This window comes from Pseudorasbora parva, chromosome 24 (assembly GCF_024679245.1).
Source record: "Pseudorasbora parva isolate DD20220531a chromosome 24, ASM2467924v1, whole genome shotgun sequence".
Classification (NCBI taxonomy): domain Eukaryota; kingdom Metazoa; phylum Chordata; class Actinopteri; order Cypriniformes; family Gobionidae; genus Pseudorasbora; species Pseudorasbora parva.
Genome location: NC_090195.1, coordinates 8,097,800 through 8,169,888, shown reverse-complemented (window position 1 = coordinate 8,169,888; position 72,089 = coordinate 8,097,800). Strand labels below are relative to the sequence as shown.

Here is a 72,089-nt window from a genome sequence, read left to right as displayed (position 1 = left end):
TCAAATTCAAGATGCTTACACTCAGACAGATTGTAGCGCAGGTCAAATCGGAGGATTGGTTTGTCACCATAGACCTCAAAGATGCGTATTTTCATGTCTCCATCCTTCCACATCACAGGAAGTTCCTGAGGTTTGCCTTCGGGGGAGAGGCATACCAATATCGGGTACTTCCCTTCGGTCTAGCACTGTCACCCCGCACGTTCACCAAGTGTGTGGATGCAGCTCTGGCGCCGCTGCGTCTTCAGGGCATCCGCATACTGAACTATATCGACGACTGGCTGATTCTAGCGAATACAGAACAGATGGCGGTTCAGCATCGAGATGCTGTTCTCGCCCACATGTCGAAGCTGGGGTTGAGGCTGAACGCCAAGAAGAGTGTGCTTTCTCCGGCTCAGAGAACCACTTTTCTGGGTGTGAACTGGGATTCGGTAATTATGCGGGCGCAATTATCGCCAACACGCATAGCATCGATCCTGGCAGCCGCCAAAGAACAGAAGCTAGGCCGAGCCGTCACTGTGAAACAGTTCCAGAAACTGTTAGGTCTCATGGCAGCAGCGTCCAACGTGATACCTTTTGGCCTACTGTACATGAGGCCACTGCAGTGGTGGCTCAAAACAAAAGGGTTCTCCCCGAGGGGAAATCCGCTCCGCACGATCAAAGTCACGCGGCGATGCCTACGTGCTCTGGTCATGTGGAAAAACCCGGGGTTTCTATCTCAGGCTCCCGTGTTGGGGGCTCATGTTCGTCGCGTAATGCTAACGACAGACGCCTCTCTCACGGGCTGGGGGGCGACCATGAGTGGTCGCTCGTCCCAGGGTCTATGGCAGGAACATCAGCGGCACTGGCACATAAATCGGCTAGAGATGCTCGCAGTGTTTCTTGCATTGAAACAGTTCCTGCCCGACCTCAGGGGCCACCATGTACTAGTCAGAACAGACAACACGTCCGTGGTGGCCTATATAAATCACCAGGGGGGTCTGAGGTCTCGTCCGTTGGACAAATTGGCACATCGGATCCTCCTGTGGGCCCAAGGGAAATTGCTGTCAATCAGGGCAGTATATATCCCGGGGGCCCTGAATCAGGAAGCAGACAGCCTGTCGAGACAGGGGCCGAGGCCCGGGGAATGGAGACTCCACCCAGAGGTGGTGGAGCTCCTTTGGAAGGTTTATGGGAAAGCAGAAATAGACCTGTTCGCTTCGGCGGAGAATTCTCACTGCCCGCAGTGGTTTTCTCTGACCCATCCGGCCCCGCTGGGGCTGGATGCCATGGTACAGGAGTGGCCGAGGCTGCCTCTGTACGCCTTCCCCCCGATTGTCTTGCTTCCAGGAGTTCTGGAGAGGGTACGCCGGGACGGGGCCCAGGTACTTCTAGTGGCTCCGAACTGGCCGACCCGAGTATGGTTTTCGGACCTGATATCTCTCCTGGAAGGCTCTCCGATGGAGATTCCGACCAGGAGGGATCTACTCTCTCAGGCGGGCGGGAGATTCCTGCACCCACGCCCGGAGATGTGGAAACTGTGGGCCTGGCCTCTGAGGGGGCTAGGCTCATAGAGGAAGGTCTCTCGGCCGAGGTCGTAGAGACCATCCTACACTCCAGAGCTCCGTCCACAAGGAAGCTGTACGCTTTGAAATGGAGACTTTTCTCAGCATGGTGCAGAGAACGCCAGTGGGACCCAGTTAACTGCCCGGTTGGTACAGTGCTGGAGTTCCTGCAGGAGAGGTTCTCTGCAGGGTTGACCCCCTCCACACTTAAGGTGTACGTGGCGGCCTTGGGTGCCTTCCACGTCCCTTGCAGTGGAGTGTCTTTGGGAAGACACCCTCTAATTACACGCTTCCTTCGTGGCACATTAAGGTTGAGGCCAGTTATGCACTCGAGGGTCCCAGCATGGGACTTGGCCATTGTTTTGAGGGGCTTGTCCGGACCTCCGTTCGAACCTCTGGAGGAGGTTTCGGATAAGTTCCTCACCTTAAAAACCATCTTCCTTTTGGCCATTTCATCTCTTAAAAGGATAGGAGATATTCAGTCCCTGTCAGTAGGGCCCTCATGTCTAGAGTTTGCGCCAGGGATGGTGAAGGCATTTCTACATCCCAGGCCGGGTTATGTCCCCAAGGTTCCTACGAGCCCACGGGGCCCCATCACTCTACAAGCCTTCTGTCCTCCTCCATTTATGACGTCAGACCAGGAAAGGTTAAATCTGCTGTGTCCTGTGAGGGCACTGGATACTTATGTCCACAGAGCTGCCCTGTGGAGGAATCTGAACAATTGTTTGTTTGCTTTGGACCCCCTAAGAAGGGGGCCCCAGTATCCAAGCAGAGGATGAGCAAGTGGGTGGTCGAGGCCATCTCACTTGCTTATGAAGCTACCGGGCAGCCATCTCCACTGGCTGTCCGGGCGCACTCAACCAGGGGTATGGCTGCTTCTAAAGCACTCTTGTCGGGGGCTTCCCTCCACGATATCTGCAACGCGGCCGGATGGTCGTCTCCTTCTACCTTCGTCAGGTTCTACGAACTAGACCTGGCATCTACAGTAGGGGCACAGGTACTCTCGTAACCGTGTGCGCTTCGGCTTCACACATACGAGACACTTGGTCCTATGGCGATGTGGGTATAAGCGTTCTCACAGCGTTTCGACGCAGCTCGAGTTCCCCGAAAGGGAACGTCTCAGGTTACGTATGTAACCCTAGTTCCCTGAGGGAACGAGACGCTGCGTCGCTCTGCCATACTCCCGGCGTGTCCGTGATCACTTACTTCAGGCTTTATCAGAAGTTAGTTCCTGTTTGTTTTCACGGACGTTTTATAGCTTCCGGTCGATGACGTCATCACGCCGACGATCGATCTTTTTTTTTTTTCCGATGGAATGGTTCTACAGGCGCTTCACGACGCATTAACGCAGAGGCGTTCTCACAGCGTTTCGACGCAGCGTCTCGTTCCCTCAGGGAACTAGGGTTACATACGTAACCTGAGACGCTTCCTCCAGACCGGCTTCCATATTCAACTTATGAAAAAAGCGTAGCTGACATGATGTATCACTAGAACATAGCGTGTTTTCAACTGCGAGAAGTGTTACACTTTCTTCGTAAGTTGAATACGGAAGGCGGTCAGGCGGTAGCTAGATATTTTACTTTAAAGGGGTGATGAATGGAGAAATCAACTTTCCCTTGAGCTTTTGATACATAAAAGGTAATGGTAATATAAGAATATCCTGTAATTTTCAGAGCTGAAAACTTCCTTGTTAGTCAAAGAAAAGCTTTTATAGACACCAGGCTCAGCAAACGGTCCTGTGCTTCATACTTACGTCATTGCGCGACGAAACACACACCTCTTCAGCACGTCTAATCTAATAGCCCCGCCCACCGACTCATGGAGGGCTCGTGCTAGCTGGTCAACAACAACAAACATCCCGAGGAAGATTAAGATATTGCGCTATCCCTGGTTGTGGAAGAACACAGTCGCTGCATAAGCTTCCTTCGGATCCTAATATTAGGAATGAGTGGTTGAACTTTATTTTTAATGAAGTTCCAGCTCACGTGGGGCAGACATTCATTTCATTGCGGAATCGTTTGTAAACAATTCTCCAGTCGATGCTGGATTTGGATCCGACGGGAATGGTGCAACACACCGATGTGAGTAAAACGTGTTTTTATATGTAATAGTACTGCATTGTTATAGATCATTTTATTTATGTGTGCGTTTCTAACAGAACATACATTTAGTACGCTGGACTCAGACACTTATGGGCCAGGGCTCGCAAAGCCCGGCAGGCCGATGAATCTCATTATATTCCGTTCTTGTTCTGCTATTCTCTCTCTCTCTCGCTCTCTCAGCACACGTGTATGTGTGTGCGTGTGGTTCGCGCTTATATCATCCAATAATGCGAGCTATGTGTAATATAAAAATAATAGTCCAATCAAATGCGGGTCGATGAGAAATAAATCATTGTGTTTGTTTGATAAAGACGTTTACGAGCCCTGCGATCGAGAAAATCATTCTGGTTGCCCCTTCTCCCTCAATCTCTCCTCTCTCATGTGAACTGGCAGGGGAGCTTAAGCTCATTAAATATGCAAATCTTCTCCAATCCTAGCCGCGGGCATTTACCTACAAGTCTCCAGTGCATCACGCCCATCAGAACCCAGCGTTCAGAAGACAGCCTCAAAACCAGTGTAGAAAATAGCCTATTACTTATGATGCTTTTGAATGTAAAAACCACATAAACTTCATTAGTTGACCTCAGACAACAGTATTAAAAAATAAAAAGCCAATTCATGACACCTTTAAAAAGTTTTAGATATGGATATTTTTGGCCATTATATGGGCTTGAGGGTTAGTAAATCATGGGGTAATTTTCATTTTAAAGTGAACTACTTCTTTAAGATTATAAGGGCACATGAATTAAAATAATACATTTTATTCCCATTTGTCACAGGATTTGTCCATTTTGATTTCATGGTGACTTTAAAATAATGATCAAGTAAGCTTCTCTGTCGCTCTCCTCATAAGTGGCTTCACCGTGGACGTGTTTACCCAGAGGATTGCTTTGTCTGTGCTAATAGATGCCGTGTTATAAGTAGATGACCAGCTCAGTGTGTCGTGTCCTACTGGCTGCCCATGAGCTTTCTAATCCAGGGAAATGTGGGGGTCTGGCCTGATCTCTATTCAACGTGGCACACCAAAGGTCGCTTTCGTACAAACCGCCTGTGTGAGCTTTCAGAAACAGCTTACGACGCTTCGGAAAGGAAATTGAAAAAGTGCTGTAATCCTCCCGCCCCTCTGTGCCCAAACACACTTACACCGGCATACACGCTTATGACGGCAAAAAAAAACAATACACACACCTCTCAAACACACAGCTAAGAGCTGGATTATACAAGGGTCTAATCCCTCCCAAATGTCCACCCTGCTGTCACCTTTGGAGTCTGAAGTTTTAGATTGTTCGGAGATCTCTCGCTGGTCGCCACCTGCGCTCCAGGAGGGTGTACTTCCTGTTTACCACTTCCCAATCCTCTGTTTCCTTTGTCTTTCTCTCTGTTTGATAATCAGTAGACTGTACTCCAGACAGCCTGTTGGTGGTTGATGCCAGCTCATGCTCGCCAGGCCCATGGTACCGTCTCAAACGCTAATCCATGTGGATGTACCTATTTACCCCCTCCTCAGCGAGCAAAGCCTCCCCACCTGCCATAATAAACACTGACAAATTACATTTGTTAAGAATTCAAACAGCTCATTCCACCCCGGTGACGGGTTGAGCCACGCTTTCGTCTCGCTCTAATGACACCAGACTCCTTTGCAGGGGAACTCGCACTAAAACACAACAAATTACAACGTGACATAAAATCATTTCTAACAGGGCTGTTTTGTTCCACTCTTAAAGGTAAGCATGAGGGTAATAAGATTCATCAAGACACTATCGCTCGATTTCAAAACCTAGAGAGCTGTCTAGTGCCAATATGGAGAGGATGCCTTACCAAGCATTGGCATTGAGAGCGAGTTCAGGTCACCAGGTCGCTGTAGGGTTGCCTGGATGCAGTGCTTCTTTATATACACTATTATTTAGAGGAGAGTGGGGTAAAATAAGCCAGTGGGTAAGTTGACACTCTTTATCTTGGCAACCGTACACTTTTATTTTCCTTTTGGAACCACCATTATTTCTGCCAGACTGTGAAAAGGAGAAACACATATTGGAGTGGAAGGCACCTATTTACTTTAAAAACTGGTTTGGGCTTGTCACAGTAACACTTTAGGATGATGTAATGTCTGTTGCATCAAAGCAAATTTGTACTGGTCTAAAAATGCAAAGCATTTAGCTAAATATTGGTAAATTGGAAATTGGTAAGGTAGCTAGGCTTGTTCAAAATGGCAGCTATGGGGCAATATGAGCCAAATGCTGTGGGGTAAATTGAGCCAGCGTTTTAACTCACCCCACCATGAGGCACGAAAGTTAAATAAGTTAACAAAATAAGTTAATTTCCATGTAATGTTACATAACTGGTTTATTTTGAGTTTCTTTGATATTTGATTTGTTTAGTCTGTTTTTTGGGAAGGTTTTATTTTTTGTGTTCATGTTGTTTTAGAAATGCAAACAGCCAAAATGGTGCAACTTACCCACTGGTATTTGAGCCACATTGACACTTTTTTTTTATAAAAAGACATTTTTAGAATCATTTGTCATAGATGCTTTCTGATCATTTAAAATGACAGGAAACATCCTGAAATTACTTTAGATACTTCCATTGAACCAGATTCTTATATCTTAAGGACACTTTAATGTCTCAAAGTTTCACAAAAATAAGCAACATTTTAAACAAAAGAAGATTTTTTCCCCCCAAAGACTACGTCTTTCAAATCGGATTTGGAACAATTATCAGAACAGAAATCTTTAGTAGATTGCTTCCATCAATGGCCCCAAAGCTTGCACAGTCCTATACCTCTTTGTGAGTTTGATAGTTCATTTAATAACATATAGGCAGTTTTGATTTATATGCTGTTTAATGTTGATGATTCTGTTAGTTTACATGTGCGTAAACTTCTATCGCTTGTTTCTGCTGCTTCTTCACCTGTGTTTTGATCCTGAGATTTTGTCCTCTTTCAGAAGATAATAGCGCCCCCCTACAGTATAACAGTGAAAACATAGATTGCTTGAAGCGTCTCACTGCAGTCTCCGGTGGACATCCAACCCATCCCACATCCAAGTGTGATGTCAGAAGCCACACCCATGTCCAAATATGTCAAATTCTCATTAATGTAATTTTAGAGGAAAGAGATTGTATTGGTTATGTCAAGCCGAGTAATAACCCTAACCAATGACATTAGCTGTAGGGCGGGATTTCCAGTGAAGTGGTTTGGACACTTTAACTTTGAAATGGGAAGAAGCATCAATAAGACATAACCCTCACATCCAATTATTTTTCATTTACTTCTTATATTTCTCTTTTTATGAGAGACCACACTGATACCCACTCAGAACCTACCCGCATGCCTAAAAAACATGCCCTTTTGGGTTTTCTGGAACCTACATACTGAAGCCCACCTCAAACCCACTCAAAACATAGCCTTACGCCTGAAACCCACTCAAAACCTACCCTCACACCTGAAAACCAAGTGGTACCCTTTCAATCGGAAACCTAGATACGACAAATCAAATTCCCGGGGTGGAACAGATGGGGGAATGGGGGAATTGCAAGGTGACGTATTGGCGTATGTGTGCGTGGCTTCTTGGATGTGGTCAGAGTTGGATGCCCAAAGTGGGATGCAGCAAGCCCTTTACTTGGAAAATTCAAGTTTGAGGTCTCTGCAGAAAAAAAAGTGTTAAATTAAAAACAAAACAAAAAAAAATTTAATTCGCTTTTAAATTTGTGGGCGTTTTCAAATGTGTGGCTCTTTCTATAATCATGCAATGAAAATGATGCCCTAAACACAATCATCACAGGGAAAGGGTTAATGAAAATTAGCTAAAGTTAGTTAACGTTAATAACACTATAGGTGGACTGCATATCTTGCCGCAGATTTGGATATCTTCTCAAAAATACATTGCCAGTACAAATAAGATTAGAGAATGAGCTTCCTTGCTGCTAAAAAAAAATATTGATAGACATGCCATTAAAACAAGATACATTTACTAGAAGCTAGACTGCATGAGATATTGATATTCTTTGAAGGTCTCCAAGACCTTTGTATTTTGTGTAGTGTCTGCATTCACAGATTTTTTTTTCACTCATTATAATTATAAAAAAAAGAATAAAACATTGCTTTGTGGAATGAACAAGATGAAATTTAAGTTGTAATTCAATGTTAATCTCACTCACACATATTAAAATGATCAAATGATTCTCTAATAATGCTGCCTTTGTGTTCCATCCAGAGTCATGTGAGATGTTTCAAAACCATAACTTCAAACTATAAAGGTCTTCCATAGCCTGACAATCTATCATGACATCTATGGAACCAAAATGGGAATGTTAGCTTTGCAGGTGTTGGATTTTTCGGAAAGAAGTCTCCTAGAAACTAAATTACAGGATAAACAATGCTATTGTATGTGATGCTAGCATTTGTTCTGCAGGTGTATGATTATCAATCATTTACTGTGCTTTACACACCTGTAGTGTTATAGCACCTTTCCAAGTGGGAAGTTAGAAAATCCAACTTTTTTTTACGGTAAATAGATGAAAATGCACTACTGTTAAAATGTTTGTCTGATTATGAATTTATTTTACTTGAAATTAATTCAGGAAGGATATATTAAATTGATCAAAAGTGACAGTAAAGAGATTTATAATATTAAAAACATTTCAAATAAAAGCTGTTCTTTTGACATTTCTATTCATCAAAAAAAGTCACAAGAATAAATCACATTTTAAAATGAAATTAAAAAAAGTTATTTTAATTTGCAATAATATTAGCAAATTACTGTTTTACTGATCAAATAAATGCAGCCTTAGTGAGAAAGAATGCATTCTTTCAAAAACCATATTTCGACAACCTCAAAATTTTGAACAATTGTTTATTTATGAAGGAATATAATGAATTTATATAATATATTTATAATCAGTATTTTTGCATTTGGCTAAGAAAATAATATGCTACCTTAATGTTTCTTGTAGTATCTTCGAAGACAGTAAAATCATGCTTCTCACTATACTGTTCACTATCCTATCTCTATACTGTGAAGACTGTTCTAGTCTTCTTGCTTGTGATGCCTTGAAATGGTCTAGCATCACACTAGATTTTAGAACCAGGTTTGGGTTTTTATCTTTTTTATAAATGAATTAGTGTCATTTTGCAATGAAAAAAGAAGGAAGAAAAGCTATACCTTTTCTCTCCATGTTCATCAGCAAAACATTTATGCAAGCACGCACTTTGTGAAATTAATACATAAGCAACATGCGTTACTAAATCTGTTTATATCAGAGTTTGGAGAGGGTTTTTCTTGACTGTATTTTTAAAAGACCAGAAGCCAGATCCAGCAGAGATGAGTTATCCTTTGCACATTAATGATGTGTTCACAAAATAAGCTTGTTACTTAGATTATTTCAGAAGTGTAAAAACTGGCCTGAGAGCTCTGGCAATCTGCTATATGCTTAATCAAGCTCACACATGCTACTACTCTACATTAAAATTTGCCCACTGCATAGGTCATGCAGCAATTCAGAGACCATACCCATACAAAAATAAGTCTATTCAAGTGTGATAGTAGTATCCTTATTTTAAACTAACAATAAGAAAGTATAATTTTAGTGTACTTTTAATGTACTTCTCAGAAATATACTTAACTTATTCTGAGAGAAAAGTCTTTGTACTCAATCTTTTGATATACTTAAGTGTAATTAGGTATTCTAAGTATACTTGGCTTGTAGTTGTGTGTCCTCTTTTGATTGAGAATAGCCTATTACATTTTATGCAAATGTAAAATATTTATGCAAATTGTTCTTATGCAAATGTAAAATAATGTGCTTATCAAACAGCATATAAATCAAAACTGCTTAATGTTATGGAATAAAATGTCGACCCAGGACGGGTTAACGACTGAAGCTTTGGGAGTGTTGATGGACTCGATCTACTTCATCTGTTTGATCATCATTCTGAATCTGATCTGGATGTAGTTTTATACAAAAATACTATTTTTTTTAGCTATTTTATTGTTTAATGTTGCTGGGTTTTTTTTAATGAAAAAGATTTATGCATTACACATTCAAGTGTTGATTGAAAAAAAGTATGCATAAAGCTAAAAATGAAATATTTTTTAAATGGAAAGAGTTAAAGTACAGTTAAGGAACATATTTTAAGGAAAAATGTATGCCTAAATAGGAACATATTAGCATATGTTCACTTAAAGAAAACATACATGTAAACGTGCAGTATAAATCTACTAATCTAGAGAGTATACTTAAAGCTGCAGTCCGTAACTTTTTGCACTAATGGTTAATAAACAGAACTGCATGCGCCTTGCGGAAGAACATTGCAGCCGGAGCTACTTCTCTGTTTATGTCTATGGTGGATCACGCAGGGGCTGTGCTCCTCCGCAGCGGTACCTACCAGTCTGGCCTGAAATAGTCCCATCCAGACCAAACATCTTGATGTGGGTCTGGCTTGTCAGGCTACAAAATGGTCACTTCCTGTCGACTGTAAGAAAGGGGAGGGGTTTCTAAATAATGGAAGAAGTCTGGCATACACCACCAGAGAGAAGGCATTATCAGAAGATCCAGTTAGGATATTTTGATTTAGAATTTTTTTTTTGTGTGTGTGAAAATTACAAGGTAAAAAATGACATTAAGATCACTAACTTGCATTTAGAATATAGATACAGTGATTTTACATGCAATCAAATTTAAGAAGCAGCAGAACTCATTTTTGACAGCTGCTTTTCTGTGGTGGAAATATGTGAAATGGTTCAGCATTAGGCACCTGCATTGGCAACCTGTAAGTGGAAAAGTGGCATTACAGGTTGAGGTTGATACTGTCAGAGAGAGGGGGGGGGGGGGGGGGATTTCTGATTGGTTGAGTTTGCTCATATAGTAAATTGAAGCTGCTCTGATTGGTTTGTCATTGATTGTCTCAGTGGCCTTCTGTCACCTGATGCATGACAGGAGAGCACTGACCCTTCTGACAGACATCATCTATCAGCATTAGCGAGCAAAGGGCAGGATGAACCCAACGAGGAGCTCGATTGAACGACGTTATGTCAAACCAAAGAATTCACACTCCAGAAGGTGCGCGGGACCCTTAATACACATGTTGAATTCTCTCTAATGCTTAAAGGGACATTCAAAACATCCACCCAAAAATGAAAATGCAGTCATCATTAACTCAACCTCATGTCATTCCAAACGTGCATGACTTTCTTTTTTTTTTTCTGTACAACATAAAAGAAGATAGTTTGAAAAATGGTGGGGTACAAACAACATTGGACAACTTTTTCAAAATATATTTAAACATTTTTTTATTTAGAATGAATTATTAAATTATATTATTACTATTATAAAATAATATTCTTTTTTTCACTTGTAAATGTTATTCCATAAATGTTTGTATGTATGTATGAGCTTGGGTCCATTTTACAGCCATTCAAAAGTTTGGGGTCAGTAATATTTCTTTTTAAAGGTCCCATTCTTCGCGTGTTTTCGAAGCTTTGGTTGTGTTTACAGTGTGCAGTATAACATGAGTTCATGTTTCGCGTGTAAAAAAAACTGTATTTTTCACACAATTGACTTCTGTACGCCGCTGTTTTCTCTGTCCTAAAAACGGCCTGATGATTTCCTTGTTCTATTAAGTCCCTCCTTCAGAAACACGTAACGAGTTCTGATTGGGCCAGTGCTTCCCGTGTTGTGATTGGACAGCAGCTTAGCGCACTTTGTCCGGAAAGGTCCCGCCTCTTACCATAACGGGGAGATGCAAGCGCTGAATGCGCGCTCTTCTCCACGTGGGAGAGCAACAAAACCACGCCCCCTATTTTGCGTGTTCTTGTGGGCGGAGGGTTAGTCAACAAACGGTTCTAGTGACGTCATTACATCCCTGCACTTCCTGCTGTAGTCCAAACCGGCCGTTCGCTTTAGGCTTTGAAAGGGAACTTCTGTTAAATAAAATATCTCGCTTGGCATTGAACTTTGAGCTTTATAATTTTAAAGGTTTTATTTATGCTCTAACAGCAACATTACACACTAACTAAAGTTTGAAAGATGGAATCGCGAAGAACGGGACCTTTAAAATAAGTTTCTTGTGCTGACAAAGGCTGCATTGATTTGACCGCCTATAAAACAATACAACACTACCACGCTATATTACTTACCACGCTAACCAGCCAAACCTTTTTTTCATTGACCTTAGTGAGTCCAGCTGGCTCTTTCTCTTTTTCTACATCTCAAAAAAACATTTTTCTGCTCACTTGCACTCTCTCACAGATCTGTTCAGCGCCTCTCCTCCGCTGTCGCCCCTGAGCATGATCTCAGCTGCACGCTCTGGGAATTACAGGGTCAAGATTTCTGGCCTAAATGCAACAGACCCAGGGCTGAGCTTGGCCATGCAAGGGCACGGTGCCAAACAAACAGAGGCCACTGCATGTGTCAGCCAAAGAACAGAGAAAGCGCAACGCAGCGAGAGAAAACACCACAATACAATTCAAGAGCCAAGAAATGTTTGCTGTAGCAAAAGCTGAAAATGCAAAGAACTCTTAAAGGGTTAGTTCACCCACAAATGAATAATCTGTCATCATTTACACACCCTCATGTCGTTCCAAACCCGTAAGATGTTCATTCATCTTCAGAACACAAATGAAGATCTTTTTAATGAAATCTGAGAGCTTTCTGTCTCACCATTGACAGCTACACAACCACCACTTTGACGCTTCAAAAAGTTCATAAAGAGATTGTAAAACTATTAGTGTATTTTTTTGAAGAGACCAAATCGCTTTAATTAATGAACAGATTTAACTTTTAGGCTTTTATTCACATATAAACATTCATCAACTCACACATCAGATGTGGTAAACTGAAGCTTAAAGGGTTACTTCAGCGATTAACATATGGCTTTGTATCAGTAGAAACCCTGGAGTATATTCAAGACGAGAGATTTATGCATTTTATTTCTGGAAAAATTCCTCTCGTGACGCAAATTGACGATATTTGCGTCACGAGAGGAATGTTTGCCCAGAGGCTGAAGACTACAGCCAGCAGAGGGAGCCATTTCCGCATGTTTTCAACTCGTGCATGGGGAATGGAGATCACACTTACAGCACAGCTCAGCTACAGGCATTAATTTAAACGGATGCTAAGCAATGTAAGTGTTTTAACTTCTCAAATTAATTTCTATGAAAGTTAAGCTTCCAAAGGCATGAACTGAAAACGCGTTGTGAATGTATGCCGCGAACGTGGTCGCGATTACCTCAGCTCTCATCACGAGAGCTCATCAACTCATTTATGACGTTAAATGTAATCTGACTCCTAATCTGAGTCTGCTGTGAAACTCACGCGGCAACTCGATCGTTTTATTATACACACGTTCAGTATTTAATTGTACTTTCTGAACTCAGTCTCTGTAATCCAGTAGCGGTGGCTTTGAGAATGGCCTCACAGGGCAGCGACTCATTCTGGGAATTGTAGTCTTTCATCCCCATGAGACAAAAATACATTTTCTGTCTTTTCTCAGTCTAGAAGGCACCAAATTAAAAAATAATTTCACATTTCTACTACATTAATGACCCAGTTTAAATACAGATTCATCTTTCCAGCGCTGAAGTACCCCTTTAAGCATGTTCGCTTGCCGTGTGAGAACCAATGAGGTTCATTCTTGTGTTATGCATCATGTTTGAGCTTCAGCAAGAACCAATGAGGTTCATTCTTCTGTTACGCAGCACGTTTGAGCTTCAGCAAGAACCAACGAGGTTCATGTTTGTGTTACGCATCACGTTTGAGCTTCAGCAAGAACCAATGAGGTTCATTCTTCTATTACGCATCACGTTTGAGCTTCCGCAAGAGCCAATGAGGTTCATTCTTCTGTTAGGCAGCACGTTTGAGCTTCCGCAAGAGCCAATGAGGTTCATTCTTCTATTACGCATCACGTTTGAGCTTCCGCAAGAGCCAATGAGGTTCATTCTTCTGTTAGGCAGCACGTTTGAGCTTCAGCAAGAACCAACGAGGTTCATTCTTCTATTACGCAGCACGTTTGAGCTTCCGCAAGAACCAATGAGATTACTTCTTGTGTTACGCATCACGTTTGAGCTTCCGCAAGAACCAATGAGATTACTTCTTGTGTTACGCATCACGTTTGAGCTTCCGGAAGAACCAATGAGATTCATTCTTCTGTTACGCAGCACGTTTGAGCTTCAGCAAGAACCAATGAGGTTCATTCTTCTATTACGCATCACGTTTGAGCTTCCGCAAGAGCCAATGAGGTTCATTCTTCTGTTAGGCAGCACGTTTGAGCTTCCGGAAGAACCAACGAGGTTCATGTTTGTGTTACGCATCACGTTTGAGCTTCAGCAAGAACCAATGAGGTTTGATCTTGCTAGTTTAGCAGGTTTAGAAAAGCTTGATATTGCTGGTCAATGTTTATGTGAATAAAAGCCTACATTCAATTTGTTCATCATATAAAGCGACCGCGTACTAAACTGCTCGATTCATTTTACAACCTCTTTATCAACTTTTTAAAGTGGTAGTTGCGTGGACTGTCGTCAATGGAGGGACAGAAAGTGCTCAGATTTCATTTAAAAAAAAATCTCTTCATTTGAGAGTGATTAGCCTAAATGATTACAGAATTGTCATGTTTTGGTGAACTATCCCTTTAAATAATCCAAAACACAATCGAATCCCATAAATTAAACCTTTTAAGAAGTTGCAAAGTGTGGTTGATATGAGTACAAATGAGAAGCCAAAGCAAATGAGACAAATAAAGAAACGCGTATCTGAAAAGCTTAATCAAATTGCTAATGACAGCTCGGTTAATTCGCTGACAGAAGATGCCATCACTTCATGCAAGAGTGGAGGTAGGCAGAAATAAACATTTCTACAGGCTCATACACAGTCTGACAGTAAGTGTTATTTAAAGAAGCCCAATTAAGCATAATTCAGTGCATAATGTGTCTATCTTCTCTCATTAATTTGAGTTTATATTTAAAGGGACTTATGATCAGATGTGGCATACATTCACCCACGCAGAGAGAAGGCAGTCACTTTGGTAAAGGGCAACGGTGTCCTCTTGTGGCTGATGAGCAGCACTACAGCGCAAAGAAATGTGTGGCATCCTGCATTCATGAATATGCATTGTAAAAAAAAAAAAAGATTTTTATGTAAAAGTGCAGAGAAGAGCAAAAACGTAATTTTCGAGGATGAAATGCAGTCTGACTATGGCTAATTTGACTATCCTCTATATACCAGAAGATGGTGAATTTGGCAAAATACTAAAGTGTTTGATTGGACACATGACCTTTGACCTCAACAATAAAATACACTGCAGCCCTTTTGAAAATCTTCCAGTATACCCACACTCATTAAGCAAATGCAGGTGTTTGCCTCGTTACAACCTGCTTCAACTGAGTGAATACAAGACATCTGCACACCTTTGATACATTATTCATGCGTGCACGAAGGTGCATGCTAATGAGCTACTGTAATCCGGCTGTTTTTGTAATTAAGAAACCGTGATGATAATTTGACAAGGGCAGGGGACTGACTTGTAAACGCACAAAACTGCAGGACACTGCCAGTATAAAAACACAGAGACTCCAAACTCCACAGAAATACTTTAATACGCTGTCAAGAAATGCCTTTAAAAGAAAATTGTAAACTCTCCAAACTGCACCATAGAAATGTTTTACATGTTTTCACTTATACAATGTTTTTTGATGCATCATTCAGTCTATAATCAGACAGACCCATGCACCATCACCAGGGATGCCAACTTTTATGTTCAGGTTGGAGTGAGAGTTTTATTCCGGGAGGGGGTGGGGGGGTCCTATTTCAAACTTAATTTAGTACATAATAAGGAAAAATAGTTTGTTTTAGCACTATTTGAAACGTTTCTATTTGAAACGGTCAAATTATATGTGCTCGCATTCATTAATATTCACTTATATAAGTCACTCTGCTTATATAAGTATCATTATTCACTAAAAATATAAAAGTATATTAATGTTTTAAAAATTCACATTTAATGAAATCTAGTGTTTGATCTAAATATTTATTCAAATGCAAGACTGTTTTTGAAGAACTAGATTAGATATATGTATAGGCTATTTATTCTAACATTATGTTCAATGATGTTCAACACACATACCTCTGTTAAAATCTCAAAGATTTAGCTGTAGGGTTTCATGACCCTTTAAAGAGCCATAAGGCACCTACTGGGTAATGGCATTACAAATTAACATTATTATTTTTTAAGCAACAAAATGACTCTAATTTACCTCTTTGAATTAGAATTCTCTATTTTAACCTTAATTACTACACAAATCGAAATATAAATAATAAAAATATTAGAAGAAATATATTTTAAGTGGTCATTAATTTACTATAATTATTGCACAAGTAGTATTTAGTAGACTACCAAAAGATCTCTTTAAAATATTAAATAAACATTATTGAGCTAAAATATAGAACACTTATTTAATTGAAAAATAGTTACGGTGTATGGTCATATTTGACCATCAATGAGTATTAGTTTGACCAATTAGTAAGGAATACCTGAGGGCTAAATACAAGATTAAAATTAATGTCAACAATGTTGCATCTCTATCACTCTCCATAATAAAACGATCCTGTGAATATGGCTGACTTAATAATCAATGCACACTAAGCTGTACTGTTTAACAAAACTTGCAGCAAACATCTGTGAAACTGTTCAGTACCTTGTTGTGTGTTAAGCCACTCAAATGCATTGACACCGCGCTAGAAGTATTGAGCGCTCCATGAGCCACGCATGTTGCCACTCCCCTTTTCAACGCCTCTGACTTCAATTAGCGCCAAAACGCTATTTATTGTTTGAATTTCGCATTAAGACTTAATAATAATCATAATAATAATAATAATAATAATAATAATAATAATAAAATCTATAGGCCTAGCTTTGTTTAATATAAAAAGCAGGTTTGGCAATTTGGCGTGAGATTAAGCTGGGCAGCGTGAGAGTGTGACACAGAGTCTGAAAGCGTGTGTGTCACGCCAAATGCGTGAGAGTTGGCAACCTTGCCATCACATTCTCTCTAAAAGCAAATCCGCCTTTTTAAACCATTTTTACGAAATTTTACATTTTTGCTAGCCTGGATGCCAGCCGAACTTAGCCCCGCCCACAACATTTTTAGGTCGGGCAATTCGTTCGAGCAGTCAGTTCATATTCTGATTGAGTATGACCACGTCAGGCTACATTTTTGCTTGTTACTTACTGAATTACAACTCATAGGTCCAAAAGTATTTGCACTAGCTCTGTCAAGTGATTAATTGCGATGAATTGCATCCAAAATAAAGGTTTGTGTTTACATAATGTGCGTGTGTGTAATTATGTATATTTGAATACACAAACATACATTAACTGTTTGACAGCACTAATTTGCACAATTCACAATAGTATAAGCACATTATAAAAACCATTACTAAAATAGTCACTAAAAACTTAACGGGTTAAAACCCGTTGTAAAAATGGGTAAAAGTATTATTTGTTTGCAACAGTGTTATAGTAGTATTATTGAGATTATTATAGTTTTTATTAATTTGTAATTTCTTGTTTTTTCTATATTTATGTTTTTTTTTTGTTTAAGTATAAGTTCAACTAAATTAAACTAAAAAAAGGTTTACTTGGCAACTAGCTGAAATATTTGTTGAAATATTTAATATTTTCAGTTAAAGCCACAATATATACAGTTTCATCGCTAGAGGATGCTTATTCAAAACAAAGGCGTAGCTTGATGATGGCTGGATTTCGCTGAGCTTTTTTTTTTTTTTACCGCAGACGACTGCTTACGCTTTTTCCAGTCATGGTTTTTCCAACATTGAGTTATGTTATAAAGCTTTTGTGCGTTCGCTGGGAGGCTACTAAAACACATTATATTTTTAAAGGGGTGGTTCTGTGGATTTTTTTCTAGGCTTGGTTGTGTTTATGGGGCGCAGTATAACATGTCTTAAATATAGGGCTTTTTAAAAAAAGAAGTATTTTCTTATATTTGACCTTTATTCCACAACGCTGTCTCCACTGTCCTTTGAACGTTTCTATGAAGCCCATCCCTCCGAAAAACGCAATGGTCTTAGATTGGTTAGATTGTCAAATGTAGTTTCATGTATTTTTATTGGCTGAAGTGCCGAGCACAGGTTGCTGGAAACGCCACTCCCCTTACCATTACGGGCAGAAGTCACATCTGCGCTAAGCTGACTAGCAAGGGTTTATGATGTCACCAACCCAGGAAGAAGCTCGTTGTAGTCCAAACCGGCCATTTTTGTAGGCAATAAAGTGCCGTAACTTAAAAAGACAATATCTCCATTTATATTGAACTTTCAGTGCTGTAACTTTGCAGATACTGTTTATGCTCAAGCAGGAACATTACACACAAGGAGAGAGTGTACTATGAGGACATTACCCATGTCCCCACTTTTCAAAAGGCTTGTAAATCATACAAAATGAGTTTTTTTTTTTTTTTGCGAAAGTAAAAATGCAGAATGATTCCTGTAATGGGTAGGTTTAGGGGCAGGGGCAGTGTAGGGGGATAGAAAATACAGTGTGTACAGTATAAAACCATTACGCCTATGGAAATCCCCACATTTCACAAAAACAAATGTGTGTGTGTGAATGTGAAACGTATGAAATTATATATAAAACCCTCCAATAAAGTTAATTTTCCACTCATCTCCACATGACCATATGTCTAATCGCACACATACGTCTTTCTTTCTTTCTTTCTTTCTTTTTCTTTCTTTCTTTCTTTCTTTCTTTCTTTCTTTCTTTCTTTCTTTCTTTCTTTCTTTCTTTCTTTCTTTCTTTCTCTTTCTTTCTAGCTTCCAGCATGTTTTAATTGAATTAATTCTTGATGTTGAATTAAAATGAGCTCTTTTGGGTGTCTGAAGAGCACAGTGGATTAATTATACTCGTCTCATTGTGATGGCCGACCATGGTGCTCCTATCTGGCCATGAGTGGTAATAGCTTTTGATGATGATCTTTTATCCAATTACCTGCAGGTGACCTGTGAGGCTACCTGTGTTTGCGGGCTCAGGTTGGATTCATTAGCGGGATAAATCCGCTCCTGACCTGCTGGATTGCACTGGATTTGGGGGCCACGGGAGGGGACGAGCAGTCTGTGTTTTCTCAGGAAAAGGAAACGTGAGATTGTACGCCTCTCCCCCCACTTCCAGGATATCAGCTTTGCGGCTGTGATAAATGGTAACAGCTGAAGGAACCTCTGACCCTATTCAACAGGGACCCAGTCAGATATACAGAGAGATAGACCTGTGAAGACAAATAGCACAATAGAGAGGAGGAAAGACACTCCTGCTCCCTCAGGTTAGGAGCCCCAGTGGCCCCCGGGAGGAAAGATGTACACATAGCCATTTCCGAGCACCGCTGCTATTATCGCCGCAGGTTTTAAATAATAACAGTGTGTGTGAGAGACACAGGCTGTGGGCAGATTACTGTAATCAGACGATACAGTACATGAACGGACGCCCTGCGGCACGTCAGTAGGTGGGATTCTGGGATGTGCGCTGGATGTTTGTCTTCCCAGAAAGATTTTAAACTCAAAACGAAACCTTTTTCGATAAGGTTCAACTCATTTTCTCAGCTCTAAATTGAAGTAGAATTCTAAACTTTAACTTTACAATGTAGGTTTGTGCTCTTCTCTGTGAAATGACTATAAATGGATGGCCTTTCAGATGGCGAAGGTGGGTTATTAACATGTTTTATTACGTGTTTTTACATGCTGGTGGTGAAAGGCAAGTGATTATGGTCTTGAAAGTTGTATTTTATTTACATCACGTTCACATTCTCTGCTCTCTGCATGGCTTCATTAGTTACATTATTAGCTTTAATCTCATTAAAAACATATAATGAATAAAGTATTTTAAAAAGTTGTGAGAAAAACGAATCATCTGGATTTTTGCAGTAATGGCCTCAAAATATACAGTGACCTCAGAAGAATCTGGACACCTTAAATCACACCTAATATCAATGTCAGTGAATTAGGTAGCAATATATAACATCTACTTACCAACAATGGTTATTATACTGTAAAAAAAAAAAAAAAAAGAAATATAAAAAAGTTACCTGGTTGCCATAAAATTTTGAAGTTAGGTTTGAGTTAATACAATGAACATTTTGAGAATCGACAACCTTTGTTCAAATATTATTAAATTATTTTGTAAGCATATTGGGTAATTGTGTGTGTTTTATTTGTGAAGACAGTGAAACATGCCAAATTGTGCCATTTTCATGATTTATCACATTTTGTATGTGGTTAGATACAATTATATTTTGAGTTTCTATTTATTAAACCAATTCAATGTATCAACTCAAATTGTTTAATTCAATAAACTAATAAAACAGGGTACTTACTTTTTTTTTAAAGTTAAACCAACAGTTTTTTTTTTTTTTTACAGTGCATAGTTATGTAAAGCAATAAAAAAAAGTGTTACTTTAAATAAATGTTAAAAAAGGCGCAATATGTAAGATTTTTGAATTAAAATATCCCAAAACCAATAGAAAAATGTAATATTTTGTTGACTTACTTACATTATCCTAAATGTTTACAAGATTGCTTATACCTGTGTCATACCTATGTCATTATACACATTTGTGTCCTGATATTTCACAAAAACAAGCACACACACACAGTGGGGTCTAAAGTATTAGGCTGAATCCGAAATCGCCCCCTATACCCTCAAATATGGCACTGTTTGAAGGGACAGCCATTTGTAATTGGTATCAGATACCATAGTGGACGATATTGAATGGACTCTCAATCCCACATTGTACCGTGATAACGATTGTACAGCCGATTTACAATCAACGCAACGGATGTCCGAATTCCCTTCACTCGTTTTCATTCACTCCCTCTAGTGGACTAAAACAGAAATAGTGATTGAGGGTTTAGGAAGTGATTTCAAATTCAGTCTTAGAGTACAATAATCTAAATGTATGAGAAAATTTTTTTTAAATGAGGAAGATATATTTAAAAAAAAAGATAAATGTTATATTCTTGACATTTAAGACAATATAAATATCTTTGGTGAGTTTTTGTGAATTAAAGGAAGTGTATGTAAGATTGTGGCCAAAACTGGTAATGCAATCCCTATCCCCTCTCCCCCTCCCCCCGACTCGAGGTTGCCAGATAGGCTGCAGGATCCAGCAGGAACGTTTGTAGCTGCAGCTGTGATGACTAGAACAGATCTGGCAACCCGGATGCTGAAACGCTACTGACTTTGTGATTGGTAGATAGGTGGAGGGCGGAGCTTCAGGCCAAAACACAACATATCAACATGTCATGGCTGCAACAACAACTTTTAAATGACAATATCCTGACCAGACTACTGTTGTCAGTGATATAAGTATTTGATTTCCTAATGTCTAGTGACATATCGGGGCCATTTTATGATTAATTGAAATACATTTCTTACATACAGCTCCTTTAATGATTCTTTTGAATCTTTTCAGTGAATCAGTTCACACAACCTGTCTGAACGATTTGTTCACTAAACGCACCGATTCTACCCTACCCCAAATGACATTAGAGTGAGTAAACAATGACAGAATCTTAATTTATGAGAGAACTATTCCTTTAAGCTCAATGACTGGCAATGCGGAGCGCGATGTCCAAAGGAAAAACTAACATTCACAATCCTTGTCTCAGTTTCAGAAACATTCACTCGCTCAAAACCATGAAGCAGTGGGGCTCCAAAAGCCTGGTTACATTTGATTACTTTAAACAACCAATTTAAGAAATAATTAGCATAGGTGAGGAGTTTGTTTTCGGTCAGATGCTGCTGGTCATGAGCAAAGTCAATCAGACAGGATGAACATCCATCCAATCATGATGAAACAGAAAATGAGGTCACGATGGCGCAAACAATCGAAACAATTATTCTACAGCTGCTGATATTCCGTTTTTCCTCAGCACGATAAGAAAGAAGCCCCACACGAGGGTGAGTTTATTGATCTGGGCGGAGGGTGGGATGTCTGATCATTGCAGTAGTCATTATGCATGGGCTGGTCCCCCCCCCCCCCCCCGCACTTATTAAGCTGCTTCGTTTTCTACCTGTTTTCATCAGAGCTCATTAAAAAACAATGCAGAAGGCCTGCCTATCTCAGCGTGCTGGTTGACTGCACTATAAAAGTCAAGAACTCATCACTTCCAGTGCTGTGATAAGCCCACGGCACAAATTGAAACCGGTTTGATTAGGCCTTGTGGATGGCTCTCTCTCCCTCTCTTTTTCCAGTGGGCTGCATATCAAATCTCCCCCGAGGGTCGTCTGAGATGGATCCATGCCAATCCTTTGGCCACAAACTAGTCGGGTCCTTTCAGAACATGACCTGTGGTGCACACACAAACTAACAGTGTGAGGTCCAGTTGTGGCGCCTAATGTATTCAAAAGCCCTCAGGCGGTGTGCTGTGTGCATAAATTATCTGAGGTGAGGAAGTCAGACTGGATGTTGAATGTTGACGTCTGTGGATTTCTGCAGCCTAAGGGCTGCTCGGACTGACTTGATGTTGTAAACGCCTTAAAGACCTTCCTAACTTTCTTGTGTCAAGGATAAATGTCTCTTTTTTTTACTTCTGGGGTCTTGCTTTTCCTTGTTGCATGGCACTTCACATATATGGCTGGAGGGAATTTACAAATGTTTACATTTACCTATTTGTTTTTGGGCAGACGCAGATGAGATTTTCTTTTTTTTTACAGTGGGAAAACCGTCATAATCACTCCCTCTATATGCAGCATTGTCTTGCTACACACTCCAAATACAAGATGTAATCAGATGAAATAACAGGTATATCCTTAAGGATCCCAAACACTTCCCTCTAAGCTCGCCAATATGCACCTCCTAATTGACATCAACCAATAAGACTGCACATCAAAAATAAAGAATAAAAAGTCAGTAAACACAATCATAAACCATGTATTTTCCCACCAAAGAGATAAAAAAGCACCTTTCTCTGTGTTTATATATTACATGCACATGAACTTTAATGATTCATTCTTAATCCGTAGGGTTTAATATGGAGTTGGCCCATCATTCGCAGCTATAACAGCTTCAACTCTTCTGGGAAGGCTTTCCACAAGCTTAAGTAGTGTGTTTTTTAATTTTTTTACCATTCTACTAGAAGCACATTTGTAAGGTCAGGCACTGATGTTGGACAAGAAGGCCTGGCTCTCAGTCTCCGCTCTAATTCCTCCCAAAAGTGTTCTATCGTGTTAAGGTCAGGACTCCATCCCAGTCCAGTTCCTCCACACCAAACTCACTCCTCCATGTCTTTATAAACCTTGCTTTGTGCACTAATGGACAGTCATGCTGGAATCAGGGGCCTTCCCCAAACTTTTCCCACAAAGTAGGGAGCATGAAATTGTCAGAAATGTCTTGGTATGCTGATGCACCAGTTTCTTTCACTGGAACTAAGGGGGGCCAAGCCCAACCCATGAAAAACAACCCCACAACAAAATCCCCCCTCCACAAACTTTACACTGGGCACAATGCAGTCCGGTAAATACTGTTCTCCTGGCAACCAGCAAACCCAGACTCGTCCATTGAAATACCAGATAGAGAAGCGTGATTCATCAGTTAGTGATGTCAGGCTTGGGTGAAGCTGCTCGGCCATGGAAAATCATTTCATGAAGCTCTCTACGCACTGTTCTTGAGCTAATCTGAAGGCCACACGAAGTTTAGAGGTCTATGGCTATTGAGCTGGCCCAATAATTATATAGGCAATATAGTGTAGATATGTCATTGCAAGTTGCTTTCAGTGAAAACCATTCAAACATGCATTTTTGTCTTAAGGCTTGCCTGTGAATCTGGGAAGTACAAATAAACAGCCAGCATCATAGTAATATGCATGCTAATAAAGCAAGTAGTTAATAGTGAAAATTGGACCCTAAACTAAGGTGTTACATTTTTTTGACTACTGAAACCTTTACTTAGAACTGTAATTTAAAAAAAACCTCATGTATAATATAACTGCAAAACAAAATGAATGGTGCAGAATAAACTCACACTGAGTGTACAGTGTGAGGGGTGGTGGGGTGTCATAAAATTGTCTCCATGGTTACCACATTTTACTTTCAAATAAAACTCTTAAGTGCAGTAAAGCTTCCTGTGGGACTCTTGTCTTCCTGTTCCAGGCCCCAGACTGACAGCCCTTAAACACTCTGCATGCATTCATTTAGTTTTAGCATAATGCTATTTTCTTTATTATTATCATTATCATGTAGCAGAGCATAATTACTTATTCGCGTGTGTGTGTGTGTGTGTGTGTGTGGGTGTGTGTGTGTGTGTGTGTGTGTGTGTGTGTGTGTGTGTGTGTTTTTTTTTTTTTACTGATGTGTGTTTACGGTAAAGTGTGTGGGAGAAGTGGTCTGGATGCAAATCATGCATGGGATTTGCATTTAAAGCAGCTGCTGATAAACAAGCGATTTCACTTAAAATGGGGAGAAGAACACAACATTACATGGATTCACTGCCACAGCTTTTCTCACTCCTCCAGATAGGGCAGATACATATTTTGTATAAATATGCAGTGACCCCAAAAACCAATTTGGACACTTAAAAATGCCACTTAAAAATGTATGAATGTCTGCATTATGAAAGTGTGATTGCACTGTCCTTCCTTCAAAGGAATGCCACTTGGATTTATATCATTCAAAGACATTTATACATTTTTAAAGATTCAATAAATATTGGTTTCGCAGACAAGGCTTAAGCTAGTCCCAGACGAAAATGCATGTTTGAGCTGTTTTAACTAAAAGCAACTATCACTGACATAGTTTCGTAGTTTTGTCTCAAGATACACACCAGTGATGTTTTTTCTAAGGAACATTTATAAAAGCTACTTAAATGTCTTAAATTTGTATTTAAAGATAAATATGGCCTACTCTTGGTTTAATCTAAATGTGAAACCAAGCGATAGAGCTTAATCAACTGCATTTGGGCTTAATGTTGATTATCACACACGCACGCACAAACAAATTAAAATAATAATAGTTTTGACTATACCCTCATTTTCTGAACAGAACATCAAAATGCCATTTATCATCACATTCTCAAAGTAACTGTCCCATATATTGCACAACGCAAAGGAATTCAATGTATGTGTGAAGCCGTGCATTAAACAATAAAAAGATCTCATTTAAAAATGTATTTTGTCTCTGTCACGGTTGTCATATGAATGTAAATGTAAATTTAAGTCAAACATTTAAGAGTTTTTTCTTTCAGCAAATGGTTTGTGAAAGTGCTTTGCCTTTAGAAATGTGTGGAAAGTCCAGACATTATTATAATATTTTTTTTAAAGGTGAAATATTACAATTTATGTAACCGTTTTCTATTTTAATATATTTAAAAATGTAATTTATTCTGTGAGGCAAAGCTGAATTTTCAGCATCCTAACTCCATTCAGAGGCACGATCCTTTAGAAATATCAATTTTGAAAAGAGTTGCAGTGCTATATATTTTTGTGGAAAATGAGAGATCAGTTTTAGTATACCTTAATGAACCGAAAATTCAAAAGAACAGCATAGGCACTTAAAATGGAACCGAATTTTTGGAGGATTTGGAGAAATGTGAAGATTAAACTATAAAACCACTTACATGAATTCTGGTAAATCTTGTGTATTATTTGGGCTATAAATATATTTAAATGTCATTAAATTATCACACTAAAACCAAATAACATGTTGTGGCTATACAATTTAAGCTATTTGCAGATTGATCCCATTCACATCCATTGTAAGTTTCTCACTATAACTTAGATTTCTGCTCTTTTTTTAAAGAAAAGTAGGAACAACTGGAAATTATTTTTTGTGGTAATCAATATTAAGCCTGAAATTATGTCAACTAGGCTTACGGGAGACGTGGATTCATCTTCTAACCGACATTTGGTATAGAATTATAGACACGCTCATCATAACCAAGTCATTAAAATAAGTGGGAGTGAATCTGCAACACTCAAAAGCTTTTCCATAAGCATTTACCGTCAGTACAATAGCAAAAACATCAGCCAACACGGCCATGTCAGGTCAGGACCACCACTGACCCACAAGCTACAAACTTTCCAACTGTTCCTCCTTCCCATAATTAATGTTACAGTTCTGCAATCTAGATAAAGCCTGGTTATTGTACTTGGCACAGCTGGGCATCTTTTGGTATGTAAATGAAACAGACTGGAAGGATTGCAGGGGGTTTGAATCCCCCCGCCAGACTCGACTGCCACGGGCTGTTTGTATATCTGTTCTGTGCACTACAAGGGGCTTTTTTGGTTCCCTGCCAAACAGAAGCCCTGACAAAAAAAACAAATACAAACATACAGTATCTTTGTCGCCTCACATACATTATTCAAACGACCAGGGTGGCCAAACGAACGCAGTGGACCCCAAAATACAGTGTATTCATATTATAAAATCGCTGGACTGCTGAGAGATCAGTAACAGTTAAAACTGTTCTTAAAGCGAAGCTAAATCAGATTCCCAGGATGGAGAGGTGGAAACTTACCCCAGAGGATGAGGTTATTCTGGGCCGTGAGTGAAGATTTCTTTCCCACACCTACTCACAGATACGAGGAACCTCTGCTTCTCTTCTAGGTGCTTCAAAAAGCTCTCACAGGATTGACTTCATCACCTTTAGGGTAAATATACTGTTAAACACCAAGTGACAAGCTGCTGTTTTGTTTTTAATCTGTTTTACTGTGGACAAAGGATTCAAGGAGATCTGAAGGGTGCAAAAGCACCACTAACAATAATAACAGCTAGGAAACAATGTTGTACTCATTGACCTTATTACTATATTCTAAATATGATCATCACATATTCGTTTAAATCCAGTCTTGATTAAAAACCTGTAGCTCTAGAAGACTTTGGCAAATCTAACTACTTTTCTCAGAAATGCTAATTTTAGCATTATGCTAACACCAAGACAATCTTCAAAATGAATGAGTATCATTGAGTATCAAAAAAAGTTAATAAATGTTAATAGTATAGTGATTTGTTCATTGTTAATGTGTTTATATTATTAAAGTGTATTTGTTAATTTATAATAAAAATCCTTAATCTTTTTTTAATTTGTTTTTCAATTGCCAGTTTCTGGGCCACATCTGGCCCGGGGACCCAGCCGACTCTCAGCCAGATCTGTCTTACAGTGGCTGGGCCAGACCTGGGCCACATAAAACAAAATAAAAGTCGTTTTACAGGGTGTGGGGCAGATCTGGGCCAACACAATAAATATGAGTCATTTTACAGGGTGTGGGCCACCTCTGGGCCAAAGGAAATAGTTTGTGTCTGTTTTCAGTGTGAGGGCCAGTTTTGGGCCGGGGACCCAGCCAGAACTGGGCCAGAACTGAAGCATGGGTGAGGCCCAGAGGTGGGCCAGACAAATTTTGCTATGTGGTATCTCTCTATTAGTTAGTATATGAAAAATAGTATGTGACAAAAGAAGTATGTCCAAATTCACAGTACTTATAAAAAAGTAGGCAAAAAGTACCTGGATGACCTACTACTTCTGGGCTGAATCCGAAATCTCCCCTATACCTTCAAATAGGGCATTATTTGAGGGGACAGCCATTTTTAGTGGCGTCCGAAACCATAGTGGATGTTATCGAGTATTCTTTCCCACATTGCACTGCAATAATAAGTGTATTAGTTAAGATAAGTTAAGGTAAGTTAAAATACGCATAGCTTACTATATTATAAGGCAAAAAAACATTAGTACATAAAACCAACTGAATGTAATTTAATTAACAATAATAATAATAGTAATAATAATAATAATAATAATAATAGCCTATTAAGTGAATAATTGAACATCATTCATTTGTTTTATTTATAACTGAATATTTGTACATTTAACACTTAATTTAACACAATTACATAAAAGAGGATTGAAAATATATGGAGGGTAAGTGCAAATGTGTGTATAAACTAAGCTATCAGGCCAATAATTTATCTGTATGCTATGCTAGTATACAAGCTAATTAATACAGACATAAATGGTCATTATAACGTAGTTGAAACAGCATTTATCATAACATGATTTTGCAGGAAATGTAGTCAGACGCTAAAGAGAGAACCTATTAAAAGCTATTTGAACCAATTTGATCACTTGGGATCCTAAAAGAGAACCAATTTGTCACCACACTGACTGCAAGATTCCAAAGTGTGCACATGATTGATGACACTTAAAGGGGGGGTGAAACACTCAGTTTCAGTCAGTGTCATGTCAATCTTGAGTACCTATAGAGTAGCATTGCATCCTGCATATCTCCGAAAAGTCTTTATTTTTTTTATAATTATATAAGAAAGATGCGCTGTTCCGAGTCTTTCCGAAAAAAGCCGAGCGGGTGGGGGCGTGTCGTGTGAGCGGAGCTAAATAATGACGTGTGCAGCAGCGGGCTGCTATTGTGTTGAGTTGAGTCGAGTGCGTCGTAAAGCTGTCATCCCTAACAGCGGGGAAAAAACTTTATTCAAAATAAAAATATGGCTTTTAATCAGATACAGCCATACATCTATGATCCGGAATCAGACCCAGAGGCTGCAGTTGAACAGGAGCAGCAGCAAAAACGACTAGAGCAGGACGTCTCTATGTGGTACAATATACACTAACTATATAATATGCTTAGCGGCTTGTGTTATTTACATATTTATACTTGAATTATATCGTCGTATTTTTGTCTTTGAAGGTGTACATGTGGGAAGTGCAGTTGTGCACGTGTGTTTGTGTGTTTACGCGTGGTTTGTGTAGACAGGTTAAGTTAGTGTTTACATAGAAAGACACGGAATAGTTGCGCATTTGAATGAAGAAGCGTGCTTATTTAGTTCAACATATTTCCCCCCTCTTTGTGTATTGTTGAGTGCTTTTACAATACACAAACATAAAGTTACACATATAGTGGCCAGCTAAACAAATGTACACGCACTACACATCGCATGCTCCATTGATCAATTTCTATATATAGTAATATATATAGTAACTATACGTGATCATGTTTGGGCTACTTGATGAGCATAGACACAGACATTTGAAGCAGTCTAACTCACCGCCTGCGGTTCTAACGTTGGGACCTTTATCGTTGGGACTGCTCCATCCTTCAGCATTAGGCGATTGGAAAATCCGGCGTCAAGCTGGGCCTTGTTTATGAAACAGTCGGCACCGAAATGCAGCGAACAGATATAAACATTCGCGCAACTCAGTTGCTGATCCGGAAAAGCAAATTACAGCCACTGTTGCCTTACCGTGGGGTTTTGGGGGAATCTGTGCAGGACTGTCTTGGTCTGGCAACCAAAAACGCACTTTTTGATGTCATTGTTAATTGTGCACATTACCTGTGCAGCGCAGCCTACGAGCGCTTTGATGGGCATAGCCTGTTGCTTTCGCTCTCTCCCTCTCTCTCTCTCCCTCTCTCTCTCTCACACGCTTCCGGTAGAATTGTCCGTAAGGCCCATACAAGGAAATTCCGCCCCCATTAACGTCAAAGGGGATGCATGATCGCAAAAAACTTGCCGAAACTTATGACTAACCGGAAGTAGTATTTTTGACAAAGAAATACTCCCATCAAACGTCCACCTTAACTTTTGAAACTTTGTCAATGTTTAGTATGGGATTCCATGTCTTTAACAGTGTAAAAAGATCAGTATGCATGAAACAGCATTTCACCCCCCCTTTAACTATCCCATGAGCCCATGGGAGAGGATTTGTGAATGGCAGTGGCTGGTAGGTCAAATGATAAGGACAACATGGCGGATTTAGTCCATTCATACAACACACATTCATACTATGGTATAAAGAACATACTTTTTTAGTGGTCGTGAAGTATTTATTTATTCAAATTAAGTACCTACTCAGGAGATTATGTGATTTTAGACAAAGCCATTGTAATATAAACTGTCAGTGTCCAATAAGCATTGGACTACAGCAAGCAAAAATAAGGGTCCAAAAAGGGCCTGTAATCCAGGTGAACTGCATTCGCCATGTTATTATTATCATGTGACCTACCAGTCACTTGCTTTGCTTCTCTGCCATTCACAAATCCTCTCCCCTTATGATATATATGTGAGTGTCAAAAATACGTGCAGTTCAGAATCTCTTCGAGTTACTTTTTGCCTACACTTCTATAAATATTGTGAATTCCGACATCCTAATTCACCTACTATAGGGCCTACTGTTTTTCGTCAACTATAGTGGGAAGCATTTCAGATGCAGCCTAAATGTTATAGTAGCTTAGCTACAGTATCATTTAAAGATGGACTTAACAAAAATGCATATTATTTAAATCAATATAGTATTATCGAGCGACCCTAGAGTTCAGTCGCACCATGTTATAAAAAAAAAGAAAGAAAGGGTGGGGGGGGGGGGGGGGTAATGTGATTCTTATCAAAATAATGAGTAGCTAATTAAAATGACTTATTGAAGTTTGAGATTCTATCATTTTTTTATTTCAAGTTTTTTATTAAAAAAAAAAAAAATGCTGTAAAAGCCATTGATCACATTGCAAGAAAAATTATGACATGAAAACAGTAGGCTAGTAGGGACTAACGTTACTTTATTCTGGCTAGCGACAGTTGCACCAAGTACATTTTCCACTGTTTAACGTTTTTACTGGCTGAAATGACTTAATCATTTATGCCTGTTGGATTCAAAAATCACACAGAAGCGAATGTTTTCTAATACCTTCTAGAAATAGCTATTCTACAGCCGAAAAATGTCTAAATACAGCGAGTTACTGGTGCAGCACCTTTAAGGGTTATGTACACTCAAACTTTCTGTCATTCCAAACCTGTAAGATCTTCGGAACACAAAGCAAGATATTTTAAATAAAGTTGTTTGTTTTTTGCGCAAAGTATTCTCTTCGCTTCATAAAATTAAGGTTGAATCACTGTGGACACAGGGACTGTTTACACTTTCTGAGCCTTGAAAGCGTTAATTAAATTGCCGTCTATGGAGGGTCAGGATTTCATTAAAAAATCTTAATTTGTGTTCCAAAAATGAACGAAGGTCTTTACATTTGAGGAGACTAACTCTGACACCCTATTTAGTGCGCAAGTGACTGACTAACCAATATTTAAATAAACTCCACAAACAGATTCATGACTATTTCATAGGAAGCTTAAGTAAGTTAAATTTCATCCTTACCTCTTATAAATCATAGGTGACGTTGGAAATGATCACTATTAAATCACCATCACCGATGAACAATAATGAAAGAAAATTATTTTCTGAGGAAAGAGCACCACCTGCTGGAGTGATCTGGAAAGCAGCAAAAGCTGACTGACAAGCAAAACTATTGCAAACGTGTTTTTGAAGACTGTTGATTTACTTGTTGGAATTGTAATTTGGTACAGGTCAGATTTAAAACAGAAGTGGGTTACAAATTTCATTTAACTAATTAGAGATTTTTGTTACAGAAACACTCACTCAAAGACAGCACAGTCAGCAAAACATTAGCATACACACAGACAATAATGAAGCGGTTTGTGCAAAAATAAATAAACCCAAACAGCAGGGTGAGAAACTGCTTCATTTAAAAAACTGAACCTGACAGCTGGATGAATATGGACTAGATGAATACGGGCTTGTAATTAAAAAGCCACATTTATGCTTCATCAGATCAAATACATTCATTATCAAAGACCACCAAACCATTTCGCCAAGTTACAATTGCTAACAGCTGCCAATCGCTCTGCATATGAACTAAAACACTTACTAAACAACCTTTGAAAGAGAAAACAACCGGCAGATGTGTTAACCTCTGAGTAAGATCAGCTAGCAAGCTTTCAATTTAATAACCATCACTCAATAAGTAGAAAGAGAGATGCTTGCCAATGATGAATTCAGAACATCATCAGCAGAAAAAAAACACTATTATTTTGCTCTCAAACAGAGAACAGCAACCTGCAAATTCATCGGTGTGCAATAATTTGCAAAGATTCATGTTAAAGTCAGCAACAGCCAATCCGAGCCCGTAGATTTGTGATTCTAGTATATTGGTATCAATGTCTCAGTGGTGCAGAAATGATAAAACTGAGTTAAGATGGATTCTACGATGTCCAGCGCCACCAGGCCACCCTCATCCGATCCCAGACGGCCCCCATAGAATCGATGGCCGGACGCACGTCCAGGATGGAGAACCTGTACGTGTCTTTATCAATGTCCCCGTCGTAGTAGTCAATGACATAGCGGACTTCCTTTCCGCACCGATCTACGATCCAATCATGTCGGTCGAAAGGCAATTCATATCTACAGAGAAAGTTAGCAGAGAGAAATCAAGCACTTTGCAGTGTTTTAAACACAACATGATCTTTTTTCTTCACTTTTATATCTCACCCCATCCAGTGACGTATTCTGGCTCTGGGTGAAAACTCTTTGGCTTTGCCCCCGAACCTCTTCAGAGATGGACCGCATGGACACTCACTGCCAGAAACAAACGTGTTTGAAACTAACAGTAGTCTACTAGGACGCTATGATCATTCTTGCATACTTGGCAGTTTGTATAAATAAAGCAAGTCACACTGCCAGTGACCATGTAATGACAAACAGAAGGCGACTAACATTATATTATCACCTCGTTTATCTGGAAGCAACGGGGCTGCAGAGGGGATGATGCAGCTTTTGTGTGATTAAAATGTGTTTGGCATCACAAGTTGTTTTACCATTATTTCTGCTAATAATATAAACACTGCAGTGGAACAGTCTGTTATCCTCAACAAGGCTGCATTTATTTGATCAAAAATACAGCAAAAACACTAATGTTAAAATAGCTTATGGTAATTGTGACTTTAAACCTCGCAATCCTGACTTTTTACCTCGCAAATGTTATTTTTTTTACCTCGTAGTTGTAACTTTTTAACCCTCGCAATTCTGACTTCTTTTTTTCCACACCTTTTGTCTCGCAATTCTGACTTTTTTTACCTCGCAAATGTGACTTTTTACCTAGTAATTCTGACTTTTTTTTACACTTTTTACCTCACAATTCTGACTTTTTACCTCGCAACTCAGACTTTTTTCAATTTTTAACCTCGCAATTTAGAATTTTTCTACACTTTTTTACCTCGCAATTCAGACTTTTTAATCTCGTAATTATGACATTTTAAAGACTTTTTACCTCGTAATTCAGACTTTTTAAATCTCGTAATTATGACTTGGGAAATTTATTGTTGGCTATTATTAAATGACCATTGTACACACCCAAATCAAGTCTACAGGAAATTATAGGTCATCAAATGTCTATGTACCTCTGATATGGTTGTGTGTAAAGCTCCTTAATCTAGACAGAAACATTAACCGTTACTTTTCTGAAGAGAAAAGTATCTATAATTTATTCTCAAGCTATATTCTCATCAGTGTCATGGCACAAATTCAGACTTTTTTCCCCACATTTCTGAAATATGCACTTTGAGTAATAAAGTCTGAATTGTGAAACTTGCAATTGCAAGAAAAAAATTTTTTTCTACAGGGTATATGCAGGAATCATGAAGTTAATTTCAATACCCTATCAAAATAGGGGCAAGTTCTAATCAGTAACAAACCTTTAACTAAACAGTTGTAGTAGAATGTAGAATTAAAATCTCTATCCTAAGGCCAATTTTGTATCGTTTATATTGCGATTTATGGAGGACGACGCATCACCTAACCGTGCATGTCGCAAAATACGTGACTTCACCCGTAGACGGCGCGCGTCAGGGATGGAAATTAACTTTTTTGTTAACAGTGAGTGGCTGGTAGATTTTGAAATTCAAAATCTACCAGCCACTCAATGTTTTTTTTACAGCCACTTTCTTGTTTTTAACCGACAATGTGTAACTGCGTGTGAAAATGAATACTACAAGCTCTACAATACTTAAGCAGTTTTTAATCTGAAGTCTCAATGAAATACTGACATTTTCTCTTTCTTTATACACACACCAACCATGAACTGATATACATTTCATTAAATGAGTGCACTCTCTTTTTTTTTTACCTGGATGTGACATTTGAATGATTCGTGGTCTTTTATTTTCCAGTTTTAGGTTTATAGTCCCAACAATGAAACTATTCGTTTTGGCATCTTCTGAAGCGTGTTGGCGACATACCAAACAGAGCATTGTCAGTAGGGATGCACCGAAATAAAAATTCTTGGCCGAAAAAGAGGAAACCAAGGCCGAAAACCGAAACACCGAAACAAATTATGCCAATTATTACTACCATTACATTTATGGCTATGACTGTGTAACTTTACTAAAAATCAAGGCATTGCAATTGCATAAATTAATATTAAAGTTTCAAATAATCAACTATAAATAATGCAAATATTTATTTAGCACATTGCAACAATGCACAGTATTAAATAAAATTCAAACTAAAATGTTTAACTTGACCTCACTCTATATAATAACTCTAAATAATAATGTATAGGCCTACTGGCCTGCAGAAAGGTACATCTATCGAATAAAGTAATCAAATGCAAAATTAGATTAATCCTTATTAAACTTACAAAAGAGAGCAGTGAGTGATGTCTTCATCTTTTGTATGACATTAAACAGACAGCAGTAAAGGCTACTGCCCCTTTAAGACCTAATGCAGGGAAATGCGTCGCCTTTCTCGACTGTATAAAGTCCTCTTAAAGCATATACAGACCATGTCTGCTAGAATACGCATCAAGATGGACATGTTGACATACTTCTTGTGTGAGTTTGTCCGTTTAAGCGCAAGACTTGAAAGAGAACTTAATATTTGCACGCTGAGACGAGAGCGCGCTTTCGGATGATGCACAGAGACAGGTCTTCTCACTGCGGGCGCTACACGCGGCTGATGATGGTGAAAATGACTGGTCATATTCGAAAATACAGCAGCACTCGCATGCATTGAACAAAGTTTACAAAGAGGTGAAACAGTATGCTATTTTTGTTTACCAGCCACGGTGGCCGGCAGGTGAGGCGAGTTTACACAAGCCACTACTCAAAAATCCCCCGCATTTGGCTGGTGGCGGGTGCTAATTTCCATCCCTGGCATGCGCGCCCCGAGCCGATCTCAGACTGAACACCCCCGTTGTTTTTTAATACTTATGGGGATGAAAAATATATTCATGAATACGTTTTGGAGTCAAACTCTTTTGACAAAGCTTGCACAAAATGTAATACCTCATAAAATTGTGATTAAGACTTTGTAATACCTTTTAAGGGTCTTAATTTTCCCAAAATGGATTTATCAACTTGTAATGCTTTTTAAGACCCTGCGGACACCCTCTTCTTTTCTGTGCCACAAACAAGCTTCCATGGTTTTCTATTTTAATATCTTGAAATGTAATTTATTCATGTGATATTTTTTCAAGCTTTTCTGATTAATATAAAAGTTAAAAAGAACAGCATTTATTCATTTAAAACATAAATGTTTGTGTGTCACTTTTGATCAACTGAAGGCATCCTTGATGAATAAAAGTATTACCTTCTTTTATTTAACCCTGCACTGGAACACAGTAAAACAGCATTGCTCTCTGAATCTCACAGTGATTATGAAAGTTGTGTTGCAGTCACCTGAGATGAAGGGCTTCCCACTTCAGGATTTCCTGCCAGGCTTGATCGTTGTTTCGATTGTGGATCTGAATTATATTAGACATGTCTTCGGGAGCAAGACTGTCATCCTTCCAGCGCCACCTTGCAAAACAACAGATAGCAATTAGCTAATTACAGTAATTCATGACAATGGACATTTTTCATTCATAATGTGCATGTCTGCAAAGTATCCAAAAGAAATAGACAGCATTAAGGAATCATAGGCACTCTCCTAACATTAAGTAAGCAAAAAAAGGTCACACACTAGTTTATGGTCCAATTTTTGCCATTAACTAACTATTAACTACGACTTCTGCCTAATTACTGCTTATTAATAGTTAGTAAGGTAGTTGTTAAAGGGGTGGTTGCATGCGATTTCACTTTTTTAACTTTAGTTTGTGTGTAATGTTGCTGCTTGAGCATAAACAGTTTCTGTAAAGTTACAGCGCTAAAAGTTCAATGCAAACGGAGATATTGTCTTTTAAAGTTATGGCAGTTTATTGCCTACAAAAGCTTCTTCCTGGGTTGTGACTTCCGCCCGTAATGGTAAGGGGCGTGACGTTTCCGCCCAACCTGTGCTTGGCACTTCAGCCAATAAAAATACATGAAACAACATTTGGCTAACCAATCTAAGACCATTACGTTTTTCGCAGGGATGGGCCTCAGAGAAGCAGGAAGCAAACAAGCCGTTCAAATGACAGTGGAGACAGCGGTGTGGAATAAAGGTCAGATATAAGAAAAATACAGCTCTTTAAAAAAAAAGAAGAACCATTAAGACACGTTATACTGTGCCCCATAAACACAACCAAGCCTAGAAAAAAAAAAAACACAGAACCACCCCTTTAAGTTCAGGTATTGGGTAGAATTAAGGGGTGTAGAACATGGTCATGCAGAAAAAGACATTAATGTGCTTTATAAATAGGTACTAATAAACAGCCAATATCTAGTAATATGCACACTACTAAGCAATCAGTTAATAATGGGAATTGGACACTAAACTACAGTGTCACCGCAAAAAAAAAAAGAATTTGTTCAAATATAAGGCAGCATCTGATCCTGCGTGGATAAAGCAATCGCCCAGCATAATGGAAACATTTATGTTCATTTACATATATTGTTTTATTTTATTAAAAAACATATTAGTAAATAGGCATGTGCCGATATCAATTTTTCATGCTGCGATTAATTGATGAAGTTTTATCACGATATACGGTATTATCACGATATTGAAATAAGTCGCAAAAAAAAGTGTTGCCATAGCATAACAGCTTTAAGAACTATTTTTGTAAGAACAAAAATAACTGAATGTTTAAATAAAATAATGCACCAAAAATATATACATCACATTTTACTGAACAATAACAAATAATCAGAACACTTCTAATTATTACGGCATGTTGTAGTCCAGGTTAAAGCATAAAACTGTTTAAGTTTGAAAATAAATAGCCTATTAAGTCTTTAAGTATTAAGTATTTGGTGCTGTGATGAACAACATTGAGATTACAAAAACGAATGTCTGTTTTAAAAACTACAAGCAGTTTCTTTTGTTTGCGGGGTTTCCGGGGTAACCGGCTTCATTCTGCTGTTCATCAGCGCCCTCTGCTGTCACTGAGCGGCACTTCAGCAGCGCGGCTCCTTAACCGGTTCAGTCATGTGCAAACGCACCTTGGGCTTGTTTATATCTGAGCGTGTTTCCCTTTGACGCAGAATACAGCGGTGTTGAGCATTTATACGGTTGATGGGCAAAGTATTCTTGAGTGCATTATAACATTTTTATAAATTGTTAATAAATTATTATTTACGATATTTTAAAGTGCCCACGATAACAATATCGTGCATATTCATTATCGTGATAAATCGCATTATCGAAAATCGGCACATGTCTATTAGTAAATTTAAAAAAAATTATGTTTATATTTAATAAACATATGTTTATAATGCATTTTACACACACACACTTGAATATACTCCAGGGTTTCTACTGATACAAAGCCATATGCTAATCGGCTGAAGTAACCCTTTAAGGATCATGTGACTGAAGAGATACTAAAGCCTACTGAAAATTTAGCTTTGGAATAAATTACATTTTAAAATATAAATATTTCACATTACACTATATTTTTGATCAAAGAAATGCAGCAGAGTGTGGTAATCTTATATAAGCCTAAGAGACTTCTTTCAAAAACCTTTTTTCTTTTTTTTAACCGTACTGACCCCCAAACTTTTGAACAGTAGTGCATACGCCCTAGTTCGTGCAAAACCATTGTTGTGGTCTCTTTCTTGGCATTGGAGAATAATGTACTATTTTTTTCTATCTGGGGTAATCAAGTTACAGCCATCACAGACTTCCTGAAACTCAGCCAAATGACACATCAGCTCTCCAAATTATAAACAGGATATATCTGGTTGTAAAACATGGATTTATGGATCATGATACAAACATACTGTATAATTTTGTATATAGTACAGCAAGCCGAAACTCACCCCTTCCGCAGCATGGCATTCCAGAACATCTGTTCAGAAGGATAGACCCAGTTCTGTTCTGTCCCTGATCGTGGGATTTTAGACTCTTCTCTTTTGACGGACAAAGGGAACGGCTGGTCAGGGGCGGCCGCCTGGTTTGGAGGGGGCATCTGTGGTACACATAAAAGTAACATTAAGCCAAAAATAAAAATCACACAGACCATCTTATTCAGGGAGGTGCCCAGCTTACCATATTTGTGGGATCGATGGCTCCTTCAGAAGCTCTCATGGGACACTCGACAAACTCATAAGCCCTCTCTTGGTGTGCTGGGCTGGCTGGAGGCGTCTGAGCCTGATGCATCGGGCACTCAGGAGGCGGAGAGCCTGGGGTTATATTAAATTATTACATACAATCGGTTGATATCCAACTCATTATAATAGATGGAGTATGGCTCACTTTTAGGGGACTCTTGATGCATGGGACAACCAGGGGGTGGGGACACCCCTCCAAAATGAGGCACTGACATCGCAGACTCTGCCCGGATATTGGGGGCAAGACTGGATACGGATGCACCCATGATGAACACCAGTGCTGAAGAGATCAAGGACATTTAAATAAAGATCAAGCACACCCTGTTGCATCATTACTATAATGTAAAAACTACATCAAAAATCTATAATCACATGGCTTTAAATATTAAAAAATAAAATAAAAAGAATTGACAGAATGATGCTAAAGGGATAGTTCACCCAAAATTAAAAAATCCTGTCATTTACTCAACCTTGAGTTGTTCCAAACCTGTATGAGCTTCTCGCTTCTGCTGAACGGAACAAAAAAGGAGATATTTTGAAGAATATGGGTAATCAAACAGTTAATGAACACCACTGGCTTCCATAGTATGGAGAAAAAATACTATATAAGTCAATGGGGCCCCATAAACTGATGGTTACAAACATTCTTCAAAATATCTTCTACAGTGTTCAACAGAAGAAAGAAACTCATACAGGTTTGGAACAACTTGAGGGTGAGTAAATGATGACAAAGTTTAATTTATGGGGGAACTATCCATTTAATGGAATAGTTACATGCACAAATTAAATACATTGTTTATTCATCCTCATGTTGTTCAACAGCGTAAGACTTTGTTTCTTCTAACAAACTTACATAAAATAGTCCATATGACTTTTTATGTGCATGTATATATTCAGTCTTCTGCTGTTTGAGTTTTAATTGAGAAACATGAGTTGTAATATGTTCATATTCAAATGTGGTGTGTTTAGTTATGAAAAGACCTTGAGACAATTTGATGTGCCATATTTGAATATAGGCAAAAATGTGACCCTGGACCACAAAACCAGTCCTAAAGTTGCACAGGTATATTTATGGCAATAGCCAACAATACATTGTAGGCCTATAGTTTGAATTTATAGATTTTCTTTTATGCCAAAAATCATTAGGATATTAAATAAATATCAAAATATAATATATTTTGTACATTTCCTAACATAAATATATCACATATATTAGTATTAGTAATATGCATTGCTAAGGACTTCATTTGGACAACGTTAAAGGTGATTTTCTCAATATTGAGATTTTTTTTGTACCCTCAGATTCCAGATTTTCAAATATTTGTATCTCCAAATATTGTCCTATCCTAAGAAACCATACATCAATGAAAAGCTTATTATTCAGAAAATGTATATATTTTTTTTATTATTTAATTGGTTTTGTTGTCCAGGGTCACATATTTATCCCTCATGCAAAGCTATCGTGTCAGAATACTTGAAATATATGGCACAATTATGGTATGAACCATTATGGTGCTTTTTAAAGTCATTTTTGGAGTTGGTCACCATTCAATTAATTGAGCAAAAATTTGTGTGTGAAAATAACAGTGTAAATATTCTGTCATTCATATTCAATATTATAATATTGTTTGGGTGAACTATTACGCCTTTCACAATTCTTAAAACAAACAAATGGGCAAATACACTATATTGCCAGTGAGAGTTCATCTAAAAACTAGTTCTCATCTTTTACCAATCCCAAAATGTAAGAGTTACAAAGTAAGTTATATAACATCACCCATACAGTCATGTAAAATAACATATTCCACTCCAAACTCCATAATACCGTAACCAGCTTTTTACACACCTTCATATAACAATATCCATCAGTGAAGGTCTACAGACACGAGAGCATTACTCACCTTTATGTGCCTCTTATGTGAGGATCGGTCGCTCTGCAATGTCAACGTGCACTGCCACTTCCGCTACATCCAGCATGCACTGCGCGCGGTGAGGGACGTAGCTCATGAATATTAATTGGATAGTATGAATGTTCTTGAAGTGCTTTTCAGAGAAATCATATTGTCTATTTATTAATGTAAGTTAGATGCTGACATTTTTTATGGAACATTTTAAAACACAGTTTTACAAAGATTTATGTGAAATCTTTAGGCTTTCTCTAAACCTATGAGATCAGTTAAAAGTAGGCAAGAAGACAATACAAACGAAACCACCACATCTGAAGAAGGGACATACGAAAAGATTATGGATCAAAATGAGCATATTGCTTTATTGAGGCAAATGGCATAATGTGACAAATTAAGGTGAACTCATAAACGCGTCATTCCTCGTGTATTCATGCACTTCCCTTCAGTAGCCTATGTGGGAATACGATCCCTGTGGCCATTGTAAGAACATATGTAAACATTTACACGGCAATAATTTCAAGTGACAATGTATAGAACGAATAGACAATGTATTAAAAACACACGGGCATGATATTGTGCATCTCCACATTTCATAAACTATAGGTTACGTCAATGCTAAAGACAGAAGGTTTGGACATTTATGCGTTGAATGGATTAACCAAAAATCAACAAAACTGAAAAAGCAATTCAATATCGTCTTGGCAAAACAAATAAACTAAAAAAAAAAACCTCTTGAATAACATCTAACTGTCGATTCATAGAACAATGCCACATTGGAAATGACCAGCAACAGGAGGCTTTGAAGAAAAAATTACATTGAATAAACTGTTGGTGACACCGCTTACTAAATATACAAGATTAAGAACAGACTTCAAACAGTCATTCTTACTTCTGACCTTTGGTTGCAACATCAGTGAAAACTAAAGATAAAAATCAAAGTGATAATCATTCATCCTTCACACAACTATACAATGACCCATGTATGAAATGACACTAGAAGTAGTAAATAAAAGATGTTTATTGAAGAAAACAAAAAGGCATTTAAAGTGATTGAATGCAAAGGCAAAAATCACATCATGGATTCCTGTATAACTGGTGCCAATAAAAAAGACAATTCTTCAGGTCTGTCTGTCAGAATAATGCATTTCAAAATTCAAGTACCAAGTTCAATAAAAACAGAACCGATTTAAAATTGTTTCCACGCAAGCCACCTCGAGCTGTCTTTCGTAAATCAATAAAAAGACTCATGCACTCACATCTGTGCCGCAACTGAATGCATGTGTGTACAGCATGAATATTCTACACTAAATTTGTCTTACATAGTGACTGAATTCATAAAAGTATCTCTGTATTGTGAAATCTCTCATATGCTGTATATCTACTCAGATACATTGACGACTTTTATATCTTTCTGTTAAAAAATAATAAATATGTCGTACAAATATTACCATGCCTTCCCAGTGTAAAACTGGTTCAATAAATTAGGTATGATGCAGGAAAACTATTCGACACGGGCGTCGAGAACTCCTCGAACATTCACGAGCTACGCAGACCAAAGCTCTTTTGAATCTTCAAAATTTTCAAAATCATAAGCGCTAATTTGGGTTCAGTATTGACACACTATACACAAACGTAATTAAAATAATTATCGTATGTTCAATAAAATCTCTATGTACAATGCAAACATTCAGAGAACATTGCCGCATGCAGTTAACTGTACAGTGCGAACAAATCGTGACGTCTGTTTCGTGGAAACGCAACGGAATCCGGAGCGAGTGTAAACCGATTTCCTTCCTAAAGCAGTTTCGCTTAAATGCAATCGCAATGAGAAGAGTTCACTGCTCCTATCTGGTATACATTGAAAACATTTGGCTATTTAACCCACATCGACAGATCCCATATTTCCTCAGATAAAATATATAATACATCGCAAGTACAGCATAACGGTGGGTTTTCCAAGAGATTCGTCTTGAGTACACTGATCCCGATCGCTGATTTTCCTCGTTTAGTGCAGTGCAGTTGTGTGGATGAATCTTTCACAGTCAATATACGCGGCTTTGAAGTAAACGTGAACATCGTGTGACTCACTGACCGCTTGGCCCCTTTGCACAGTACAGTGAATGAGGGTGACGGACTGAACTTTGATGAATAAATAACGTGGTTTACCTGCCCACAGTTTAAAATAAAAACCACCCTCAGGTGTTCAGAAACAAACAGTGAAATACAGTTCAGCCGGTGATCTTGTACAGTGCATCGTTTGCACCTTTGGTGTACAGTTTTTAAAATGAACAAAAAAGTGGGCGGACAGTCTTTTCTGGTGTACTGGATCTCAATTTGACATTTAGTCAGAGTTTCTGCTCTTAACTCTGTGAAATATTGCTCTGGGGAGGTTTTCATTGTCTACCGGTCATTGTCATGCAATAGTGTCCACTCCCTTGAAGACCGTCAATATGCCAATGACCCTGTTTGTGAGCAAAAGTCCTTCGATCCGTTTCGTTTCGCTCAATCGTTTTTTCCATTCTCCTGCCTTTCGGGTTTTGACCTCTGGCTGGACTGCAGGACTTTGTAGCAGCCGCGGGCGATCTTATGCATCCACATGACGTTCATGATGTCCAGGCAGATGCTGGAGAAGATCCAAGCGCTGCGGCCACCGAAGGAGACCCTGTAGAAGGCCTCCGTGCCGTACACATTGCACATCCGGCTGTAGTATACAGGCATGACAGCGATCCGCACCAGGAAAAACACAGCCGCCATCAGCACCCCGTTAGCCATGTTGGGCTTGGACACTTTGGGGTAACCTAACACTTCAAAGAACCAGCTGGAAAACACAGGTGAGCAAAGTGACATGCTGTAAACTAATCTACTAGCACAACATGTGTCATTTCTTAAAGGGGTGGTGAAACATTCTTTCGAAGGCTTGATTGTGTTTGCGAGGTGCACTGTAACGTGTTCATGCTTTGTATTAAAAATGTATATATTTTTCATATTTTACCTTTACTGTAAACTGCTCTGTCCCTCCTTGTAAAAACAGTCTGATAGTTTCCTGGTTCTATGAAGCCAGTCCCTCAAAAGTACACAATGGGCTCAGATCGGTTAGCTGGTCCAGCTGTGTTGTGATTGGCTAACCGCCTAGCACACTCCAGCCTACTCTTCTCCACAGCAATAAAAAATGGCCTCGCCCCCCATATTTAATATTCAAGGAGGAGGAGGGGTTTATGTAAATATTGGAGCTGCTGATGTCAGCGAGTCTGGAGGAAAAGGCTGTCATTCCCTACCGGCCGTTTTCCTTAGAAATTGATTTCTTTAAATGCAAATATCTCCCTTTGCTTTAAACTTTGAGCGTTGTAACTTTGCAGATGTTGTTTATGCTCGAACAGCAAAATTACACGCTAAAGTTAGAAAAGTGAAATCGTGTTTCACCAGCCCTTTAAGACAGCAAGACATGGCATTTGAAACATTGGTAGCACTTCATTTCAGTCCTGTTCCGCATATTTTGAGCTTGAAAAGTGTTGGAAAAATTGTCAAGCCTCTAAAAGGGGTGTTTCCACAATACCACGGTTACAGTTAGCGTTACTACATTAAATCTACAGTGAATGATTTGTAAATTGAAAAGCCTTCTTTGACTTGTTCGTTAATGGCACACAATATCTCTCCTGGTTTCCATATCAGCGCTGTTTAAATCTGATATTGAATGCTTCTCACTAGATATTGGTCAGGGTGACTTATATTATAGGCTATTTATTTTGTTTGTGTTCTGATGTCAAAAAAGTGAATGCAATGTTTGCTGCTGCAAGCTTTATATTTAAAATGCTTAATATCATGGTTAATTACTTCTCCCTCGACTTATCGGCTTAAATAAACAACTAAGAGTTGACTAGGCTAGTCGACTTTTATTCAGGAACATTTACCGAAAAAAAGTAATCAGTGTAAATTCAGATTTTATGTTGTCTTTAATTTATTATGGCTTTATTACATGGTGGGCAACATTAAACAGTTTGCTCTTAAACTATTTTAAACGCTAATCAGCCAAATACCTACCGTTGGTTAACGCACGGTGTGGAAAACTCTGCAAGCAGACGGAAGTTAGCAAAATAAGGCAACATTCCTTGACCCTGGAAACACAAGGCGTAGAACAAACAATGACACAGACACGAGTTATATAGAAAGGCACAGCCTCATGAATCAGCTCCATGAACAGTCCCAATATCTCACACTGTCAGGCACCCACAGTAATTGCTTGGGTGCTGAGTTATGATACTTCACTCTGACAGACAAAAAGTACAAAAAAAAACAAAGATGGATACTGTCGTTCTATTAATATAGGATGTGTTTGTTTGTTGTTAGATCAAATAAGGCCTTTTAGTATTTAGTCTATTTTTAGCATGTTATTTTTAGTGAATAGAGGTGATAAATTCTATTCCTTGCATTGTGATTAAAAAAAAAATTATGTACAGAGCAGCAGAATTCATGATAATTAGAGATTGTGTTCATATGTAACATTATGATTCATTAAAGTCATACATAAAAAATAAAAATAAAAATAAAGTCTATTTCCATAAATAAAGGCTTTAATAGTGTGGTCAAACTGAGAAAGCAATATTTTTGTTGATATTACTGATCTTTGCCATTTTGAAGACCCTGTTTTCAGTAAAAGGTTAACAGAAACGAGATCTAACCAAAGAAAAGTTAATTATGAAATTAGATACCAAAACTGTGTCAATAACAACAGTCAGCATTTCAAATAAGCCACATATTGTCAGGCACATACAGTCTGAGTCCAAATGTCCGAGACCACTAGTGAAATCACTTTTCATAACTATAAATTTTATTAGATTATATGGTAACACTTTAGTTTAGGGTCCAATTCTCACTATTAACTGGTTGCTTATTAACATGCATATTAGATATTGGCCGTTTATTAGTACCTACTTATAAAGCACATATTAATGCCTTATTCTGCATCCCTACATCCTTGTCTGGCTATCACCAGACCAAACTCAGTTTAAGATTGAACATTGGTCTGGGGGCTGGAGTGTGCTCTGTATTTTCTGCTGCACAAGAGGCGTGATCAACGAGCATTATTTGATTGACTCTGTACGCACTAGGATAGTCCTTCAACCAATCAGACCTCAAGAGGCGTGATCAACAGACAACGACCCATCGATTCTCTATCCGTCATCGTGTTAAACCCGCCTATAGCACATCAGGTGGATAAGCCAGTCTGTGATTGGTTCCCACAAAAGTGTAACAGAAGCAGTAGAAATGAATGTACAGGTTTCAGGACTGACAGACAGTTGCAGGGCAAAATCAAATTGCCGGCAGATCAGGCCGGGTTTACCCATCCCTTAATCGTATCCAATACCTAAACTTAACAATTACCTTACTAACTATTAAAAAGCAGTAGTTTTTTAGGAGTCAAAGCTAGGCAAAAGTCAAAGTTAAAAGTGAGATTTGGACCTAATTGGATAATCTAAAGTGACCGATATTGAACTGACTATATTACATACACACAGAGAAAAAAGGTGTCAAAATTGTACCTTTAGGGGTACAACAGCTTGTCAATGAGGCAGTACCCTAAAAAAGGACATCTTTGTACCCCCTTCACCATTAAAAAATGCATATTAGCACTTTAGAGTACAATACGCACCTTAAGGTACTACTATAAACGTTTTTGTGGTAAGGTATATGTCCTTTTAAAGGTACTGCCCAGTTGACAAGCTGTTGTACCCCTAAAGGTACAATTCTGACACCTTTTTTCTCTGTGTGCAATACATGCTTCTGTCTTCAGTCTATAAGCGCATAGTGTTTCTTTAGAAAGTGGCATCAACTACTGGCATAAATAATTGTTTAGTAATTTTCGTAGATCTGTGTGAACTGAGATCATTTTGACACCATTGTCATCTGTACATCAAAACACAAAGGAAAAACCTTTGTTTTAGTGCATCTTTGTTGTGTAAATGTATCCCTTAAAGGGATAGTGCACCAAAAAAAAGAACATTCTGTCATTTACACACCCTAAAGTTGTTCTAAACCTGTATGAAGATTTTTCTTTTGTTGAACATATTTGAAAGAATATGGGTAACCAAACAGCTGCTGACGACCAAAAACTTGTTTTGTGTTCAGCATAAGAAAGAAAAGAATGCAGGTATTGAACAACATGAGAGTAGGTAAATGACAGATTTTTCATTTCTGGGTGAACTAATAAAATCCCAGATTGGAAAGGTGGTCTCAGACTTTTAGATCCCACTGTATCAGTGCAGCAATGGTCAGCCATGCATGTTTTGTCATAGAATTAAGTGTCTGTGCCGAAGAAACGTTCCTCTAAAAACATTATCATTCCTGAACATTTTTGCATCTCTGTAACACACTTACCTTGAGGGCTGCAATTAAAAAACGCATTAGCATACTTACTGCAAAATAGACCATATAATATCAAGAAAAAATAATAATAATAATAATCAGGTTGGCTAGCAGATGCATGCTGGTACCCCTAGGTACTGGTAAGTCCATACTGTAACTGGGCTTCAGTAACTGCTCAGAGTTCCATAACAGCAGAACAGCAGACAAGACAGGAGAGAGTCCATCTAGATCAGCCAAGCCTAGCCCTCATCTCTTAACCCGACTAACAGTGACACTGGTAGTTTTTGCATGAAGGGTTTTGCTGGTCAGAGGAAGTGAGGCTGCGTTATTCAAGAAGTCATGTTAGGTGGGACAGAGACAGACTGACAGACTTGGAAAAAAAGGTGCAGAAAAAATGCAAAAAGAACGAACGACACAGAAGCAGCAACAACATTTAAGACTCGTTGGACATGCACTATGAGGAACAAATCACACTGACAAATTTATTAAATTTTACTATACTTAAAAAAAAGGATAGAAAAAGAAGTTTGACAAAGTTAAAGGTTACGTGCCAGTGCTTAAAATATATATATATATATATATATATATATATATATATATATATATATATATATAGTGAAACGCTTAATTTTTAATATGAAGCACAGTTATTAAACGCTGAAAAGATTGAATGGGTTTTATTAAGCTTTAAATGTTCTAAAAAATTATTTCGTCTGGGAAGTACGTAATAACGAAAAGACACTAAAAAGGTCTGCTTTGAACACTAACAGCATTTCTAAACACAGGAAACAATAACAACGAATGACATTTCGAAACGACAGACTTAATTATTCAGTGAGACCCAACAGAGACTTCCTGCTCCATGTTAAATTACATCCATTATCATGTAATAATTTAGAAAAAGGCTTGAAAAGGCAGTCATAAAAGTGACCAGTGACAGTATGGTCTACATCCTGACAACAAAATGCACGTTCAGGTTTTGAGGCGATCCTCAAAGTTGCATTAAATCAAGGTACTAAGGTATACAAGCAACAATAAAGCCATGAATATCATCAGTCGCTGCCCCAGATGCAGATTTCGGAATCCAAATTTTTGTGCCGTTGATTTTTAGAAATGTACACTGTGAGACAACAAATTAAGCCAGCAGAAATCATGTCATGGTCATTCTACATAACGGGTGCCTTTTGAGTCTCTGTTGTTTATATATCGGTGACTAAATAAGTAACACTGACAAACCAGGAAAATAAAATTATTGTTATCATCATAGGGTGACCAAACAGGACATAGACATTTTGGTTATAGATAGTATTTTGTCATATAACAATTTTCTATCCATACTTTAAATGTATTGAAACTAATAAGGCATCTTTGAGTAAACTTCAAGTATCATTTGAGTATCCCAGCGTGTCTTGGTTTTCGGTGATCAAAATATGGTCACCCTATTTTATCATAATCAAAGCAGAAAGTGGAAACACAGCTTAACAGAAGTAATAATACATTACGGTACATTTTATATATTGTTTTTACCAGTCATGCGTTAGTGCACTCAACGTGCAAGCATGACCAAGAAAAATATGTTAGTTATGTGAGGTCACTGAGGATTATATATTAATGACTTACCAACTTCACAATTTCATTCAACAGTGCAGCAATTCATCATAACGTACATAAAAAAATAAAAAAGTAAATATACTAAACACACATATTATTAGTGCTTTCAAACGATCATGTGATCATGTGTGTACTGTGTATAATTATGTAGATTTGAATAACATACACATTCATGCATGCGTGTGTATTCAAATATACATAATTATACACAGTACACACACATTTTGTAAACACACTTTTACTTTGGATGCAATTAATCGTTTGACAACCCTAATATTTATTTATTATATATATATATATATATATATATATATATATATATATATATATATATATATATATATATATATATATATATATATATATTTATTTATTTATTTATAAGTGACCTTAATTATAATATTTATAATATATATTTTTTAATTATAATATAAAAAATTACATCTATATATCTTTTGTTTTAATTTTCTAAGGTTTATTGTATTTGTAAGTGGTCTAAAAACAGTTTATTGAAAAGATTTGTACAAACATCAGAAAAATAAATTTATAAATATATATAAATATATTTAAATGTCAGATCTTAGCAATACCAATATGTACATTGTAGTGTCATGGCTTTGAAAAACTAGATTATTTGAATTAACAAAGCATAATGCAGTTGGAAATCTATGTTGATTATAAAGGGAACAATCTAGTTGTCACATAAACTGCATCAACCCTGTTACCTTGCTGAAATTACATACATTAATATATTGATTGGCAGAATGCAATGGCAGAATGCAATTTATTAACATTTCAAGACATTCTTTGTCTGATATACTGTTAAAACGATTACAAACTCTGCCTTTAAAACTGAAAAAGCACCCGTTTCACAGAACCACCTATGCCAAACAACTGAGCATCAACTGATGCTTTTTATTATTTATAATCTGATTTCTTTAAAATTTCTAACAAAAGGCACAAGGAACAACTTGTGCAACATGTAAACTAAATGTGTAGTTATTTAGAATTCAGTTGAGGACCAGGTCAGCCTGTTATTCTGCAAAACCTTCGCATAGTTTGGATTACTGAGCATCTCGACACAGACCAATAAACAAGCGCTTGCTCGCTGTTACTCATCCTGCAGTTGAGGTGTGGATGTTAGCTTTCAGAAGAGAGAGTATTTAGGAGGAAGATCGGCTCAAAGCAGGGGAAGGTATCAGAGCATGCACACAGGAAACCCTCCAGCGGCACCACAGGAGCAGCGAGCATCAACACATGCACACAATCCGGTGCAGTCTGGGCCGAGACCCGGGCCACAGCTGACCGTTAGAGTTGCTGAGGGGGGAGTCAGTGAGGTAGAGAAGAGGAGAGAATGGACTTCTGCATAACCGTCAATGAGCATTCCATGCAAAAAATACCATCATCATCATCATCATCATCATTATCATAATCATAATCAGCTACAGAACCTGGTGACCTAGAGGGTAACCGTACAGCTGAACCAAGAGTGAACAGTAGTGGCCTCAGTGGGTGCTGCAGTCTAGTGGTTAAAGATCTGGGTAGGTAAATGCAAACATTTGGAGATCTTTTAAAAATCTATTAAAATGTTTTAACAACAAACAAATGATACTAAATAGGGATGAGCAAAAAATACAAGTTTCTTGGAAGTCATTTACATAAGATGTGTTATTGTGCTCAAAACTAGACAGAAGCACAACAGAACAGGACAGACTGCATTACTTAGGATGTATAGACACTAAAAAAAATATATAAAAAAACATCAGTATGAATGTTGTGTGTATATAACAGCGGTGCTTTAAAAAATAATAAATGCATTTTCCAAGACAGTTACACGGTGCAATATGATAAATTATTTTTTTTAAACAGCATTAAAAAAAAATCATCTAATTAGTTGGAATGCTCATCCCTAATATTAGATTAAAAAAATAATTTTACAAGTGAGAACTTTGCATAAATTGGTTAACAAGGCCCTTATTTCTTCAGAAAAGGTCACAGACCCCATATGGGGTCAAATTTTGTAATAAACTCGAATGACAGGGTGCGGTAATAATTCCTGGACATTAATAGTGTACAGTCAGCTTGTCATTATTGCTAAATAAACCCTATTATGTTGATACAAGACTTCTCTGTTGGAGTTTATGTTGCCAGACAGTTCATTATCCTGTTTATTACACTGTTACATGCATGATAAATTAATTAATTGATTAATTAAAAATGCATACAACAAACCCTATAGAAATAAATGCATACATAAATAAACAAAAGCTTAAATAAATGCATAAATTAATGCATAAATAAATAAATACTTTGAGTTTAAATTATGTAACAGACATGAAACTAGCTACTGGTGGCCCGGTCCTGTCATTATACAAATATATTTGCTGCAATTTGCCTTCGGTGCCGCAGAAATGACCGATCAGAAGTATTCCAGAAAGCCAGCAGCTAACATTCTCTGAGTGCTCTGAATGCTCAAACTGCATAAGACGCATGGCTGGAGCACATTTTATAAAGACGACACGTGAATAGTGATTGAACACAAATGGAATAAATCCTTCTGAAGAAAATGACTTTCGGAGAATTGTGTTGAGGATGTTCCTCTGTTTATAGGGAACACAGAGCTTTCAGCACCAGCTGCACACCTGACACTACCACTGCTCACTCTTGGTTGTCTCTTTCCCATCTTGCCTGCATGTTCTGTTATGGGACAACAGGGAACTCACCAGTACATAGTAGTAAGCATACAATGCTGCCAGGTGGTGGATTACAAAAAACTTGTCTCCTATTGCTCTCCAATAGTAAAATATAAGCAGCAGATCTGAAAAACACAAAGAAAAAAGCAAAAAGAGTCAAACCTACTTTAAGGAATAAGAATTTGGCAGGTTTAATTTAGCATGTACACAAAACACTGTCACGGAAGTGACTTAAAACATTCAGAGAGCTACAAACAATAATATGGCCACATCGAAAAGATTTATGCAGCACCAAATATTCTCTCTGTGGTCAATTTAACCTCGTTTTAAAAGCCTCTGCCAACATCGGAAGAATCTGGTGGCTGTGAGCCTGTTATTATATACATTTTAATGCAAATATTTTAAAATATACATTTAAATGCCCCTTACCCAGCATTCCTATCATAAGAATATAAATGTTTTCATAAATCTAAATACTAGGGATGCACTGATACGAACATTTTGACATTTTGATACCGATAAACCTTTACATTTTAAAAGTCAATAACCGATAAATTAGCCGATAAATCTAAATCCACATTTTAATATCATTTTTGAGAGCCTGATTTCAAAAACAAAAGTCTCATTAAAACCCATGTCTCAAGCACACAACTATAATACTCTCGTTATAATTTTATGAAGCCTATATGACAGACTTGCACTGCACATGTTGCACTTAACCGTATTTTCATTTTTGAAGTGATTTCAATCATATTTCAAGCAATTCAAAAACATCATGACCAACAGTGCATTTCTGAAGTGTCCCAACTGAAGAAAATAATGCATTATTTCTCAGCTTTAATATAATCGGACAAATTTTGTTAGCGGGCCAGTAATGATAACATTACAAATCGGCCAATACCGATATGGAGGCCGATATATATCGTGCATCCCTAAAAAACACAAAAACTGAGACTACATTATAATAAAATACTATATAATAAAATATAATGATAAAATACATTATAATAAAAAAATACAAAAAAATGGTAACACTTTACAATAATGTCACATTTGTTAACATTAATGAATTAGCTAACAGAAAAAAAATATATATTTTATATAATTTAGCAGGAATTAATTTATATATATATATACACACACATTTAAAGATTTATTAAAGGTCCCATTCTTCGCGTGTTTTCGAAGCTTTGATTATGTTTACAGTGTGCAATATAACATGAGTTCATGTTTCGCGTGTAAAAAAAACACAATTTTTTTTCACACAATTGACTTATCTGTACGCCGCTGTTTTCTCTGTCCTAAAAACGGCCTGATGATTTCCTTGTTCTATGAAGTCCCTCCTTCAGAAACATGTAACGAGTTCTGATTGGGCCAGCGCTTCCCGTGTTGTGATTGGACAGCAGCTTAGCACTTTGCCCGGAAAGGTCCCGCCTCTTACCATAACGGGGAGATGCAAGCGCTGAATGCGCGCTCTTCTCCACGTGGGAGAGCAACAACACCACGCCCCCTATTTTGCGTGTTCTTGTGGGCGGAGGGTTAGTCAACAAACGGTTCTAGTGACGTCATTACATCCCTGCACTTCCTGCTGTAGTCCAAACCGGCCGTTCGCAGTAGGCTTTGAAAGGGAACTTCTATTAAATAAAATATCTCGCTTGGCATTGAACTTTGAGCTTTATCATTTTACAGGTATTATTTATGCTCTAACAGCAACATTTCACACTAACTAAAGTTTGAAAGATGGAATCGCGAAGAACGGGGCCTTTAATAAAAAATATATTTGTTAATTCAATTTTTAATAATGAATTTTTAATTTTAATAATTTATTTAGGAATTTATGTACTTAACATTAACTAGGATTTAAAAAATTAAGTTTTTTTTTACATCTTTAGTTCATTATAACTTTTTAGTCAGCTAAAGTTAAATGAACCCTTATGGTAAAGCGTTTGCAAAAAAAAAAAAATGCTATTAGGTCTTTCATCATCAGTTACTGATAATTTAGGCAAATTTCAGCTTTGAGAAAATTAATTGCATTAAATTGGCCAAATAAGAAATTTGAGATATTTGAGAAACAAAAAAAGAAAAAACTAAACTAAATCTAACAATCAATGTGCACAGTGCATGGTCTAAAGCGCACACAGCAAATACACTTAGGGCGTGTCCGAGTCCACTTTTGATTTTCCTCTTAAGGAGTCATGGGTGTTTTTTGGGCGTCACCAAGCGGCAATCTCCCGCGGTCTCTCTTGAAGCCAATAGACCCTTTTACAGCCCACGTGATCAAAGAGTTGCGCGCGCATTTTGGCAACGGAAGTGGTGTTGTTCCCTAGTGGTTCTAACGTGTGAGCAACTCCGAAAGTTTATCAAAACGGTTTCCCAGCATCAAAATGTATTCCCAGCATCTGGCTGTTGCGTTTTTGGTTGCTCTAATCGCTATTCCACCAATGGGCTTAAGTTTTATAGAATTCTGACAGGATCACGGCCGTTTCAGAAGAACCGGCGGAACGCAGGCGATTAAATGCATTGATTGGAACGAAGACATAAAAATGCTCGCATAAAAAAAATCATTTGTAAAACATTTACTGCACTTGAAACTTAATTATTTATAATAAACCTCCCAACATTGGCTGCCACTGGTGTGTATAATGTACCCCCACCCCCAGATTATCATATCAATAATCACAGTACTTATCAACTTCATTTGTAATGATTTTATTAATAGTTTAATTGCAAAATAACCATCTGAGAAATGTATGCAAGCAACATAGTTGCTATTAAAGTACTAACGTTATAGTATTACAAAATTAAACTTTAAACAGAAGTGTCGACACGAATCAATAACATAAAATGTAAGGAAAATGATAAATGTATGTCTGTGTGAAGGATAAGAATAAATGTAGAAAATTGTATTGGACATTCTGTAACTTACATGCCCACAGACAACGTATTCATAAGCATCCAGTGATTTATATGCTTGTCTCGGGTGTACACGCTCGGTTTCTCAACTAAATACGTATATATCCGACCACTAAGTTATATCTGGCCATCTGCTAACATCTTCTATCCACTCCACTATAGTACGCGGATCTGGTAGCCGAATACCATTTGATAAAGTCAACTTTTTAAAATAACTTTCTCGGTTTGTGTTGCTTAATCCGCTCACGTAGCTTGACATGCTACTGATTCTCGCCAAAGTTTGTTGCCAAAATGCGCGCGCATACGTTGCTACGTCATCATTGTATACAAACAGTAAAAGGGTCTATACAGAAGTAATTTAACCTGCAATTCCTCGACTGGCCACTAGGGACAGGCTCCAAAAGGGAGCAGACTCTGATTAAGCCCCATGTTAAAATTCACAACTTGACAGCAGAAAAAAAAAAGCACGTTTACAGCCTGGGACAAATTGTGGTTTTGGTCTATACGGATAATTTTGCCCTTCATGACAACTGTGAGGGGTGAATTTTTTTATAACTCATTAATTTACATTATATAAAACCTTAAAGTTCTACATAAGGAAGTGGTTACTTTGTGACAGATGGATATCCATTTATCCTGTATCTATATCCGTTCCGCCCACATCCCGTCTCTTTACCCATTTTCTGTTATCCGGGCACGATGACGTGTTGCCAAGATGGCAATGGCCAGATTGTCTCTACTTTACGCCTCAGAACAGATCATCAGAATCCTATGGATGACATCACGGACACTACGTCCATTTTTTATTTTTACAGTCTATGGGCGTAACATGCAATAAACTAATCAGAGTCTCATCTCCCATTCCCTTTAAAAGCCAGTTGTGCTTGCACCATGGCGGAGTCGCTAATTACATGGTGGAATTTGTGAGCGGAAAGACTGAACACCTCTCCAGAGAGGAATCCTTTTATTTATAATATTTAAAAATTACTACTGCACATCCCTGTGTGTGTAAAAAGCAGAGTGTGCGCACATTGTGGACCCACCTATAGGCATAATGCCCCTTTTAAATAACAAAATATTGCATAAAGACCAGGTTTTTGTTGGTCAATGGTGCAGACTATTTCAGTTGCATCTAAATAGCAACTTGCCAACAATGCGCCTGAACACACCTCGTTTTTAGACCAGAACGCTCACGGACGAACAGATGGGTGCGAGTGCGTTTGCCATTTAAACAATGTGGCGCAGGATGTGAAAATGAGAACTACATCAGGCTGAAACTAGCAAAAACACACTTGTGTCACACCTGGGTGTGACCGGGCCCAATGAGTGCAAACAAAGCTAAAAAAAAATGTATTACAAAGATTAAAAAAAAAAAAAATGATCCTTCAAAAACATGACTACATTATAATAGAATATTTCTGGAATGATCTAAAACCAGGTTAAAATGGCCACGTAGATGGTGAAATGTTGCTAGAAAGACATTTCCTTTGTAAAACTGGGCTGACCAACAATTTAAATATGTCTATCAGATATTTCTTTTAATATGTCTGTCACAATGTCTGTCCCCAAAAAAGGGGCAAGATTTTTTTTTTTTAATTCAAACTCAATTGTCAACAAAAATATCCAGCATTTCTATGCATCAAACAAAACTCCGCCTCCAAATTCAGACATGTGCCGTAAGCTCTCACCGGATATGAGGTAGCCTGTAGTAATGCTCACGTTTATCTTCACCAGAGTGGGATCTCCCCTGTTGTGGTAAAGATAAGAACAAGGCACTGAGATTACTGCAAGACCATGTTACAGCAGTTACTGAAAGCGTCCTGCTAGTGTGTAAAGAGCAGCGCTTTCCCTGCATGCAGTGTGACGGGTCGGTCTTGAGGGCGGAGAACTCACCATACGGGGTCCTGATTGACGGCCTCATCAAAGAACAGGATGTAGAGGCAGAAAAGGCCGACCAACAGGGCATGGAGCGTGGACACAGTCCTGCAGAGACACACAAGGGAAAGGTTTTAATCACACTTGACAGCGGTGTTTACAGTGGCTTGCTTCTCCCGTAGAACCATGTCAAGCTGAAACAATCGAAACGGAGCGATTGACTGCTGTCAGTCAACCAGACACTGTGTGCCCTACATCTAAAGATCTCCTCCAGCTGGCTGTTCTCTTGACAGCCCGCTGAAATGAGCAAATTATCGCTGCTATCTTTCCTCCGTTTCTTTCTGCACACACGGACATTAGTCATTTTGAGTGACGGCTTACAACCTGCTCTCCTGATAAGATATTTAACAGGGAAATATTTGAGGCGCCACTGTGAATCCACTGGCTATATTCAACTGGCCTGTTAAGATTAGCTATTAACCTATAACTTAATTGTAAGTATAATTGTAATTGTACTGTTGTGTGATTGCTAAACAAATGACTTCTCAGTGAATCAAAGCAGTTCCCTAAATGATTCCTAGTTTTTTTTTTTTTTTATGACTCAGCATAGTTCAAGTCCTAAACGAATGACTCTTATGAGCCAGTTCTTTTCAGAGAATCAAAAACGACTATTACAGAGTGGGGTTACATGAGTTATTGTAATGACTATTACATGAGCTGGGGTTTTGTGTGAAACATATTGCAATCAGTTGTTGAATCAAATTAGTATTTTGAGTTCTTTTTAGTGACTCAGAACCACAGTGTGACCAGCACAGTTTTACAATCTAGTTATTTTTAGTGAAACCAAAACATACAGTACAACCAGATATCTAAATGATTCCTGAACAAATGAGTCTTTTGAGTCAGCTCTTTCTAGTGAATCAGAACCAAACAGTGTAGAGTAACCTAATTCCTAATAATCAAATGACTCTTATTGTTACATTTATTACCTTTATGCATTTTATCCAAAGCGACTTACATTGCATTCAAGGAACACATTTTACATTTTGTCAGTTCTTGCTTTCCCTGGGCATCGAACCCATGACCTTGGCGTTTGCCAAGATTGTGCTACAGGAAAGCCATGAGTCTGAAATCTTATGAGTCAATCAAAAACGTATAGTGCAACCATTTATCTCTAAAGTATTCCTAAATGAATGTGTGCTTTGATTCAGTTCTTCTTGGTGAATCCAAACCACACAGAGCAACCAGGTTCATCCAATTCCTAAAAAAATGTCTCTTCAGAGCGTTTTATTAAATGAAACATACACAGTGCAATCAGGTATGTTTAATAGATTCCTAAATTCCTCTCTCTCATGAGCAGGGTTGGGTATCGTTTAGGTTTTTTACTAATCTGATGCCAAACCTGTATTTTTAAAATGCTACCTGTACCTAAATCGATACTTTTTTAAAAAGAGCCACAAAAGGACGGTGGATGACATTAAATAATGGCTTTTTATTTATTTTTTAATTCTTTAAATTCAACAATTTATTAAAAGTTTAAAGTATACTTCGATATATAAATGTATAACACAATTTACGTAAATTCACAGTAAAAGCTAAAGCCACCTAACCCAACTACAATATGCCTAATTTAACACTAAATAACAGCACTAATACTAGTGATATTACAGCACTAATAACAGAAAAGTTGTCTGTAGTCTTGGTCTGCTATAAACCAGCTTCAGTTCAGCATTATTCTGCATTAATATGACCATATTCTCTGCCTTATTGTTTCCATGGCAACGCGTCGTGCTTCTCACAGCAGCTGCTGTAAAAAAATATGTATGACAGCTCAGAGCTCAGCTGTAACGTCTTATGTAGTTTTTTCTTTTTTATTAAAATTATTCACAAACTTTTTACCTATGTCATGAGCTATCTGATATTCTGATTTTCAAATATGTGTAAGTGAATGTGTTTTGTCATAATGATCCTGTTAGTTGATCTATAATGCGTGATGGCCGCTGCCGTCATGTTAGTTTGCGCCTCCGAGAATCGGATCACGTAAATTTATCCTTGTCTCACGAAAAACATGACAGTAAGTGACCGGTGAACTGGAGAAGAATAAACTATATAGTAATTTATATAATGTGTGTCTGATATGAATAAAAAAAACAGTCAAATTATAGCTGTCTGAACGGAGTTATTGCCACTTCCATAGACATCAGTGTGTTTTTACTGCTACTTATGTGCATTTAAATGTCTGAAACCTAAAATAAACATGATGTGGTTGAAAACACAGAATCGTTGTGATATGTGACAGCACCAAAATGAGGAACTGAAATCTGCGTTCTAATTCGGTCCGGTACATACCGTTTATATTAGCACCGGGTTTCGGTACCCAACCCTACTCATGAGCCAGTTCAAATCAGTAAATCAAACCAGTTGTTATTTGTGAATGAAAGAGTCAGTTATTTTTACTGATTCAGAAACACACCAGCGTATTCCAATTCCTAAACGAATGACTTTAATGAGGTTGTTCTTTTTAGTGAATCAAAAGTACATTGCACATACAATCAGTCTTTCGACTCGGTTCTTTTTAATTAATCAGAACTGCACCGTGCAACCAGGCGAGCCTGATTCCTACACAACTGACTCTTATGAGCCAGTTCAACTCAGTGAATCAAACCAGTTGTGTCTAAATTATTTGTGAATGAAAGAGTATTTTTAGTGATTCAGAAACACACCAGCGTATTCCAATTCCTAAACGAATGACTCTAATAAGGTTCTTTTTAGTAAAAATAAATATACTGTACATACAAGTCTTTTGAGTCGGTTCTTTTTAATGAATCAGAACTGCACCATGCAACCAGGCTAGCCTGATTCCTCCACAATTGAATCTTATGAGCCAGTTCTACTCAGTGAATCAAAATTAGTTGTGTCTAAATGATTCCTGAATAAACGAGTCAGTTCTATTTAGCATAGTCTAATTCCTAAACTAATGACTCTAATGAGGTGATTATTTTTAGTGAATCAAAAACATACTGTACATACAAGTCTTTCGAGTCGGTTCTTTTTAATGAATCAGTGCCACCAGTCTAGAATGATTCCTAAACAAATGACTCTTATGAGCTGATCCGTTTTAGTGAATCAAACACATACAGCTATTTTTGGACTTAAACACTGAACATCTACATATATATCTGATCATAAGACAAAAAGAACAAGCATGCTTGGTTACCTTGAGTTCCACTCGATCTTCTGTTTGTGGGTGAGCTTGAGGAAGCCAGGGCTGATTCTGGACGACGCCCAGGGGCTCACGCTGTGAAAGAGCCACTGGAAGGTGCAAAAACTCAGCACCGAGATGAGCAGGATCAGCTGGCTGAAGGGGTCCATGGCCACCTGACCCCACTGCGAGAAAAAGAGCAGAGGGGACAATTGCAGTTGCTTTACAAAAAGACATGAACATCAATGCCCTGTTGAGATCACACAACGGAAAACTCAGTCCAGGAGAAAAGTAAAGTAAATGTTTAACAGACATGCCCTCTGCCATTACTGTGTTAGTGAGCCTCATTTGTTTCTCCTATCTCACGCTCATAAAGTAAAACGGCCTCTCACACATTTTTTCTAAAGCATCATTGGTTGATGATGATAATGCTACAAGGAGTGACGTAAGAGTTTGTTGACCATTCCAAAAGACTGTCCAAAATCTCAGACATTACACATCCTGGTAACACAATTGTAAACAGCAGGCTTCTTTTGTAATAAATGACAATACATACGTAATCCTTGATGGCGGTACTGTGTACACACATTATACTGAGCATGGATCTACCCTCTCCTAAAGATGAAATCATATGTCTGACTTTTTAAAAAAAGCTACAGTTTTAACAGTTCCTCTTTCAGTCTGGCTCATTGTGCACCAGAAAAACAAGTCTGTCCCCTTTGAAGCACATAAGGAAGCAGTGATCCATAATGATAATCCTTTGGCCAAAATAAATCACAGCATTCCAGCTGGGTTAAGCAGGAGTAAATCGGCACAAAAAAAAACAAAAAACAGACACCGCATTCATGCTCACCTGAGCTATTCTCACTTCCTATAACAAGTGGCATTAAATGTCTTCCATATATGGTCGTTCATTAGAAGAAGATGAAAGCCTCAGGGTTAATGTACAAATGGTCAGCTGGACTGAATATTGTTAGAGGATAGGCCATACCAGCATTTGAAGAAGTTTTTTTTTTTTTAAACCATTCATTTATAAACAAGTAATTTACTGTATTATTAATATATAGGGCTTGACTTGACTACTTTTTTGCTCACCAGCCACTGTGGCTAGTGGTTTTCCAAAGGCACTAGCTACTCAGCATATTTACTGGACAATTTTGACATTAATATCATGAGGAAAAAACTGAAATATAGATATTCTTAACATCTTATGTGGCATTGGGTATATTAGGCTACTGTCACTTTAAGACCTGACGCACAGATCCATTATATTGGTAAATGTGCACTCTCTCAACTGTTTACGTTCACTTAAAACATAACCCACTGTTTACATGTAAAAACTCTGCATTTTGTAATTCTTTTGTGTATTTGACTGTTTAAGCGCAATAAGCAGTAAAAATAATTTAGTGCTGAGAGACGGCTTTACGTGCGTGCACTTTGGGTGTGAGCACGAAATATGCAGGAATGAGTACAAATATTTAAGAAATTCAAACCCTGCATCACGAGGCAGGATTTGTGTGTCAACTCGCTGTCAGAGAGATGAGAGAGCGAGAAAGCGCAGCTGGTTTCGTGATCTATTCTGTGAAAAATGAGTATTGAAAGCATTTCAGATATTTCTGTGTGTGTGGTGTGGTGTGTAAAATGTGCCAATTGTATCATCTATATTTTAAAGATTTTAAATGTATTTATTCAGACTTTGAATATAACATTATATTTTCACAACACTGATTTAAAAAAATGGTGAGAAAATGTGAGGCTTATAAACTAATATTGGTACATAAGACATATAAGTATGTCCTTGACAACTGGACATTCCAAAATTCGGAATGGAAAAGAATAATTTTCAAGTGCTCATAACATTTTCCGCTGATCTACTTTCATGACCTGTGGCCCATAACAGCTAATGGAAAACCTGAATCGCACTCTTACCTAAGGCTACAAGTGTTCAAAGGACGATAGAAAAATACAAAACATGAACCCTTTGCGCTGAGAGAGTAGTGAAAAGAGACTGGCACAGATTTGAAAACCATGAAATTGGAGTTTTGTGGCTTTTGTGGTTTACTAGCTTTGAGGTCATCTTCATTGTAGTGTACAAAGTTCCCAATATAAACCTTTAGCAGAGACACACATCTAAAACGTACACTCTTTCAAATACCAATTACTCATCTCGTTCGCAGGGGTGTTTCACTCTTTCATATCCTGACATGCCTTAACTTGGTCATTATTGCTACAGCAAACAGTGTCCAATTCCACCACCCCCAAATAAGGGTATTCCAACGTCCTTAAATGTGTCCCACTAGAAGTACCAAAACTGCAGGTTTCTCTTCCTTTGACTGGTAGTTCCACCCCAGACCAATGCGATTCTAGTAGCCAAAAATTCAGGACTCAATGCTAATAATCTTTTCAACAGATAACCAGATTACAAGCAATAGTTCAAATAAATACAATAGAACAAAGGCACAAAATGAAATAAACAGTGCTTTTCATGTTTTTCAACTAAATCTAACAGAAGACGTCATCAAATGTAAAATAACACTGCGTAATCTTTTCTGTATAAATTCTATATAGATTAATCCTTATTAAAGTTACAAAAGTTATTCAGTCAAGTATCAAGAGCAGTGAGTGATTTTCTCTCTCTCTTTTGTTGTTTGATTAACCTTAATGACACAGTTGGCGGCAGCAGGTTTATTAGGCTGCTGTCACTTTAAGACTGAATGCACTTATTCAATATACTGATACACCTGCATTTTATTCCCAACTGTTTTTGTTCTCTTAAAGGTGTCATGAACTGGCTTTTTTTATTATTTTTTTTCTGTTGTCTGAGGACAACTAATGATGTCCGTGTAGTTTTTACATTCAAAAACATCATAACTAATAAGTCATAGGCTATTTTCTGCACTGGTTTTGAGGCTCTCTCCTGAACGCTGGGTTCTGATGGGCATACAGCACTGGTGACTTGGACGTAAACGCCCATGGCTAGGATTGGAGAAGATTTGCATATTTAATGACAGCTCCACTGTCAGTTCAGTGACATGAGAGAGATGAGAGAATGAGGGAGAAGCAACCAGAACGATTATCTCAATCGCAGGGCTCGTAAACGTCTTTATCAAACAAACACAATGTTTTATTTCTCATCGATCCGCGATTGATTAGAATAATCGGACGATATAAGCGCGAACCGCGCGCACACACATAACATTACACGTTCGCGTCGCCCTTCAGATGTCAACAGAAGAGAGAGAAAATAGCAGAACAAGAACGGAATATAATGAGATTTGTCGGCCTGCCGGGCTTTGCGAGCCCTGGCCCAAACGTGTCTGAGTCCAGCATGCTAAATGTATGATCTGTTAGACACGTACACATATGCAAAACGATCTATAACAATGCAGTACTATTACATATCAAAACACGTTTTACTCACATCGGTGTGTTGCACAATTCCTGTCGGATCCAAATCCAGCAACGACCGGAGATTTGTTTACAAACGATTCCGCAGTAAACTAAAGTGAACATGTCTTTGACTAACAAAAAAGTTTTTAGCTCTGAAACTTACAGGATATTCTTATATTACCATTACCTATTATATATCAAAAGAAAGGAAAAGTTGATTCCTCAATTCAGCACCCCTTTAAGACATATCCGGCTATGACTTTGAGGATACTCGTCAAGACGACATTTTGACAGAGCGCAAGTATGGAAAGGAGTAGGGATGCACCGATCATGATTTTACATGGCCGATTCCAATACCGATTTTTTTCAAGCAAAGTGGCCGATTCCGATACCGATTTCCGATTTTATTTTATTTTAAGCAACAAACAATAAAGAAAGAAAGTATACATGAACAAGATGTTTATTTGTTATTTAATAGGCCAATTTGGCCAATGAAAATGCAGTGTGCAATCTGAAATTAATAGGAAATTAAATTAGGTTGAACCTATTTTAAAAATTAACATTACCTATTAACTTTAACATATGCACATTCTGCAATCCAAACAACACAATCAACACACATTGAACAATCCAAACAAAGAATTAACTTAAATCAGCATTTGTTTTTAAATTCAGTTTAAAGGGGAAAAAAAGTCTTTATCAGTTAAATTAAAATAAATAATTAAATTAAATAATTTTAAAAAGTTTATAATTGTTCCAAAAATGTTAAATCAAATAATGTTTAGTGCAACGGAAAAAAACAAGGAAAACAAAGATGCTACAGCAAATTAATTCGATGTAATTAAGGTAAGGTAAAATAAAAAATAAAATAAAAATGATCATCCTTAACTGATAGTATTTCACTTCAAAAGCGCATGGATGTTCTTTTTTTACAAACAGAAGCATTTCGGCTCTCACAAGTTAGTCTGTTTCGTTTTTCTTCCAACACGAGAGAAGCTGAGCTGAACAAGTGCTCACTATCTACGCTTGTGCACGGCGCAGAGAGGAGCAACTTCAGCGAGTGCAGGAAGGCGGCTCTTACCGTATTTGTGTGCCAGTAAACCAACGGCTGTTTGCTTCTTGGTATCTGTGCTTCAGACAGGTAGCTCTGCATTTCCAGTCCTGATCGCATATTGCAAAATACTTCCACACAAGTGACGTTCGCGAATGATTGTATTTGTAATATAAGCGTATGTGGATTGCGCAAGCGGGCGCACTTCCGGAAAAATCGGCGGAAAGAAAAAAAAAACCCGATTTTGGGCCGGTCAACCGGTGCATCCCTAGAAAGGAGTTCTTTTTTATGTCTGTAAGTTTTGCCTCTTTGTTGCCATCTCTGTTTGAAACCTGCAATTGCAGTTATTTGCGGAATTATCATTTGTACGTGGGTTGCGTATGTGTGGCTGTCAGTCACTGCACTGGTGTGGATATTGTACTTGTACGTCTTGGAAGTATGACCAAAATATGAATTTAGAAAAAGTCACCTGAACAAATAAATAACATGTCTGCCACTTTTGTTCTGACCAAATGAGAAAAAAAAGCATTACAATAAAACCACGTAAATGGTGATTAAATCTAATAATCGCTTAATCACATCAAACCGTGCAAATTATTATTGTTATACTGTTCTCAAATTGTTAATGTTAACATCAGCAATGCGTGCTAATACACTTAGTATGTATTAGTGTTACCTGTAGATTTCAATATCTGTACAGTCAGTGTAATCTTTTGGTTTTGACTACGGGTGAATCTCCAGTTGTCAGTGATGATCGTTTATGGACTTTTTTTTTTACAATCCGCCATCAAAATTATATGTTTAATTATTCCAGCTGCTGTGAGAAAAGGCTACAGATGATACGCCACCTGCAGCATCCTCACATGTGATATATATATATAATGACGCAAAGATGAATGGCGGAGCTCAAATTTCCTGCGGAAAGCTACCAGTACCACTCAAATTTAAACGCTGTTTCAAGCTTACCATTTTGAATCGGGCTAAGGTAAGAAGATAGTTTTGAACATTGACTGATTATGTACTAGCTCAAAAAATAAAAAAGTTGCAGACTACAGCTTTAAATTAGCAGGGCTAATGACGATTCAGCACTGGCCCGATCAGGACCATTTTAAATATGGATATATTCATTACAAAAACTCATTGCTTTACTTCAGAAGGTTTTTATTAACCCCCTTGAGTCGTATAGATCACTTAAGATGGATGAATGCACCTTTTTGGGCTTCAAAATCAGTAGCGCCATTCACTACCATTATAAAGCTTGGAAGCTGGATTGATTTATTTATTTTTATATATATATATATATATATATATATATATATATATATATATATATATATATATATATATATATATATATATATATATATAAGACTGTATGTATGTATGTATGTATATATATATATATATATATATATATATATATATATATAAAACTGTGTTTGTCTGAAATAAAGTAAAATACAACTATAGGATGACTAGTGTGTGAGTAAATAATGGGATCATTTATTTGAGATAAATTTCTATTGACAATTGAGTCAATAGAAAGCATGATTTCAGAACGCGGTCAAATAAATAGTTTATATCAAAATATATTAAACTAGGTTAAACATGAGACTGTGACATCAGCACATCTCCTCATGAGGTGATATGAGAAAAAAAACATGCGATGACTAAATTTAGATGTTCTTTATGTTGCAATATGCCCCATGCACACATGTTCACTCACTCAGGGGGAGGGGTGGGGTGAGTGTATTTAAAGTCCCTATACAGGTTTCATGCTGGCTGTGAAGGGCAGGGATCCAAAGAGGTCACGAAGTAACGTATGGCGACGGCTGTGACACAACAGGAAGTTCAGCAGTTCTCACAAATGAACACGCGTGATAGCACGTCTTTGCTGTGTATGCATGCATCATGAACAAAACCAAAAAACTGCAAAAGCCTTTAGTAGCGGAAAAGACAGACTGGGTAGATTAACACGCTTTTCATTCTGACGTACAGGTTTATCATGTGGGTGGCGGATCACAGCATTGATAAAGCTGCATTGCTGGCATGCTTTATGCATTATACGTTAAGAGAAGCAGTGCCGTCTTATGAATGAAAGATTAGCTGAGCAAAGCAAGGCTCATAGAACAGAAGGAAGGATGGATGGATTGCTAAATGGATGCTTTAATAGCATTTCCATGAGGAAACTGCAGAGCAACAGCTATTTTATTTTAGAGCATTTGCTCATCTGCAATTTCGTGTCGGACGTCATATAGACATTTAGGAAATGCTTTTAAGAATCTATGTAAAACTGCTTTTTCTAAGACATTTATCAGATGTTTTCCAGATCTCTGGATCTTTAGCCGACATCTTACAGACGTACTTGTGCTATCTGTGGAACAGTGCAAGGGATTTTTCACTATTAAATTACAACATCTGCATTTTAATTGGGTTCAAATAAAAGAATGTGGTTATAAGAGACAATAAAACCAGCTTTATGCATCAAAACCACTCCTTCATTGGTTAAAAAAAGAACGTATTTATATTATTTAAAGACAAATAAGCAGTGTAATTTATAATGACAGCATTCAGAAACTCATGATATTTGTAAAATTATGTTTTTTGTCTTGAGAAGACGATAAAGGAAGTGTTTTACATTACCTGATGGTTGTCCCATGTGGCCATAACATCAAAACGTTTGTTGAAAACTGGCATTAAAGTTTTTTTTTAACAACATGACTACAAATATTACACTTCTAAAAGCTTGGCACGTGTGTTTTAATCTAGATTATTTAAATAAATAAAAAAGTTTAATTAAATTAATTGTTTTATACCCACACAAGTCCTAACTGAAAGTAAACTCGAACAGAAAGAGCAAAATAAAAGACCCCAGAAGAACGTTTAAAAGTCAGATTTTTTTTTTGTTAAAAATGTCAAACACTTCCGGAAAAACGATAATTAGAAAAAGAGATGAGATAAGAGAAAGTTAATGGTCTAGTCGTAAACCTAAACAAAATGTTTCCCTTCATACTGACATGCATCTTCAGTGCAGAGTCGATCATTTAAATGGTAAACTCCTATTTTGTCCTTTAAATGTCATTTTAGCTTTTATTTGACAGAAAAGTCGGTCATTTAACTCCGACTGGTGTGCTGCATTGAACCGCATAGCTTGTGTAATAAATTTGCACATCTATATTTTTGCTTAGTTGTGCATGAAGATGGGCGCGTGTCAAATAAACATCGACAGACTATTTGATAGCACAAATAAAAATGTAATCTCTATTAAAGGTCTATAAAAACATTGCGATGGATGGGAATCCACTAGTGTTGTTGCCGACAAGCTGCTTTCTTTAGGCCAAATCACACCGCAATGCTGGATGAAAACACAACGCTTATGCAAAAAAATAAAATATATATATAAGTATTGCTTGATATCATGCAGTACATGTATTAACCCATTTGCTTACCTCTTATCAATCATCAATGGTGTCTGTTGGTTAGTTTTGCATGGTGTCTGAAAACATGGGCTGATCAAAATCCGTGTTTTCTCGTCAGTCAGACACATGCATGATTCTCCTCTCCCCGCCACGGCGATATGAAATGCATGATTTCATATCAAACATGCAAACTGAAGGTCCTTATAGTAATGTCAATCTTCGATGTCTGTGTGTTTATAAGCGCGCGTCGTGGAGAACACGTTGAGGATGGTTATGTGAAACTGATGATGGCTGTGGCTGTATGTGATGGTGGTGAAAGGATCCAATTTCAGCTTCATTCTTAAAGAGATATTCACACACGGATACACTGCCACTTCCACAAATATATGTCTCTGCAGGTTAATAATAGGCGTTACCACATCAGTGGTCGTGGCCATAACCAGAAGGACGTTTTCAACTGTGTTACCTGATTTGCCAGTGTCACCGTGTAGGGTTTAGGGGTGGGATTGTGGGATGCTGGGATTTGATTCAACACAACAGTGAGTCGAATCTTTTGAATCAGAACAACAAGATTCGTTCGGAGGCCATTTCTGTAGGTCCGATACGTCCAGTAGGGGGCGATAACGTGAGTCAGTGAATAATTTCCTTAACTGATTCAATATCCTATGCGTTTTCTATGGAAGATTGTTTATAAGCTATTAAGTTAGAATTGTGAGATATAAACTCACAATTCTTACTTTATAACTCGCAATTGCAAGTTTGCATAATGCAATCCTACTTTACAACTCGCAATTGTGACTTTGTGAGCTTATCACGCAATTCTGAGAAAAATAGAATTGTGAGAAAAATTTGCAATTAGGACTACCTTTTTAATATTTAATTCAAACAAGCTTCATTAGCTTTTCCTCCACAAATGACAGTAATTTTTATCTATTTGTCACCTGATGAGTTTATCGAGCTAAAACAACAATAAGAGCCTAAATATATTAACAGGTTCTTATGTCATTTCAAAAGTGAGTCATTTTTACATATATCATAATTTATTCAGATTCGGAACATTTTTAGTCACTCTGTTTACTATTTTTGGAGACGTATGGTGCTGTGATGGTAATAGCCATTGTACTTTGATACTTTTAATAAGTGGGCCTAATTTTAAATTGAATGATATTCACCGCACACAAAAATTGGATGATCATCTAGAAGATTTTAAGCCATTTTTGTCACACAAAGCTAAAAATAGCATGGTCAAATATATATTTAACTGACACACCATCCGTCAGTACTCTCCTCTAATCACCATTCTCATTATTAAGATATTTTTAGGATATTTTCTTTTCTTTTTTTTCATTCATGAATATAGGCCTAGCTACTGCGTGAAAAGGATTTCCAATGACTGTGCTTTCACCTAAGGTAAAATTATATTACGCATTCCGAGTGTCAGAAATTAAACAAAAAAAGGCACAGTATTTGTGCAATTGTTTTCATGTTAGAGCCATGGTATACAAATGACCTTTTGGTGGCTTTACACCCATGATCATTTCTGACCAGCAGGACACTTTACAAAAGACCTGACTTAGGGCAACCATGTAGGCTTACTTTTCACAAACTTGGTTTATGATTTAACTTGAAGTTTAGTGCACACAAAGTTCACATTATATTGACCAAACAAACAGGTGGGATGTTCAAATCTTGATCCCTGCTGTGGTGGTTAAACCAAAGTCCTTTTTAAGGAAAGTGTGTCCATATTTATCCAAGTATTTGACAGGGGGAATCCTGAAATCTCAAACACATATTGCCAAACTCAAAATTAAAAAAAAAAAACATATTTCAAATCAGTAATAAAATCTTATAAACTGTCATAGGTTTAAATGCTTATTTTTTAGGCTAGACCAGCTAAAGCACATGTGCAGGCCTGCAGCGAGGCAATAGGCTTGTTCGAGATCCATCGGCATCTGCGCGTGTATTGAAATCGACCATCACTTCTGTATTGTAGGCTAAGTCTTATTTCGTTTTGTTTTTTTAACTATTCTATTCACTTCATTAAGTTATTGTAGAGCCGCTTTAGTGAGATGGGCGACGTCTTTAGTGCCTTTATGGGTCTTGAGAGAGGAAATGACATTGGTGTCAATGAAGGCCTTTCTAAATCATCGGATTTCAACAAAAATATCTTCATTTGTGTCTGAAGATGAACGGAGGTAGCCTGACAAGCCAGACCCACGTCAAGATTCACTCGCAGGCAGATGAGATTTGCTGCCGCTAGGGTGCGTCTAGATTTCTAGGGAGGCCATTTCTAGAACGGAGGTCTTACGGGTCTAGAACGGCATGAAGGTGAGTAATTAATGACATAATTTTATTTTTGGGTGAACTAACCCTTCAACACACATGGCAAATTTGCATCACACATGATGTTCCCATATCTCAGGATAACAGACAAGTGGCAAACCATCTTGACATTATGCCAAGTTCATGACACCCACACAAATAATGAAAATGCAGTTTCTTCCACTCACCACCAGATGGCAGTGAGTCTACATTGTAGTCCGTGAATGCGCGTTTGAGCAGGAACTAGAATAGCACAGATTTGACCCAGCATTTATACTTTCCACATCCATCCCAGGATATAATTTTGTAGTCAGATTATTACTGTAATTAGATTAATACAGTACTCACTTTTATGTTGACTATCTAACAAAAGCTAGTTTATGGTTCCAGGATTGTTCATGTTGTGTGAATCAGATCCATCAATACAGTGACATGATTTTCCTGCATCTGTGTCATTCTCTACCCTCCTCTTCATTAGGCCCCATGCGGAAAGAATTCCATTCTCTGGACCTTTTCCTGAGGAAATAGACTAACTTAGCTAACACACAGACAGGAAAAATGAAACATGCATGAATGTGATTATGTAAAATCTTCTGTTTGCTGTCTGCCAATGTACAATGTGAAATTTCTAGAACTCCAGCTGCCTGAAGACATTTATGAGCGTGGATCTCTGGAATCAATTTTGGGGCCTCAGGAGGGAAACATCCACTCAATTGATGCATAAATCAAACTCAATTTTATATCTCGCCAGCACTCACCTACAAGGTCATGTAAAAAAAAAAATCGAATACATAATTATGTTAATTAATATTATAGTTTTTTATTTATTTATATTTTTATATATTTTAAAAATGTCTATAAATGTCATCTCCAGCCTACGCTGGCCAAGTTAACACATCCATTTCCCATTTATCTCTGCATGTGAAGGAGATAATAGCAAACACTTCTGTCTGCTGATGCCAAAAACAAAAAAGAAACAGGCTCAGTCGGTTCCTTTTTCTCATCATTCATGCAGAACACGACAGAGATCATTTCACCGACTTCAGACGTATGGCAAAACGCAATGTCTGTCATGATGCCAGTACGGCTGAATTGGTGAAATCGGAGCAGGGGGATAAAGAAATGCTCTGTCAGACCACGGGACAAAAATCAATCATGCATCGAGTACTCCTATATCATGGCCTATAAGTCAACATTTTGACTGACATGCATGGGAGTATTTAAAATAAGGCTATTCAATTAAATCTTATGATTTAATTATGAATAAATATAATAAATAGTAGCCTAAAAAATTCTGATGAAAATGTGAGTGGTACTTGAAAAAACTGGCTACCACAATGCTATGGTGTTTTGGCTGGTTGTCAGGGTGTTGCTATGCAGTCGCTAAAGATGAAGTCACAAATTGTGCTGTCAAAAAAGTCCATGCAGCAAAGCGTGACCAACTTATTTTGAAATCTGCATGGAGAAATATTTTGTTCTCACATAAAAATACCAATAGGTGGATTCCTATCGAAATGGAAAATTCACAGAACAGCAGTAAATGTGACAGGTCTACAGCTCCTTAAAGGGAAAGTTCACCCAAAATTAGCATTCTGTCATTAATTACGTTCCAAACCTGTAAGACTTTCATTCATCTTCGAAAAAAAGAAGAAGATATTTTTGATAAAATCCGAGAGCTTTCTGACCCTCCATTGACAGCTTGTGAGGTAAACGGAAGCTCAAGCATGTCCGCTTGACGTGCAAGAACCAATGAGGTTCATTCTCGGGTTTGAGCTTCTGTAAGAACCAACTTTTTGAAGCTTCAAAGTTGTGTAAAGCTGCCAGTGGAGGAAAGCTCTCAGATTTTATGAAAAAGATCTTCCTTTGTGTTACAAAGATGAACGAAAGTCTTGTGGGTTTGGAATGACATGAGGACGAGTAGGCTAATTAATGACAGAATTTTCATTTTTGGCTGAAGTGATGAATTAACCCTTTGAGCACTAAGCAAGAACCACTAACTATAATCAAATTATAATCAAAATTAGTTGCGTTCATTCAACCTAAGCAAAAACCGGCTGTTTGACCAAAGGAACACATTCCTCCCTTAAAGGAGAACAGGCTCAAAGTTATACAGACAACCCTCTGTTTGGCTCAACTCAGTCCAGCACTCTGAAAAAATACTGATTTGTGTGAGAGAGAAAGAGAGCAGTGGTTTATGCATTTATAGCAAGGTTATGTAATGTTCCAGAACCTTTGCATTGCTTAGACCACAGAGATCTGAGCTCTTCAGCTGGATTCCTCTTTAATAAAGCCATTCAAAATGGCTCTCATGCAACAGACTGGACTCTTTGGCAAGATGCCAGCCAACCACACAAAAAAAGAAAGAAAAAAAGTAGGAAGGTCTGTTTTTCTTCCAGTAGATTCACTGCCAAAGTGAATGGCGATTTCCTTTCTAACACTGTCACAGATTTGTGCTAGTCTTCCCTCTCGACGTGCGAGGACATTCCTCACTGGTTGGTGATTTATTTTAGTACTTTTTATAGAAATTGAGAGCATGTCATAATCCCAAGGGCCTGTAAATCTAATGCATCTGCAAATGTGCTTTCAGTTCACATCCACCAATGCATTACATCTTGAATGATAAAGATTCCAAACCCCAATGCTCAAAATAAATAATTGGTTTGAGTAAAACCAACTCAAATAAAACCAAATTAGTTAAATCAAATGAACTTTTATGAGTTTTAGAGCTTTTTTTTCTTTTGAGTTCTCAAAACTGACACGTTTTAAGTCATCTGAATTGTTTTCATTGTTTTTGAGTTTTATGAACTTTTTTCTTTGAATTTAGACAAAAAATAACCGAAACTGGACTGGGATTTCTATTACCTAGCACGACAGGGAGAGAAAATGCTAAAAATATTTGTTATTTAAAAAAAATCTTATCAGTAGGTCCCTACTCTTATTTTCTAGTACTAATAGCCCTATCTAACCATTCTTAAACTGAGATTTTTTGTTAAATTTGCATACGTCCACTATGGTAAATGTATTGATTTCGCATTCACTTAAAGGTGCCCTAGAATGAAAAATTGAATGAACCTTGACATAGTGAAATAATAAAAGTTCAGTACATGGACATCACATACTGTGAGTCTCAAACACCATTGCCTCCTCCTTCATATGTAAATCTCATGCATGAAAAACACCACGGAAAAATAAATGATTCTCAACATAACAGCATCTGTGACGCAATCGCTGGGGATCATTTATATGTACGCCCCCAACATTTGCATATGTCCTAATATGTTCATTGTCAACTGCAGGTAAACAAGCGACATGCGAGGAAAGCGAAAACGGCAGCTCTCATGGACACAAATGTCATGTTCCAGGCTGTGCAGGGGACGTGAGGACTTTTCATAGCCTTCCC

General features: G+C 37.8%; 2 protein-coding genes across 2 annotated transcripts; both read right to left on the bottom strand.

Moving 5' to 3' along the window:
* Nucleotides 1–30,937: 30,937 nt before the first annotated feature.
* Nucleotides 30,938–39,967, bottom strand: hccsb (holocytochrome c synthase b). The gene is made up of 7 exons (XM_067435464.1): nt 39,848–39,967; nt 38,092–38,226; nt 37,885–38,018; nt 37,656–37,804; nt 35,154–35,273; nt 31,969–32,055; nt 30,938–31,881 (listed from the first exon to the last, which is right to left on the bottom strand). Exons 2-7 carry the CDS (start codon nt 38,210–38,212, stop codon nt 31,683–31,685), a joined length of 810 nt encoding a protein of 269 aa, XP_067291565.1. The 5' UTR covers nt 38,213–38,226; nt 39,848–39,967; the 3' UTR covers nt 30,938–31,682.
* Nucleotides 39,968–40,853: 886 nt separating this feature from the next.
* Nucleotides 40,854–66,772, bottom strand: tlcd4a (TLC domain containing 4a). Its single transcript, XM_067435465.1, has 7 exons — nt 66,398–66,772; nt 58,523–58,692; nt 55,324–55,413; nt 55,119–55,177; nt 50,548–50,642; nt 43,892–43,965; nt 40,854–42,671 (listed from the first exon to the last, which is right to left on the bottom strand). Exons 2-7 carry the CDS (start codon nt 58,675–58,677, stop codon nt 42,356–42,358), a joined length of 789 nt encoding a protein of 262 aa, XP_067291566.1. The 5' UTR covers nt 58,678–58,692; nt 66,398–66,772; the 3' UTR covers nt 40,854–42,355.
* Between the last annotated feature and the right edge of the window lie 5,317 nt (nt 66,773–72,089).

What these genes read in the sequence shown, in the direction of transcription:
- hccsb (XM_067435464.1), bottom strand. Translation starts at nt 38,212, where the DNA reads ATGGGTGCATCCGTATCCAGTCTTGCCCCCAATATCCGGGCAGAGTCT. An exon ending in GCATCAAGAGTCCCCTAAAA is followed by an intron (nt 38,019 to 38,091) that starts GTGAGCCATACT and finishes ATATAACCCCAG; the next exon opens with GCTCTCCGCCTCCTGAGTGC. An exon ending in TGGGAAGCCCTTCATCTCAG is followed by an intron (nt 32,056 to 35,153) that starts GTGACTGCAACA and finishes TGTTTCTGGCAG; the next exon opens with TGAGTGTCCATGCGGTCCAT.
- tlcd4a (XM_067435465.1), bottom strand. Translation starts at nt 58,677, where the DNA reads ATGGACCCCTTCAGCCAGCTGATCCTGCTCATCTCGGTGCTGAGTTTT. An exon ending in GTCAATCAGGACCCCGTATG is followed by an intron (nt 55,178 to 55,323) that starts GTGAGTTCTCCG and finishes TTACCACAACAG; the next exon opens with GGGAGATCCCACTCTGGTGA. An exon ending in ATGCTTACTACTATGTACTG is followed by an intron (nt 43,966 to 50,547) that starts GTGAGTTCCCTG and finishes TTGTGTTTCCAG; the next exon opens with GGTCAAGGAATGTTGCCTTA.